Source organism: Helianthus annuus, chromosome 14 (genome assembly GCF_002127325.2).
Source record: "Helianthus annuus cultivar XRQ/B chromosome 14, HanXRQr2.0-SUNRISE, whole genome shotgun sequence".
NCBI classification, from domain to species: domain Eukaryota; kingdom Viridiplantae; phylum Streptophyta; class Magnoliopsida; order Asterales; family Asteraceae; genus Helianthus; species Helianthus annuus.
The window spans coordinates 160380340-160451615 of NC_035446.2; the positions used below are offsets into that span (position 1 = coordinate 160380340).

Here is a 71276-nt window from a genome sequence, read left to right on the forward strand (position 1 = left end):
GCGGAACAGGCTAGCTAGTCCTGAACCGATGTGCGATGGCGTATGGGCATCATACAAACCATCCACCAGAAATAATAATATCCTAGGATCGATCCATACGCCTCGAAAAATATAGCCGGCACTCCTTAGAGTTCAGAACAGGCGAGACGCTGTGATTTAGGCTCACCGTCACAGTCGGTGCCACGCCATTGATGCCGCAATGACATGCTTGCGGTCACCCCCACAAGTAGGGGCGTGCTCGGGTATCAGAGTACAGAGGGTAAACATATAATATTTTTATATTTCTCCATAATCCAGTATAACAGGTCAGACATATTGTCAGTAGGATGCGATAATGAGTACAATTTAATAAAGATAATATCGCATGTAATATGGTTCCAAAGTTGTGTTTAGAATTAGAAAGGATTAGACAAGTAACTGTAATGGATATTAATCAAACGGGTACAACTTAATTAAATCATAATACGAAGTTTGAAATGAAGATTAACGAACAAAGTTAAAAACCCATACTATACAGATAGTAAAGGAAGGAATCCGCACCTTATACTACAGCGATGCTATGTAGCGATGTTGACTCGTCTATGTGCTCGTAACAACCTACATACGGGCGACATATTTCTAATTATACTTGTTTGGACTTGTGGAGTTTTAATATTTGTTGGATTAAAGTTTTGTATACCTTATCTTAATGATTAATATTTAAACGTATTTGCCACTTAACTAAAATTGCATCTGCTTCCTCATAATGTTTATTTGTATTAAAACCTATTTATTTAGATTAAAACATATTCCCATAAAGCTTCTGATCATATGTAAAATTGTATTATTATTATTATTATTATTATTATTATTATTATTATTATTATTATTATTATTATTATTATTATTATAAAAAAATTGTGTAGTTGTAACTTTATAGATGTTAGTATGCTCTCAAGTAATTATATTATGTATATGTATATTTTTATTATTTAGTAAGATGAGATATTTAAATAAATTACTAATCTTTCTTAATATTGAAACTTACGAAATATACATTCAATGCTAAATCATTTTTTTTTTAGAAATATCATAGTTAGTAATATAAAGTGTGATGTTTATTAGGTAAAAGTGTAGATATAAGTTGATAATATAGTTATGGTTTAGATAAACGAGTTGATTAACTTAGTGGGTCAGAAAAATAGATAATAAATTATCATTTGAAAAGAGGAACAGAGATTTTTATTTTGTTTTTAGGTGTTCACCAGAAATTTGTTTTGAATAAAAAAAAAATAAGATTCATAATGATCTAATAATCATAGTATATTTAAGGATCATGCTAATCACACACAGCCAAAATGATTTTCACACCCCTAAGCGCTCCGCTTTGGCCATAGCGCGGCGCTTAGGGCGACAAAAGTTGATACGAGGTTTCGAATGACTGACTGAGTGACAGACTGACAGACATAAAGGTGATACGAGGTTTCAGTCGCCCGTGAACCCTAAGCGCCGCGCTTTGGCCATAGCGCGGCGCTTCGATCCCAAATTCTGGCTTTAAATCACTGGCCAGACTCGAGATTCATCACTCGAATTGTTTTCTGTCGATCTTCTTTGCTCTATTAGTTAAATTTTTTGAAAAAACGATGTCGTGGTTCAGTAACTATCTTTTCAGTGAATATTCTGACGAGTCAGTTGTTCCTGATTCTTACGAGGGGACCGCTATTTCTGACTCGTTTGAGAAACCGGTGTCGTCCAACTTGAGGGAGACAGAGGTTGTATCTGGCATTCGTTATCGTGATAACGCGGTGCAGCTGGATTTGAATACCCCTGTGGAGGACCCTTACGCACAACAAGGTTATTCGAATTTCGGTTATGGTGGCGACTATAGCTTTGTACAGCAGGAGTGTTATCCAAACGACAGTTACGGTTGTCAACAAGGTTATTCGAATTTCGGTTACGGTGGCGAGCAAAGCTTTGTACAGCAGGAGTGTTATCCAAACCAGAGTTACAGTTGTGAACAGAGCTTTGAACATCAAGTCTATTCGAATCTCGGTGACGATGGTGAGCCGGAGGATGTGTCTGTTGACGAGGAAGGTTGTTACCCAGTTACATTTTCGTTTGATACAACGCAGACCTTTTTGTCACGTAAAGAGTTGGTGCGTTGGGTACAAGACACGGCAAAAGACAATGGTTACCTCATTGTGACAAAGAGGTCGAATAAAAGAGGAGAAAATTACAAGATTTGGTTTCAATGTACTTTTGGTGGGGAGCATAAGAGTGTAGCTACACAGAGGAAAACGGGTAGCAAGAAAATAGGCTGCCCGTTCGAGATGATCGGGTTTTCGGAATCATCCGGAAGTGTTTGGAGGATCGAGGTGACGAAGGCGAAGCATAACCACACTCCTATTGAAAACTTCGAGGGTCACGCGTATGCGAGAAGGCTTTCTTCGGAGGACAAAAAACTGGTTAAGGAGTTGGCAGAGCAAGATATTCGCAACCAAAGTATTTGGCGAACGCTGACAAAAAAACAATCCGGCTAGAAAGCTTATTCCGAATGATATACACAACGTTGTTCAGAAGATCAACGCCAAAAAAAATGTCGGTAAGTCTCCGATGCAAAAACTTGAAAACATTCTTATCGAAAAAAATTACACTTATTACATGCGCACGAATGAGATATCGAACGAAGTTGAAGACGTCTTCTTTGTTCACGAAAAATCATTCACTATGTGGTGTGCCTTCCCGCATGTGCTAATGATTGACGCCACATACAAAACGAACATGTACAACCTGCCATTTGTTCAGGTCGTAGGCATGACGTCGACAAACAAATCGTTTACGGCTGCTTGTGCTGTAATTTCCGCCGAGAAGTCAGAGAACTACCTATGGGTGTTGCAGAGGATCAAGTCTATGCTGGCAGGATGTATGGAACCGCGCGTGATTTTAACAGACAGGGATTTTGCGCTAATGAACGCGTGTGAACAAGTTTTTCCAAAAGCGCATAAGTATCTTTGTCGGTTCCATATTCAAAAAATATTAATAAGAACAGCAAGAAGAAATTATCTGACAAGGAGTGGAAAGAATTCGTACGTACATTTTGGACATTGTGCGAGTCTACGACCGAGGAAATATACATGTATAACTTGGAAAACTTTGAAGCACAGCTGAAAGAAGCTGACCGTGAACGTGAGTATTTCTTACATAATTATGTTCAAATTTTATATAATAACAAAAACTGACTATTTACGTTTTTTACTTTTAGAGGTTTATGATTATATGAAGAAATCCTGGTTGGATCCGTACCGTGAAAAGTTTGTATCTTGCTGGATTAACCGAACTATCAACTTTCACCAGACTACGACCAACAGGGTTGAGAGCATGCATGCAACATTAAAAAGTCACTTTCCAAGTCATCGCAACACACTGGATAAACGTGTACTGTATGTTGATCATGTTGTTGCTAAACAATACACCGAGATTAGAAATACCTTTGAAACAAGCCTCCGAAAAGTGATGACGCACCACAAGAATCAGCCCATGCTTGCATATATTCTCAGAAAGGTTTCAATATATGCGATTGAGCTTTTGAGTATGGAACTAAAACGTAAGGAAGACGGGTTGAGAGCCTACGGTGCAAGCTGTGGTTGCCAACTTTTTACCAGCTGTGGTTTGCCATGTGCCTGTCGTTTGGAAAAGTTGGAAAATAAAGGTAATTATTATTTTTGAACTTTCTCGTTATGATTTTGCCACCTAATTTGTTTTCATCCACAGGTCAGCAAATCCGGATCACACACATAGACGTGTTTTGGAAGAAGCTTGACTTCAAGCCTGCAAGGAATAAAATAGAGGATATTGATGTAGACGCGGAATTTGAAAAATTGAAAAAACAGATCGATCCAACACCCCCTCAAGTGAAAAGGAGCTTCTTTGAAAAGTTTCAGCAAATCCTCAATCCAGGGAACAGTAACAAAAAACCTCCTGCTGTTCTGAAGAAAACTCGTGGTCGACCAACATTGAAAACGCAGGAAGAAAGAAAGGTTGAAGCTGCTAGACAAAGCTCTTACATTCCGTCAGAAGAAACTTGGGTCGATGCCTCAGACGATCTTCCCCCGCCACAGTACCCGCAGCACGTTTACGCTTACCTGCCTCCGGTAGCGCGTGAGGTGGCTCGGGACTTCGACCGGCGCCTCAGACGTCAGGGCGCACGCATTGACTGGATCGTCCAGACGCTCGTTGAGCTACGAGAGCTCGCTGCGTTGCCTCCACTTCCCCTCCCACCGTCCCCACCGCACGAGGATTAGTACATTAGTTTGTTTGTTTAGTGTTTTGTTATGTATTATGTACTCAGTTATACATTTTTGTTGTGTATTGTATGTACAAACTGATATATATATATATATATATATATATATATATATATTGCAGTTAATCTTCTATTTACATCACGTTGGTTCTGGATTGTTTACGTTTAATTCTTATGGCTTTCTGTATATTTTATTTAACGTGTTCGTTTTATTTAACGCTCGTTGAACTTATGTTATACACCTTCTATAAAAATAATGACGTAACGACGTAATTATAAAACAACGTTAATTTAATAAAATAAACAACGTTTTAATTCAAAAAAGGCAACATTCAATCATTCAAAAACAAATTCCCATTCACAACGGCAAATCTCACATAAAAATTTTTTACTCCAAAAATCTCTACCATACTAATTCAACCAAAAATCCCTACCAAACTAACCCACATCAACCCAAATAAAGCCCAACCAAGGCTGTTGTCTTTTTTGCACATCCAAAGCGCCTCGCTATGGCCAAAGCGGGGCGCTTTGGATGTGCAAAAAGACAACTGGCGTGTGCGAATAGACCCAGCCATATTTAAAAGATAAGAAAAGAAAAATTTGATACCTTTTTGGGAGTGGAATAACCGTCGATTGATCTGTTCAAGGGAGTGTCAGAAACTAAATTTGTTGGAGTATGAGAGGTTTAAGACTAGGACTATTTAGGGTGAGGGGGGCACTCCCCTCTTAGGGGAGTCCCCTCTCTTACACACACCCAATCAGGTTATGCCACGTCAACTCCCCTATTAAACTTCCCTCGCACCCCAATTTGATGGCGGCACTCCCCTCTTAGGGGAATTGTTTTTTTATTTAAAAAAAAATAAAAAAATTCATTGGTTGAAAATGAGGGTGGCCCCACCTTCTCTCTCCTACCCTCTTCGGTATCTCCCCACCGAAATTGGTCCCCGAAATGGCTCCCCTCTTTGTTGGCAGCACCCTTCCCGCTCGGCAACCCACTCCCCGATTCCCCTTCCCGCATGCACCCCGGATACCCTTATAATGTGATTTTTCTTTTTCTTTTTATTTTATTGTATTTTCTTTGCAATTAAGGAAGTTGTGACTCACCCCTGTTTTCTTATAATGCTTACACGTAGATCAGGGTTAAATCTTGGTGCTCAAGATACCTTTGTTATTATCTTCACTTATTATTTACTATTTTTATTTTTATTACTAAACTTATAAATATCTTATTATATACATATATTTAATAAACCTATTTGTATTCTTTCACAATAATTTGGTGTCAAATGTCACATTGATATTATTACTTGATGTATATATTTTAGGATGATCGAAAAATTTTTTATTATTATATTCTTTATTTATATCGCTATTATTTGTTTATTTTATTATTAATAATTATATATATATATATATGTGTGTGGGGGGGGGGTATTACGGGTATTACAATCAATCATTTGTTTTTTAATTTATTTTATGTAAAAATATACTTTAGTTTTTCTTTTTCTTTTTTTAATTTATTTTATATGGAATCGTTACTACCGATTTAAGTGATGCAATCATGCAAAGGATGTTGAGATATAAAGGAAGTTAGCCGTTGGCGTGGGTACAATGTTGAAATAACATGTGAACGAATATTAAAATAAGTTACCATTGCTTTCAAAGAAATACAATACCTAAGGCCGTGAGGTATGGGGCGTGGGTTGGGGGAAAACGCCCAAGTCATCATCCCGGGTAGAGATGAGCATATGCCACCGAATACCGATCCCGTACCGATACTGTACCGATCCCGATCCCGATCGGTATCCACTTTTTGGCGTTTTCGGTATCGGTACGGTAAGGTATCGGTATTATACCGATACCGATCCTCAAAATACGGTATAATACCGATACCGTACCGTACCGATACCTAACCGACATGTTTCGGTATCGGTATCGGTACCTAGTTTGGGTGAAATTCGGGATCGGTATTAGGCGGTATCGGTATTGGATATCGATATGCTCATCCCTAATCCCGGGTGGGCTTGGGTTGTGGCGTGGCCCCTTGGGGCTTGGCTTTCAAGCCGGGCGTGGGGCGGTATGGCGAAGCGAGCTGGCTTATTCTCATTGGGTCACCCGCCACGTCAGGCCGCCACGTCAGGCGGTTGTTTTAAAATTTTGAAATTTAAAATTCAAACTGGTCCCCCCATCCCCCCATCTTCTATAACCGCCACCCGGGTCCCCCAAAGGCCCTATATATTGCAACCCCAACCCCACCGGTCCCCCATCCCACGAACCAAAAACCCCACCGGCTACACCCACTGGCTCGAACCCGCTACCCCGCTGGTCCCCCCATCCCACGAACCCAAGAAGAAATGGCATCCTGGACCCGTCAAGAAGAAATGACACTCGTAACTAGCGTCGTCGACGCTATGAAGGGGCGGCCACCGGGCCAAACAAAATATTGGGCGGAAGCATTCGCGGCCTACTGGCATAACGTCGGTAACGACCGCCACAACCTCAACGCGTGCCAACATAAATGGCGCGAGCTACGGCCCAAACTCGAGCGTTTCAAGGCTTACTACGATGCGGTTCCCGGTGGCGAGTTAAGCCACGAGGACCGGGTGGCGGTGGCGAACATAGAGTTTCGAGGCAAGGAAAACAAGGCGTTCGACAAGATCGACCTTTTTGAAATTTTTTTAACACTCTAGGTTTTTTTTATTTTGTAATTTTTAGAAATTATGTAATTTTTAGGATTATGTAATTTTTAAAATTTTAATGAAGTTGTAGGTTTTTTATAAATGTTGTGTGATTTTTTATAAATTTTTTGTATTTAAAAAAAAAAAACATTTATGCCACGCGGTGCACCCAACCCAAGCCCAACCCACGCCCCGCCATACCCCGCGGACACGTAACCTGACAGTGGGCTGGCTCCGCGGATACGTGTCACCAAATGCCCAACCCAAGCCCCACCACACCCCACGTTCTAAAAACAAAGTTGACGTCAATTTTTACTGGTTATTATTATCTTTTCTGCTAGTCTTTTAGATTGAATTTTGTGTATTTTTATAAAAAATGTATTTGAGGTGTTCTTGGAAAAAATATGTTATAGTTATTATTAAAAAATAAAGTATTAAAAATGTATCTTTTTATGATATTATGGGGATGTTTAATACATAACAATTTGACGTAGAGAAATGCAAGAATTGTACCATTATATGTAGCTAGAGAGGAAAAAATGCATATTTAAAGCAATAGATATAGTTGTCTATATAGTTTTCGTACTTCTTTGCTTAAACTCGTTCTATTTATAATATAAATATGTGCCTTAGGCCATGTGTAGTCATAAAGCCCCCAAATGGGCGTTATGCGCCATGTGGCATGCCACGTCACCCCGGGGCTTTATGGGGCTTGAGGCCGTAGTCATAAAGCCCTACCTCATCATAACCAAAGTGTAAAATGCAGGGACCAAAGTGTAAAATGCAGGGACCAAAGTGTTTTAATGCAGGGACCAAATTGTAAAATGCAGGGACCAAAGTGGAAATCTCCTTCTTCCTCGCGCCGCGATATATTTCACGCCGGTTCTTTTTTTTTTTGCTCATGGCGCCCCTGGGGGCGGTGTGGGGGGCTCCATCCCGGCGCTATGGCCTTCACCGCGCCCCAGTACATGTAGTCTAAAATGGAATAAAATATAAAACGAGACTGCGTCAACCAATAAACAAAGTCCACGCGAAAGTGAAACGAAACAAGTGGCGATGTCGTAATTTGCAGCTTGAACATGTCCAAAACGGGTACACAGATTAGTCAGAAGAGAGCTGTGTCAATGCCGGCCAGTGGGCCGGATCCATCATAAATTAATCGACACGATCCATCAACTTTTAGCACGTTCTATCACGCTCTGCTGCTAACCGGAGAATGACCAGAGAAAAACTCTTCGCCGTCGTAGCTATTGCCGTTGTTGTCCTGTACTCGCCGGAGTTTGCACACTCTCAAGTCGTCGGCGACGAATTCGCCGGTCAGATCAACGATACTGCGTTTCTACCGTTCATTACACAGAGAGTTTATAGCAGTCTCTCTAACACTACTTCTACTATTCTCAATAGTGATGTCGGAAATCGAGCTTCTTTCTGCGTTAAGGATCGGTACATTTGCTTAAAATCTTTTTAATTATGCTAGAAGAATTTATTAATTTGCACTAGATTTACGCAGTTAGTTAGCTTTCTAACTCGAGATAGAATACTGTTGTTAGGTTTGCAATTTCAAATTGATTTTGCAAATAGAAATACTTTAATTTGAATTTATAGGTAAAAGTAGGGCTCAGTTTGAACTGTAAAGTGTAAAGTGCAAAGTTAATCTCTAGGTATTCATTTGGAATAAAGTGGATGAATATTGTTGTTTGTATTTTGGGATGAATCTGATTGGATACTCTGAACCTTTAAATTTTTATGTTGTTTAGGGAAGTTGAATGGGATAGAGCTTTCAATTTTTCGGATAATTTGGACTTCTTGACTGCTTGCATCCAGAAAACAAATGGTATGAAGTCCGGTTTGAATTTGTATTAGCTTAATGATGTATTTCTTTGAATGTGTTGTAGATGATATATTGTTGATATGAATTTCTCAGGGGATGTGACACGGCGAGTGTGTAATTCAGCAGAGTTAAAGTTCTACTTTGGAGCTTTCTTTTCAGGTGGTAGTTATCTGAAGCCTAACCGTAACTGTAATATAACGTCTAGGGTTTCTGGTTGTGAGCCTGGATGGGCGTGTGCCACTTCACCCGATGAGACTGTAGACTTGGAAGATTCGAAGAATATTCCTGCCCGAACTGAGAGCTGTCAGCCTTGTTGTGAGGGTTTCTTCTGCCCGAGCGGTCTTACTTGCATGATACGTAAGTGTTCACAACTTCTTTGAATGTCAGTCATTAAAGTTAATGCGTTTACTAAAAGTTTTTGGATATTACTTTTGGTATAGCGTGCCCGTTGGGCGCACACTGCCCGACTGCAACCCTTGATAAAGCTAGTGGCATATGTAAACCGTAAGTTTGAGTGCCTTCTCGAAAAGCTTTTTTTTTTCTCTGTTTTACATGATTTTTTTTGTGAGCAACTTATTTATTAATAGTTTACACAAGCAGATATTCTTACCAATTGCCTCCTGGAATGCCTAATCATACTTGTGGTGGAGCCAACATATGGGCCGATATTCGAACTAGTGAGGAGCTGTTCTGTTCATCAGGATCATATTGTCCAACAAGTACGCAACGATTTAATTGCAGCAAGGGGTATGTGTCTACGTTTTCAATATTTCCTATACACCTGCAAAATTTTACTTCAAATAGTGATCCACGTCTCTTGTGATTTTAGGAATTACTGTCAAATGGGGTCTACATCTGAGAAATGTAAGTGAGTTACATAGTCGCACAGTTAATAATCAGAATATTGTGTTTCCAAAGCAAAAAAGGAATGCATATGTTAACAATCGCGCCATTAGGTGTCTGACCTTATTCCTTTACTTGCAGCATGCTTCAAGTTGACGTCATGTGATCCTGGAAGTTCAACTCAAAATATCCATGCATACGGCGCAATGCTTATAGTAAGTTTTTCCACATAAGCTATTTAAACACATTATTTAATTTATTATATACTGACGAGCTCATCTACTGAATGTGCATTTATCAGAATGATCAAACTTATGCATCTTTACTTTTTATGCACTAATCTTACCTTTTATGAAATAAGTAATATAAATAGTTCTAACAATTTTATATCTAGGCTGCCATATTTACTATTATGCTCATCATCTACAACTGCTCTGATCAAATAATTACAACTCGGGAACGAAGGCATGCTAAAACTAGAGAGGCAGCTGCAAGACGAGCGAAAGAGAAAGTAAAAGCACATGAAAGGTGGAAAATGGCACGAGAGGCTGCTAAGAAACATGCAGCTCAAATATCTCGTACATTTTCTCGTAAAAAGGCGGCCCCACAAACTGAGGAAATGTCAATCTTACGTCAAAGTAGCGAGGATGTGGATTTTGATGAACCAGTTACTTCGTCATCTGAAGAAAACAGATTGGAGCTAAGAAGTCAAACGTTTAAGAAAAAAGATGAAGATCTTTATAGTCACGATCACGTTGTGGAAAGTAAAGATACAAACGGTAAAAAGAAAGTTCAAAAAGAAAAACAAATTCATACTCATAGCCAAATCTTTAACTACGCATACGGTCAGATCGAGAAAGAGAAAGCCATGCAAGAAAATCATAACCTTACATTCTCAGGAGTAATCTCAATGGCTGTTAATACCGAAACCAGAAAAAGACCCAAAATTGAGATTTCTTTTCGAGATCTAACGCTTACTTTAAAAGGAAAAGAAAAACATCTTTTACGATGCGTTACCGGGAAAATCATGCCAGGTCGTATAACAGCTGTCATGGGCCCATCCGGGGCAGGTAAGACGACATTTCTTTCTGCACTGGCGGGAAAAGCACACGGGTGTAAAATAACTGGTTCAATTCTTATAAACGGGAAACCTGACTCGATCCATTCATATAAGAAGATAATCGGTTTTGTGCCACAAGATGATATCGTTCATGGTAATTTAACCGTTGAGGAGAATCTCTGGTTCAGTGCAAAATGCAGGTATGTAAATAATTTACTATACAATAGTCAATTAGTAAAAGAGTTTTGACAAATTTCTTGACGTTTTTTATAATAATATTGTAGGTTACCGGCAAGGATGCTTAAACAAGATCGTGTTTTAGTTGTGGAGAGAGTTATAGAGTCGTTGGGTTTACAAGCAGTAAGAAGTTCATTAGTTGGAACAGTTGAAAAACGTGGAATCTCCGGTGGTCAAAGGAAACGGGTCAATGTCGGTTTGGAAATGGTTATGGAGCCATCATTATTGATCTTAGATGAACCAACATCCGGTTTAGATAGTTCATCTTCTCAGTTACTTCTTAGAGCACTTAGGCGCGAAACCTTAGAAGGGGTTAATGTTAGTATGGTTGTTCACCAACCAAGGTAAGTAAAATTATTTCACCAATATTTTTTTTACCTTTTTACGGTTTTCATTTAATTTTGATTAATAGTTAAATTTGTTTGCAGTTACTCGTTGTTTCAGATGTTTGATGATTTAGTACTTTTAGCAAAAGGTGGACTTACGGTTTACCATGGACCAGTAAGGAAAGTTGAAGAATACTTTTCTGGGCTTGGGATTAACGTTCCGGATCGTGTTAACCCACCGGATTATTTTATAGATGTTTTGGAAGGTATGATTAAACCAAACACAAGTTCGAGTGTAAGTTATGAACAACTTCCTGTTAGATGGATGCTTCATAAAGGTTATCCTGTGCCCCCTGATATGCGTCGAAATACCGCTATGTATCCGGAAAGTCAAGTTTCAGGTAATGACGTAAATCACGATGACGGTGCAGCAGAGGAATATTCCTTTGCCGGTGAAATTTGGCAGGATGTAAAGTCAAACGTTGAAGTAAGAAGAGATATCATTCGCCATAATTTCTTACGAACAAAAGATTTGTCCAACCGTACGACTCCTGGACTTCTCTTGCAATACAGATATTTCCTTGGAAGGTACCTGTCTTATTAATAATTTAGAGGTGGCAATACGGGTCGGGTCGGGTTGGGCATTGTCAAAAGACTTAAAACGTATACCTTTTTTTGGTACAGTTAAATTGGGTCACATAGTTTTGTGATTCCTTTTCTGATGTTGGTTCTTTACCAGGATTGCTAAGCAGAGGTTAAGAGAATCTAAGCTACAATTAGTAGACTATCTCATCTTATTACTTGCTGGGGCGTGTTTGGGATCCATTATTAAATCAAACGAAGAGACATTTGGGGCACCTGGCTACACTTACTCCATTATTGCAGTATGTAAGTAACCAAACAACTGCTTTTGAGCTATCCATACATACGTTAAAAATTTAAAGATATGACACGCGTAATAAGTTAATAACATGCAATGTACATTTATATTTTCAGCTTTATTATGCAAAATTGCGGCATTGAGAACGTTTTCTTTGGACAAATTACAATATTGGAGAGAACGTGCATCTGGCATCAGCAGCTTAGCTCATTTTCTAGCCAAAGACACAATTGACCATTTCAATACAGCGATAAAGCCAGCTGTTTATTTGTCGATGTTCTATTTCTTCAGCTACCCCAGATCTTCTTTTGCAGAGAATTATACCGTTTTGCTTTCCCTTGTGTATTGTGTAACGGGCATAGCCTATATGCTAGCCATATTTCTTGATCCCGGTCCATCACAGCTGGTGAGTAACAAAAATAGCAATAACGAAAAGTAAATGGGTCAAAATTGTCGCTTCTGGTATTCTTCATTCATACTCGTGATTAAAATTTCATGCAGTTTGCAGTGCTCCTTCCGGTAGTTTTGACTCTCGTTTCAACACAGACGAGAGACAGTGAGTTCCTGAAGAATGTATCCAAGCTGTGCTACCCTAAGTGGGCACTAGAAGCATTTGTAATTGCAAATGCAAACAGGTACAACCATCTTATAACATATATAGATGATCTAAAACAATAATAAAATGCAAGTTTAAATCCAGAAAACGTTGATGATACATCCTTATACATCGTATCGCAGGTACTCAGGAGTGTGGTTGATCACACGTTGTGGTGCACTTTTAAGATTCGGGTACAATGTACATGATTGGGGTCTTTGTATATTCGTCCTCTTCATGATTGGTGTAGCTAGCCGAATTTCAGCTTTCTTTGGCATGCTCATTGTTCATAAAAGATGAGTCATGTTCGTGCTTCAAAAATCGAGTATAATTAGAGTTACGGATGTTGTATCAAGAAAACATAGTTATACTAATTTATTTTATACAGTTAAAGGACCTCAGTTACATTAGATGTAAAATTCTTTTTAAATATCATTCTTTTTTTATAATTGTAAGCGAAGCAATTATTTTAACTTTGATGGATGATAGATGATAGATGAACTCCAAATTTCTCCACCTTCACATCTTTCTCTTCTTGCAACGCGAATGAAACTTCGAATCTATCCCCACTTTCAATTACGGGCCCCATGATCATGCAAGACGACATTGTACGCCTTCCCAATATTTCAGATTCCCATTTCGCGCCGCTTGTTTTATTGTCGACGTGAACATCAATGCGCATAAACTTATCACCATCATCGCCAAAAAGGTAATCTACCCAAATAATCCAGTGTAAAGAACCGGAATGAACATCTGAAGACGCGTCAAACAAATGTGAAGACACCCCCGTTCCCTGAAACTCAAACCAGTCGGGAATGTCCCTCCTTGAAAAGTAGAACTTACAATCACATAGACCTTGACCGTATCCCTGAAGAAAGAAGTTGTCGATCATTGTTAACAAGCTACTGCATCCAGTTAGGTAAATTTGTTCTAAAGAACAAAGGTTCTCCAAGCCCGGAATCTCTACCAACTTGTCAGAATAACTCAAAACCGTATGCCTTAAAATTTCCAAAGTCGATAGGTTTGGTAGTTTTCGCAATGATGTACACTCACTAGCATATAGCACCTGCAGACTGTGTAGTTGACCAAGACCAGACGGCAGGCATGAAAAATTGTTTCCTGATAAGTCTAACACCATTAGAGTTGATAACTCCCAGATATCATTTGGAATATCATTATCTGTTAAATTACAGTCTCTTAGTGCTAAAACCCGAATTAACGACAATCCTAAATTCCTTCCCGGAACGCTTTTAAGCTGCTTGCAGTTATTTAACAACAAAGTATGAAGGTAAGGCATTCGTTGGATAGAATCAGGTAACTGTGTGATTCTAGTTCCACTAACGCCGATATCTTCTAAACGGTGTAAATCTCCGAGCTTTTCAGGCAATTCTTGTAGATTTAAGCAGTCGGTGAGACGTAAGGTTCTAAGTGACTTTAAGTTGCAAATACTGTTTGGAAGACTTCTGAGGTTGCCGCAGTTAGTTAAAGACAAACTATGCAAGTCACTTAAGTTTCCTATTGAATCAGGTAACTGTTTAATTCTAGTATTACTAGCGTAAATCCCACTTAATCCCTTCCAATCACCCAATTCGTCCGGGAATTTTTCGAGACTTGAGCAGCGTTCAAGATGTAGAACGCTAACCGAAGTTAAATTGCATATGCTAGTTGGAAGTTTCTTGAGCTTTTTACACCCGCTTAAGGTCAAAGACTCGAGCCGAGTCAAACACCCGATTGAGTCAGGTAGCCGTTTGATCCCGGCGTTGCTAGCATCGAGGCTTTTTAAGCTTTTTAGGTTCCCTAATTGATGGGGGAGTCCTTTAAGTTTTGCACACTTACCGATATTTAATTCTTCAAGTGATTTGAGATGACACATGCTGTTAGGAAGACTTTTGAGATTCTTGCACTCTTCTAGATCCAGTTTAACTAACTTGTCCAAGTTTCCAACCGAATTATGTATGCGGGATAATTTTTCACACCCGCCAAGTCTTAGTTCAGCCAAGTTTGGTACTCCAGTGAAGTTAGGAGTCGTTGTAAGAGATTTTGATTCGCGAAGATCAAGTGCAGTTAAGTTACCGAGAAACTGTTGATCCGAAATACACAAAAAAGTTAAATAATTATAGAACGTGTATATTGCTAGAAAAAACGGAGGTCATACCTTAGTTTGGCGCCACAATGTGTGAAGATTACTTCTTTGCATGTCAAGTGAAATAAGATTTTCCGGATGGAAATCCGATGGTAAACATTTCATAGGAAACCGATGCCAAGAAAGCCATCTTAACTCTTTAAACAAACCGCGAAAGCTTCCAACAACATTCGTGTTATTGAGTTGAAGCAACCTTAAATTTGGCATCCTAGCAAAGGGTCTTGTACTAAAATGCAGCTTCATCGGTTGGTCTAAAACGATACCTTCTATCGCTTCGGTCCCCTAAAGAAACCAAAAATAAATAAATAAAAAACTTACGTAAAATCGACACATAATTCACAAATTAGTGAAAAAGAACATTGAACTTTTATAGTTGTATACCTCATCATTTATTAGCACATTGCATACGTCATTTTGTAACCACAGTCGGCTACGCTTTCCGGGCTCTTCTGGAAACTTCTCACACACAACTTCCCGTCCCATGTCGCGTGCTAAATCATGCATCCTAAGCCTATCATCCATATCAACTTTCAGTAAGCATCTGTCTATTAGAGTACGCATTCCAATTGTTCCAAAGAATCCACAACCATCAAATATCTTGACAGCAAATTCTTTCTTTGATCCATTGAAAAAACACGCGATGTCAAGAAATATATCCTTTTCCGTATCATCCAGAGTGTCAAAACTTATCCTTAATCTTTCAGAAACACCGGCTGGAGGATGTTTCTTCAGTTTCTCGAGCATGATGTTCCAATCTTCCATCGTCTTGTTATATAAAGATGATCCTAGAACCTCAAGAGCTAATGGAAGTCGGCCAGCGTACTTTACGATCTCTTCCATAAGGTTCTTGAAGTTTTCGAATGGAACCGGGCTTCGAAAAGCATGCCAGTTAAACAACATTAAAGATTCATCATGGGTCAGTTCCTTAACCTCGTATTGGTAGATAACTTTAGCTTGATCTAGAATATGTTTATCTCTAGTTGTCATGATGATCAAACTTCCCTTACCCAACCCGGTTAACGAATCTATCTGCCTCAGGTGGTCTACATCATCAAGAACGACAAGAACTCTCCTACAACCTAATCTTTCTTTTATTACATTAATCCCTTGGTCAACGCTGTTGACCCTATGTTTCTTTCCTTTAAGCGAAGAAAGAAGTTCCTCTTGTAAACCGAGTAAACCATCGAACCGTTTTGATCTTTCGCGAACATTTTCAAGAAAACATCCATGTTCATAGTGATGAATGGCTTGATCATAGAATTCTTTTGCAATAGTTGTTTTACCGATGCCACCCATACCATAGATCCCAAGTACACCCACATCATCGAGTCCAAATAGACCAGCTAGGTCCATTAGATACTGAACATGCGAATTCAAGCCAACAGGATGCTCCACAACAGACCGTTTTCGGTTTAGTCTTTTAATAACCTCCGTTACGATTAACTCAATATGTTTTAGTTCATCGCTGCATACAATCATACAAATCATTGATTTCATGAACATTATTTGTCAGCTTATGTTATTTATAGGAAAAATTACAAGTTTTGTCCTTTATCTTTATACCACTTTTCAGGCGGTGTCCTTTTTAACGAATGTTGACAGGCGGTGTCCTTTACTAGGTATTTTGTTGCAAGTTTAGTCCTTTACACCCAACCCAGTTAAAAAACCCTGTTAATTGTTGACACACGGTGTCCTCTACTAGGTATTTTGTTGCAGTTTAGTCCTTTACACCCAACCAGGTATTTTGTTGCAAGTTTAGTCCTTTACACCCAACCCAGTTAAAAAACCCTGTTAATTGTTGACAGACGGTGTCCTTTACTAGGTATTTTGTTGCAAGTTTAGTCCTTTACACCCAACAATTAACAGGGTTTTTTAACTGGGTTGGGTGTAAAGGACTAAACTTGCAACAAAATACCTAGTAAAGGACACCGCTTGTCAACATTCGTTAAAAAGGACACCGCCTGAAAAGTGGTATAAAGATAAAGGACAAAACTTGTAATTTTTCCTTATTTATATACGCAGAAAATGAAAATCTTACCAGCTTGTGGTATCATCTTTAATATCCCATCCTGCTAAATTTCCTGTGTCAGTTAATGCTGATCGCCATTCCTTAATCTTTTCTAGATTAAGAGCCTTTTCGTGTCTTGCAAAAGCGACTTCAAAGCTGCCACTTTGTTTGCGTATATCGGCAGGAGCAACATGGTGAAACACTGGAAGAACCAACTGTCGTATGGTATTCCTGCAACCCATGATCTTTACCAGCTTATTAAGACAGAACCTGCAAGAAGCATATTCTTTTGAAAAAACAACGATTGAAATATTTGATTCTTCTATCGCTTTTATCAACCAGTCAGATGGAACATCATCTAAACTTGGTTGTAGTTCATTAGATTCATCGGGTTTAAAAGTGTGAATATCAGCTTTAGTTAAAGCTGTGTAGAGATGATCGGTAAATGTTTGTCCATGGCTGCATACGCGTTCGTTTGCAGAGTTCAGATACACATCATACTTCCAGTTTGGAGTTTCCCATGAACACACGGACAATCTGAGTGAGTACTGATCGTCGAATTTGGTTTGGGAATCCATGGAAATGAGGCACTGGATTAGAGTAAGCAAAGAGTAATTTATTATAAGCTCAAATGATTAGGCAACTGAGAGCTTTGTAATTTACAACAGATGAGTGGTTTTTTTTGAAAGAGACAAGAAGCTTTGTAAATTTCATGACGAGAGATAATACTAGACAATAAGATTTGTATTAAATTTTAAATTCTTTTTGTTAAATACATAATGCATATGTAAACAACCAGTCAACCACGGGCCGACCTTAAGGGCTTAAGAATTGTGGGACCCCACTATTTGAGAGCCCGGTTTTTAAGCCCCCTTTTATTTATATATGTAAGTTATGCACACTGCCAAGTGTTGAAATATGATAGGCCCACTTCTTAGAAGTCTTTGTTTCTCACTTTCTTCTTAAGATAGAAATTTTATTGACAAAAATATAACATGAAATATGATTATGCATTCATGTTATATTTTTGTCAATTTCTTATGAATTTATAGTTAACTAGTTATCTATTTGTGATAGTTTGAATTGCTTTGGTTATCTTGTTAAGTTTAGAGTAAATTGTCATTTTAGTCCTTGAGTTTTGTTCAAATTTGCCATTTTGATCCAAATAGTTTCTTTTTTTACATCTGGGTCCTTGACTTTTCCCTTTTATTGTCATTTTGATCACTTTGCCTAACTCCATCTAAAAATCCAGTTATAACCAGGGGTATTTTGGGAATTTTCAATTTAAATCTTTTCAATTGTCATTTGATCCGATTCTTAGAAAAACAAAAACAAAAAAATATAATATTACTAATGATTATTATTTTATTATATATAATAATATATATCATATTTACACATACATCTCTAACATACATACATCAGTACACATACATCTCTCTCTTTCTCTCTATCTGTGCATCTTCCACCCACCACCATCAACACCTACCACCTTCAACCACCACTGTTCCCGAACCGAACATGAACTAAGACCGACCCGAACACCCGAATCTGAACCGAGCAACTCCCGAAATCTGAACCGAATAACCACCTCCACCAGTATCATCATCATCGTCGTCATCATCATCACCGCTCATCGTCATCGTCGTCATCCACCACCTCCGCCGCCGCCGTAGCGGCGTCTCTGGTCGCCGGAGACGGCAACCTGCCGTCTATCTTTCTCTCTCGTCTCTGCGTCTCCCTCTCTATCTCTCTCGCCTGCCATCACTGCGGCGCGCCGCCACCATAACGCGGTGGCCGGCCGTTTGTTTGAGGGGAAACGGGGATGAGGGGTGGGTAGGTGTGGTTGGGGTGTGGCCGGAAAAACGGTCGGAGTCTCTCCGGTCGCCGGAGGTAAGAGATAGTGCAGATGGTGTCATTGTGTGCTAGGGTTTGGTTGCAGAGATTTGAATGAAGAGTAACTGGATTTTTAGAGATGTATGTGTATATATGATATAATATTATTATATATAATAAAATAATAATGATTATTAATATTATCTATATTTTTTTTTTTGTTTTTTTTAAGAATTGGATCAAAATGGCAACTGAAAAGATTTAAATTGAAAAGAGTAACTGGATTTTTAGATGGAGTTAGGCAAAGTGATCAAAATGACAATAAAAGAGAAAAGTTAGGGAGCCAGATGCAAAAAAAAAAAAAAAAAAAAAAAAAAAAAAAAAAAAAAACTATGTGGATCAAAATGGCAAATTTGGACAAAACATGGCAATTTACTCTTAAGTTTATTTATGTGAATAGTCTAAATCATGGTTTGAAAATTACAATTTTGTTAAACATACGATTTTGTTAGTTGATTTGTGTTAATGATTAAAATGAACTGATTAATTTATTTTCTGTTCTCAAGCCCGGATATTAAAAGGTGTTTAGTATTTAGTTTCGTCTTGAGATCCGAAATTGGTTGAGCACTTGAGTCGGCCTTGACAGCCACATATACAAAGACGATCTCATAAGGCTATGTGAACACCTACATAGATTGTAATGTATGTACTCTAGGTAATAACATGCTATACGGTCACATATATTTTTAGTTTGTATCCTTAACATATAATGAACTTTATTTCTCAGTCAGTTTAATAAAAACTATATTACTATTCTATATTTGTATGCCCTCTACATTGTCAAATTGACATGCTATTCACAATTCTTCTTGAAGATTTTGTTTGAATGAAAACGATTTAAATGTTGAAAGATCTCGTTCAATAAATGTAGATCTCTTCCATAAATGTTGACATGCTATCATGAATTTATATATTAATTGCATAACTCCATTACACTCGGATTGATATTTTCAATGTTTGTAAAAAAAGTTAGGCGTTAATCGAATTATAAGTTATCAACTAGTGATTAATCGTATTCAAATTCTAGTATGTAATTTTCACTAATACACACACATTTTTATTTGTAGTTTTCTAATATAGACTAGTTTTTACCCTCACGACTCATTCAAGACCAGAATCACTGGAATTTACAGGGTTTGGCCGGGATTTGGCTAGAATTGTCTGGCACCATCAATTTTTGGCTGATTAGGACCGCCTAGTGATTAATTACCGATTAATCGGAGACTAATCGCGATTTTTATAACACAAATTTTCATTGTTATGTAACCGGTTATGTCAACACACAGATGTTACAGTTCCTTCAACATTAACAATTTTTTTATAAAGTGATGTTGTTTACCCTTTTGTCATTCTAGTAATATAATACAACAAGTTATAAATTTCCGAATACACCGTTGTGATGTGTGTATTTTATCTACGTTTTGATAAAATTTTGTCCAACTTCGAACATTTCAAATATGAATGACTTTTTATTTACTATGACAACCAAACCGTTATCGTCCAAACAACATTAGTTTCGGTACGGCTATTCATTTTCTTAGTTTTCCCGATTTTCCAACATAAAATTTGTTGAAAACACAGTGATATTCATAATAGAGTATTTTTTTGGTACCATAAGCTATATCGAGTTTTGCATCCATACCGCTACCATGACAAACCGAACCAATACCGCCCGAACAACATCGATACCAATACTCGTTTTTTATGTTTTCTATCGATTTAAAACATGTGCTGATTGATATACTTTAAACAAACCGAACCGATACATTTCGAAAACCCGTCACACCAGTTGAGTAACATAGTAATTAAAACCATAAGGTAGTATTTTGTATGCAGGAATGAGGGGTGGAATGAAATGGATGATTACGAGGGAATGAAGAAGATGGTGTTTGGTTGGTCAATGGAATGGAATCACCCATTTCAAAAGGCATTCCATTCCATCAAAATCATTCCTTCCACCCCTATGTTTTTTTCCATTCCATCCCCTCTTGCACCATTCATCAAAAACACCACAACCCACCACCTTGGCCAAAACCCACCACCACCACCGCCCACCACCAAGGCCATCGCCGCCACTCGCCACCACATCACCCCGACAGCCATCGTCGCCGCTACCACCCACTCGCCACCGTTATCACCCACAATCGTGACCAACCGCCAACGCCACTCGCCGCCACCGCCCACCACCATCGTCGACGCCACCACCAACCGCCGTCGCCGCCACCTCTGCTGCCACCCACCACCAACAGTCACCTTGCCGCCGCCGCCACTCGTCGTCACCGCCGCACCGCCACTCGCCGCCACCACCACCACCCATCGCCGCCGCCGACACCCACCACCGCCACCTATAACTACCCACAATTACTACCACCGACCACCACCACCACCACCACTCACCACTTATTTTATTACTCTGTTTTTCTTGCCTACCGAACAATCTACCTATTATACTAAAAAAATACACTTAATGCCACATGTCCTTTTCTTAAACCATTTTTAATTGATGTGGCATCTGTCTTTGAGGAGATAATTGGTACATGGGGGGCAAATTCATTTCCCCTCTTTCACGCGCTTCTCCAGAACCTTTCCTTTTAACAGTTCTCTGCAGAAGCCCTAATGGACGCCACCATCATCTCTCTCACCCCTCTTCTGAGAAACCCTAATGGACGAATCCATCATCTCTTTCACTATTACCCCAGGTTTTTATTTATTCATTCTTATTTCAATCTCACTCTCTATTGATTCTTCTCACCCGTTCAAGCATTGCATTTCTCATACTATCATTTTAAACATGTAATTCAGGGATAGAAGAGGGCGGTAGTGCTGTCGCTTAAGCATTGCATCTCTCAAACGATTTGTGGTAGTGTCGTTGATTAAGTGCTATCTTATTTCAAAGTTTAACAGGATACCGTCAACTAAATGCCATATTCTTTCAATGATTACTTGAATTTTTTATGTTCGAACATGATTTGAAGCTGTGCCAAATGGGGCTTCAAATGCGTTTTAGGGTTTTATGGTTATGAACTAAGTGTGTGATCGTGTGGGTGTAGGTTGCAGGGGAAACAAGAACAAAGGCTCCAATAAAGTTGCGGTTCATAACAATAGCTGGTAAAGATGTGGTGTGTATAAGATCATTTCGGTTGACTTAGAAGGCTTATAAGATAGAGTACAAGACAATTGAGAGTGTGTTGAAGACTATAAATCCTCACACTAGAGAGGTTCGTTAATGATCCATTAACACTCTGCTTTCTTCAATAAATTTACTTATTCATAACATTGATTTCGGTATTATACACATTTTATGACTTTTTAATGTATGTATTTAGGTTATTTGGTGGTCTTTTGGTATCTTAAAGTAGTATAGATTATGTATGAAGGCTTCAAACTTTGCATTGACATTTGAAAAGTCCTTATTCTGTTGGTTTACCATCATTCCCTAATTTACTAATCTATGTTGTTACAGCAACCTGCTACTGCAATTGGCATGGATGCAAATGCCATCTTGGGTAAGAAAAAAGTTGCAGAGCAGATTTCATGGTCTACAATGACATTTTAAATGAGGACCTTCATGAACATCAGGTTTGGTTTGATTCTTATTTCAATTTGTTTTCTTCTATTACAATTTAATCAGAATTTTCGCTGGCCATGATTACTTCCTTCAAGGGTAAGAAGACCCTTTTATTACTGCTATGAACAGTTCTTGGGTGTTAATGTTTCAATCTCGGTGCCGCCTATCACGTATGACACCGGGTCTATTTCTCAGTCGATGTAATCATTCAAGGCATTGGCGAACAACATCACGACTTGCTCTGGCGAGTAATCCTTCACAGAATTGGCGAATGACGTCATGACTGGTCATCTGTTTTCAGTTAAGGTAACCAAGGTGTCCCCTAATAGTTTTTTCCTAAGTCAAATGGATATTTTTTTTATTAATCTGATCTGATCTGGATGCTACAATTTATGGTTAATGTGTGTTAGGTGTGTTAGGGTTAGAGTTAATTGCGAGAAACGTTATGAATATGATTTGTTGCTTCAAGGGGATTTTATTGATGACTTCTTTATTGATTGTCCAAAACTGAGCTTACCTGATTGTGCTTGCTTAATTTGGAAGTTGGTCTATTATTTATTCATGTACTGGTCATTTCATAACTAAGCCTAAAAATCAAAACCGTCATGTGTTTGTATGACTATTTCATAAATTCTAAAATAAATATTTTAACTTCACAACTGATTTGACGAGAGTAGATTGGCTAAATTTGCATCATCTTAGCACTTAGTTTGAATAAGGACATGTTTTATTTGATGAATATCCTTGAATAGTAGTGCCTACTTGCTGCAAACAGTTTCATTCTTCTTTCATTTGTTTTGTTGTTAAACAAGCTCGCAAATTTGCTAATTAACTCTATTTTTGCTTTCAATTGTGAGTATTGTTTGGATAGACTGACTCATGATTTTTTACAGATAATTAACCTAAAGATATGATATGCGTCAACACTATAAGTAAAGCTTGATCTTTATTTACAAAAGTATTTGTTTGTTGTGAACTGGCTCTGATGGGAAAGGCAGTTACCAATCAAAAACCTAAGTTGTTATTGAGAAAGGACCTCAACTACATGTAAGTACAAAGTAATTAATCCTTATATTAGAAGGTAGTTTGTTTAAAGACATATTTAAGTATGCATTATAGGCTATCAAGATTATATTACGATTCTATTCTTTTATTTAATTCATACTCTTTTTTATTATGTTGGTTTTTGTTTTTAAGTTGTGGTTTAAAAAGCCGAAAATATGTGGAGGATTGTAATGTGAAATGTTGGGGGCGTCAGAGGCTTATCCTCTCAGGTAAATAAAATGATGTGGCATCTAGAAAAAGTAAGTGTTTTAAAATTTTGAAGCTGTGGTTTATCTTCAATTTTTGTTATTACATAATTTACATACTATAAGTGGTAATTTCAATCTATGTTCTTTAATATTCTGTGGTAGGGATGTGCTCTGTACCAACCAATACGGAACCGGTACCGAAAATCCCAAAAAATAGGTACCGATACCGAAAATACCCTGTACGGTCCGGTTCAATACCGGTACGGTTCGGTTCAATACCGGTACGGACCAGTATACTTTAAGGTAAAAACCGGTACCGAAAACACAAAATGTCCGTATAGGTACTGAAAATTGAGTATGTTCGGGAAAATTGGAACCGGTATCGGTTCCGAACCAGTACCGGTACCATTTGCTCATCTCTATTCTGTGGTATGAAAAAGTTAAGTTAAATACATCAACTTCTGGAACTACACAATTTTTTTTACATTTTTAGGCAAACTGAAATTGATTTTGAACTGTTGGTAATCTTTTGCGGGCGATTGACAATGTTATCCATTCTGTAGCAAAGTTAAACTACATGTCTGCTGGGTAGATTAATGTCCCCATTGTGTGTAGGGAATCAAATAGGACCGCTGCTGGTGTTAGTGCTCAACATTCCTAGGTTTGTTTGTAGAGGGAAGATCCCCACACCAATGGCTCTAGGGAACAACGTCTAACTTTAAACATGATGGCATGTGCATTTTGTGAAGTGGCAGCTGAAACAACAGATCACTTATTGGTTAGATTTTGTGCTGCAGATTCAGTGTGGCAGGAGCCATCTATATGGCTAAAAGTTCCAAGGAGTTTATGGAATATGAGGAACCGGAAAGTCTTTTAATGAAAGGAACACTTCGATTTATAAAGTGGTGGAAGAGATAAAGGAAGAATTGTTTGAATGGGAAAAACATATATGGCGAAAGGCATACGGGTGACATGGAATGAATTGCGAAGATTTGATTTCGCAAAGATTTGATTCCTTTGTATGTAGTATGTTTGTTTGTTGTATGATGTTGCTTACGGTCTGTAATTAGGACCGATATAGCATCTTACTGTTTGGTCTATTTTGGTTTTGAATTAAAAATCTCCGGCGTCATGGTATGGTGGCTTCAAGATCAAGAGCTATTGGTACATTCGTACATAACATAATGAAATAGCATGTATTATATATTTCTTTCATTTCAAAATTTTATTTACACACTTATAAATTATATAATTGACTTTGTGTAACCCGTGAAATTCACGGGATCTTAAACTAGTACACAATAATAATTCATTACATTCACATTTGGTAACCAAACAAGACATGGAATGGTAATGATCCATTGCATTCCCTTGTCCATTCCATTAGCTCGTCAATTCTATTCTTTCGTCTATTCCATTACCTCATACCAAACATGGTAATGATCAATTGCATTACCTCGTCCATTTCATTCCTTCGTCCATTCCATTACCCCATACCAAACGGATCTAAGATTTATAAAATTAACTAAACATTGACGGACGTTAAAAAGAAAGTTTGTTGGTTGTATAGCCGCAAACCCTCCGTTTTCCGCTAAACCCTCCCTAAACCCCACGAATCGCCGCCACCATCGACGGCCACCGTCGCCAACCGGAAATCTATTACATACTACAGGCAATATCTCGATTGACGACACTTTATATAACACTTAGGATTTCTATAATCACGTTGTTGTGTGCAAACAAACTCGTAAGTTTTCTCTTTGCTTGCTCTCAATTAACTGCTGAGTTTGATTGCTTTCTCTATTGACTTTTTTCACAACGGAACCTTAGCAAGTGCTTGCATACTTTTGTGTAGTATACAATTTTGGATTCTATTTAGGGTTTTTGGCTGAATGAAGCAACTTAGGGTTTTGATTCAGAAACCATATGATATTGATATGAATTGAGTGAACCTACTTGAATTTAAACTTTGTCTGACGTTTTATTTCTTTGCAGGTATGGAAACCGATCAAGTTATGAATCCGGAGAGCAAACAAATCCCTAATTTTTCACTCAAAGTGTCTCACGAAGCTAAATTAAGAGAGCTATTACGTAACCTCACCTCAATCGATCTTCAATTATGCGCAGAAGCGTCAAAAGAGTTTATGAAGCTCTTAAGAGGCGAAGAAGGGGGTGAACTGTTACGGCAATATGTGCTTTCTTCTTCCAATTGTTCCGAGCTTCTACAAGCATGGAATTTACGACAATCGAAGCCTGGTTTGTCTTACATAATGTCGTTGATTAACGTTATTTTGAGTCATAAAGATGGTGTTTATAAACTCAGCGATGTGGCTAGGCTTCCGATTAGTCGGGCGTTAGATAAGTTTGCTCGTTTGATTCTGGAAGAAAAGTTAGGAGATGTTTACAAGGAGTTGAATAGTAAAGAGAACAAAGGTAAAAACGCTGCGTTGTTGCTGATGGCTTCGATTGTGAGACGGGGTTCCGGATTGGCTTCGGATGTTGCCAAGAGTTTCGATTTTAAACTACCGAATTTCTTGAAGCTGGCGGAGTATGATAAAAGGAGGAAAAGCGGCGAAATGATAAAACGAAAGGTCTCAACTAGGAGGTCGTATGTTCGATTTGCTATGTCGTTTTTGGAGATTGGGGATCCTCGATTGTTACGGTGGGTGCTGCAGCAGAAAGAGATGTTTTCCGGTGTTCTTCGTGGGCTCGGTAGTGATGAAGAAGAGACCGTTGCCTATGTTCTATCTACATTACGAGATAAGGTCCTTGTTCCGGAATCTTTGGTGCCGGTGGCTCTTAGGAGTGTTTTATTCGGGAGTGTTACCTTGGAACAATTGGTTAACATTTCCGGAAGAGATGACGGTGGAGATTCTGCTGAGGTGGCACAGAAGGTTTTGTTTACGGTATGTACTGACCCATCAAACGGGTTGATGCCGGATTCAAAGGCAACACCTTTTCCGTTAAAGGGTAACTCGACACGACTTTTGGGTGTTATGAAGAAACTCAAAGCTACGGAAATCGAATTTCATCGGGATTTACTATTAGCGATTGTACGTGGAAGGCCGGCATTTGGTTCCGCTTACCTGGATGAGTTTCCGTACAACCTTGAAGATCATACATCCTGGTTACAATCATTTTTTACTCTATTTGTGCATGTGTATATGTGTCGTTAGGCCTGTAAACGAACTGAGTGAACACGAATGCGAGCATGTTCATGTTTTTTCATTTAACTTTAACCGAACACGAAATATAATCGAGCACATTTTTTCGTTCATGTTGGTTCATTAAGAAAATGAGCATGTTCGTGTTCGTTTATGTTCGTTTGTTTAAAACCTAAACGAATAGTTCACGAACGTAAATGAACATAAACAAACAAACCTATACGAACATAACTTAATAAACATAACGAACACAGATTAACATAATTGACCAAACATAAACGATCATAAAGTAGTTTTGTATATAAATTAGTGATTAATTAAGATAAGCTCAATTCGAAAGCCCACTTTTTATTACTAGGAAGCCCAGTTACTAATTAGTTTTTTTATTTAAGTAGTTAGAAATCCCGTTTAATGTTTATATTTATATAACTGTAACTATTTATGTATTTATTAAAATTTAAAAGAACATAAACGGACATTCACGAACATAAATGAATGAACAAAACGTGTGTTCATGTTCGTTCGTTTAATTAAATGAACAAAAAAATTTGTTCGTGTTCGTTTGTTTATTTAAATAAACGAACATAAACGAATTTCTCGCTTAACAGTTCATGAACGTTCGGTTCGTTTACAGGCCTGTTGTCATGACTGTCGTCTTATTATTGTAATTATAGTATACTGAAGTACTTGCAGGTTTGCTGCTGTTTCATTGGCTGCAAACTTGATCGCTTCAGTGAATGCAGGTTTGTCGTTTGATTTTCTTGATTCTCAGCCAGGATTACCGTCATTAATCAACAGCTCTGACGTACAAAGTATAATTAAGTGCATAGGCCCACGCCCGTTTAATAGAATAGTAATGAATAAAGGGTTACTTCACTCGGAATCTCATATACAACACGGGACATTACGGCTTGTTTTAGAGGCATTGAAGTTATTAGATTCTCTGTTTTCTGCTTTAATCCAAAGATCCAAATCTAGCAAGCAAATTGGGTGTAAATGGGTGTCTCTTAAGAACGATATTCAGAATGAAGTGCAATTATTGCTTCCCGATCATCAGGTTTTGTTGTCGTTAATTTCATCCCTTAATAACCGCTACAAGGGTGACGAAAAAAGTTCAAAGAGAAATGCAGATGCAGCTGTTTTACTTGAACCTAGTTCTCGTAATAAAAAGTTGAAAACATCCGATTTAAACGAGGAAACCGATATTCTTGTCGGTGGTATTAGTTCTTCCACCGACACTAACGGAAGAATACAGGAAGAGGATGATGTGTCCGAGCCTGATAATCTAAATGATAATTCTACACTAATCATAGAACTCTGGAAATCACATGAAAACAACAACATAAACATCGTTGCAGAGGATGAAGAGTTATATTTCTACACTAAGTTGCTTGACGCGCTCAAAGTTTATCATGTAAGTTCTAATTTTATTAACGAGTAAGATGTCATTTTCGTCCCTGAGGTTTGGCCAGTTTTGCGACTTTCGTCCAAAGGTTTGTTTTTCCGCATCTAGATCCAAAATGTTTGAAATCTTGCCATTTTCATCCGGCTCATTAACTCCTTTTCTCCGTTAAGTCAGGGGTATTTTCGTCTTTTTTCTCTGTTAAGGGTAATTTGAATACTTGTACATTATGCTAAATGCTTGTACACAAAGTTAAAAACACCGAATTGCCCTTTAAGTTAACAAAAAAGATGGAAATACCCCTGACTTAACAGAGAAAAATAGATGGAGTTAACGAGTCAGATGAAAATGGCAAGATTTCAAACCTTTTGGATCCAGATGTGGAAAAACAAATATTTGGACGAAAGTCGTAAAACTGGCCTAACATCAGGGACGAAAATGGCATTTTACTCTTTCATTAACCTATATGGATTCGCTTGTTATAGTATTGGTTTCTGACATATGGATGTTTTTATTGTAGCGGACGATTCCATCTGTTCTAGAAGGGTCATTTGATTTCTTTAAGCTTCTACCTAACAACGCTTTATCATTACCAACCATTCTGCAACAATCGTTATTGTCACTATTAGTCGAACACATCGGTTGGTCTTCAAAGCAAGATATGCGTATGAGATACCCACCACTGATGTACAAACATCTAATGCATTTCATTAATCTGGTTGTACATTCACCCGTCAAAGATATAAAAGATCAAGCTTATGTGCTGGCACAAGCAGCCATGCTAAGCAGTGGAGCGTTTGACAATAACGCAACCGAAATCGGTGCATGGTTTTTATTTCTTCCTGGGTTCACTGCCAATAATGCAACTGAGAGGGGCGGAACCGTCCAGAATTTGTCGTCTGTTGTCATTTCGTTTTTCTGTGATGTTGTATCTACAGTTGGAAACAATTTATTTAAATATTGGGATCTTGTCAGATCTCAAATCCGCCAGTTGGAAACCACTAAAGGTGACTTTTTTGTTTCGTTTATTATTTCACATAGCTTTTACAAATCTTGTTCGTAACTGTAACTGTTCTATCATATGTTTTTGTCAGATGTTTATCCTAGGTTCAGTCCTCTATTCGTTTGTGTTCTTGAAAAGTGCCTACGGTTGCTCGGTTCCGATTCCGGGACGTTTAGTTTATCCGAGAAATCAATGATATCAATATACGTAAGCAGCACCTTGATATACCTCTTGCAAACTCAGGTATGTTGGTTTTTAGTCTCCCGTGTTTTTATTCTCTTAATTATTTACGCACATATGGTTAGTAAGATCTGATTTCTGTAGGCGGAGGCTGGATTGCTATCTTCTCTAATACGCCTTTCGTTATCCGAACGACTCAAGGATATAAATAGCGATCTATGTGAGTGGAGGCCGTTAAAAAGTTTGTTGCTTTTTTCAACTAGTATCACAGATAAAGGAATCAGTATGCTTTCTTCAGTTGGTAGAAAAACAGGCATTCACGATGACTCTTTCGTAAATCTTCTTAACGAAGTAACGAGTCTAGCAGAGAGTGAGCACGATACAGGGATAACAATGGATTTTTCATCGTCTATGTTATGCGCTTCACCTGACGTAATATTGCAGCATTTCCCAGCAGTTGTATCGGTTTCACATAAGCTGGACGGAGTTCCGTTTTCTATCCTATCGTCTATCTGTTTTCTCGAAAGAAATTTTCTCAACAATGTTTTCAAGTCATGGCCTGAGTTTTCATTTGCGGGTTTAGAACGAATTGATTGGGCTCCGTTTTATGTACTATTGCCAGCTGTCATAAGCATCGAAAGCCCGTATTTATCCGAGTCATCAAAGCTTCAAGACTTACTGTTGGACAAGCTGTCGCAAGAGATTTCCAATAATTTTGTTTGCTCTTTCCGCCATGTGTTTTTTTGGTTTCATCACATACGATCATCCTACCATAACGAACCAGTTGAAAAATACGTACAGATTTCCGAAATCTGTTTTGCTCTCATAAAGAGCATGTTGGCACACGTGTCTGCCAATCATTACGCCCAAGAAATTGCCGAAACCATTTTTTGCCATCCTGCGGTAATAGGTGCTGTAGAAAGTCCGTTATCTGTTAACAAGGAACTAAACGCCAACATTCTTGACCAACCGACTGATAGTTTTCTTCAGTTGGCACGAGAAGGAATTCATATAACGGATTATCATATCTTACTAGTACTAGAAATATTTTCCAACCAGTTCTCCTTTAACAATGATGTGAATAAGGGTGTTACACGCCTCCTTCGGAAGTTGGTTTTGATGCTAAAGAACAGGTTTGATAAGTTCGTAGAATCCAAAGATTCGTTGCATCTAATCCCAACGTTATTTTCGTTTTACACTCTAATCCAATTCGTATCCCCTCGTGAACTGCTTGAATTGGTAAATTGGATGTTTTGCAGAATTAACGTTAAAGAATCTTCCGTTCTTGAATCTTACAAAGTCTCCACTCTATCCGTTGGATTAAACATTGCCGGTTTTGCATTTGATTTCTTGTTGCTGTTTAGCGGCATACAAGAATTTGACGTTGCTCTGTTTGAGAAGGTGTATATTCACATAGTTAAAATCGCCTCTGATTATGATTTAGTCGTTGCAGATCTTTGCTTGCTGAAAGCGGTTAAGATTGCAAGTAAATTTAAGGGTGAAAGTCAAACTCTTCAATCTCTTTTAAATCACATGGCGATGACACGCGTAATAGCAAGTACACCCGTGAGTTTGCTTTCAAATTGCTTTGAAAAAACAAGCATGGTTCGGACTCAAATATCGTTTCATTTAACTGAATCGAGTCTCCTCCATTTATCTTTCTTTGGGTACCGATTTATGAAGATCGTGAACGAATCCGAAGTTCGCAAATGTGATGAAGATTTAATGATTTTGCTTTTGCCGACTGCGTTATCGTTCTTGAATTTAATCTCCATGAGGTACGGGGAGAAGTGTGACAAGCATGTTAAAAACATACGTTCTTCGTATTGGGAAATATTATACAACGGGTTTTCTAATTGGAAGAATTTTGTTTCTAGAGATATATTTCAAATAAATCTCGACAAATACGCGCTTTCAACGTTGGAAGAGGTTTTCGACCTTTTCAACAACAGTCTTCTCGGGAAGTCGCTTGATGTCATGAAGCTTCATCTTGCGTCAAATGGGCCCGTTAAACGAAGCAAACGATTAAAGTTAGTTGATTCGGTTATTCCGTCGGGGACTGATAATCTTCTCGAATGTAGTGCTTCTGAGATTGATCGTTACTCCATTGATGAATCTTTGAACCTTATTATGAAAGCAGTCACAAAGGTACTTCTTTGCAAGATGATGTTATTTTCGTCTTCGGAAGGTATATCTAACAAAGAATACGTAAGAAGTGTAACATTCGTAAATTCATTGACGTCCACATGGATCTTAATTGTCCGAAAGTTTCCGATAAAGTCAAATTCTCAATCAGAAGTTAATGACACAAAATATTCATTGTTCAGGCTTTTTGAAAGCTTCATTTTGAGAATGCACGTTGAAGTTATAACCGAGATGCATAATAAGAATTCTAAAACCGAATCAAGTTCTTCTATTAACCTCGAACAGATGGCACGATCGTGTCTCCTTCACAGATTCGAAGATCCTGCAACATTCAACATGTTTCGAAATATATTAGCGTTTGAAGAAAAAGATAAATCGTTGCATGTTCAAATTCTTCAGCTGCTGTTATCTCATTCCCAATTCGAATCCACCATTCAATCTGCGTATAACTCTTCGAGTTCGTTACAATTTGGTATCATTTTTCGACCCATGTCCAGTATTCTGCGATCACTCACTTTCGCTAAAGTCAACAAATCACACACATCCGAGCTGTACAACAAGCAACTGGAAATTATTAAATTGCTCGGGTTGTTGTGCCGGTTTAGGGCTCAGACGGGTAGCGTTGATTTAGAAGAAGATTCCAGTATAAACGCTAGAGAATTGGTGTTCTTACTTCTGTCTTCTTATGAGGCTACCGTAAGTGAAAAGGACTTGGAAATTTATAAGATCATACAAGAGCTCGAAAGTATCGATGAACTGAACTCTAGTTATATTGCTGACGTGGATTTTCTGTGGGGTACTGCTGCCGCAAGAGTTAGAAAAGTACGGAAGCGGGAACAAGAGTTTTCTGTTGATGACGTGGATGAACGTGAAAAACGCAGGAGTCAGTTCAGAGAAAACCTTCCGGTTGACCCGAGAAAATGTGCAGCTACAGTTCTTCATTTTCCGTATGACAGACACATGAAATCAGGAGCTTTATCGTCTATCAAGCTTTCAGATGATAGTGCTGGAAATGTGAGTGAGATATACGATCCGGCTTTCATCTTGCGGATGTCATTACACGGTTTGTCAATGAATTACATCGAACCTGTTGAATACGCGAGTTTAGGTCTGCTTGCCGTTGCGTTTGTTAGTTTATCCTCACCCGATGATGATATCAGAAAAATAGGATACAAGGTGCTGGTAGAATTCTCGGAGAAGGCATCAAAGGTTAGTTAAGTAATTTTAGTCAACTTCAATCATTCCCGATATCTGTTCATTACTTCATATTAGTTTTTATTAAAGTAATTACGGTGGTTATCTTATCTTGTCAGATAAGTCAAAAGAAAAAAGAAGTCAACCGACTTCGGTCATTGCTGACACACGTGCAAAATGGTATACCCGAGGCATGGCAGAGGATTCCCTCCGTACATGCGTTATTCGCTGCAGAGGCTTCCGTATTACTATTGGATCCGTCAAATGATAATTACAAATCTATAAGTAAAATTCTTTTGCACTCCCCTATGAAAACCAAGGTTAGAACCTGAAACCTTCAGTTGTTGCCTTCTTTCTTATTTATATTAATTTTTATTTACCAACTTACGCGTCGTCTTAATTATCTTGCAGACGATATCGTTCTTTGATGAATTCTTTTGGAGTAATTCAGTTAATTTTAAATCAGAAAGGATATGGATCCTTCGCTTACTATATTCCGGTCTTAATTTAGAAGACGATGCTCAGATTTACGTCAGGAGCTCAATTTTCGAGAAACTGCTAAGTTTTTATAGTAGTCCTCTTTCGGATAATGAATCACGGGAGTTGATCCTTCAGGTAAGATATTAGCTACGGATTTCTGTTTACGTTATCTTATAAATTGTTATAAATCAGATACCGGTGCCACTTTGTGCTGCAGATTGTGAAGAAATCGATGAAGTTTGATAAGACGTCTAGATATTTGATCGAACACTGTGGCGTAATATCATGGTTGTCGTCTCTTATTTCAACCTTCACTGGAAGTACGTCCCAACTTGCAGTAATTCTAGAGGTAACAACTTTATTATTTCATGTCTAGTGTTATATATTATTAAGGAATGTCGTTCTACTTCTAACTTATGTTGTTCGATGTAGGTAATAAACAATGTTGTCACCTCAAGGAACACAAGTCAATGGTTAGAAGCACGTTCTTTGGAGCAGCTGACACAAATTTCATGTCGTTTATATGCGTTATTTGTTGAAAACATAGAGCTGGTGAAAGAAATTCACTTGTTCGATTCCGTTTTGGAATTAGTTTCTTCAACATTAGAAATATCACAAAAGCGAGACGTGCTTCAACCGCATTTCACCTTTTCGGTTGAAGGTCTATTTGAATTGTCGAAAGCCGTTGATGTAAATTGTAACGCGGAATTAGGACTTAAAGTTATACTAATGAGCACTCCACAACCGGCGTTACTCACTATGGTAATTTATCATGTTTTTACTTTTTTACTGTAACCTTGTGTTTCTAGATTAATCATATTATTTTGTTGAGCTATACTGAAGTCGTGTATGGTTTTCCAGGACCGAGAAAAGCTTAAAAAGTTTGTACTTTGGATGGTTTGCGTTGCACTGCGATCTAAAGGATCAGATGAACAAACCGCTGAATCGTTGATATCAAAGCTTTTACGATGGTTGACTGCTTCTGTAATATTAGCAATTCCTTCACAGCAATCGTTTCCAGATACATTACAATCTTTTCTGGAAGCAGAACGGTCGGTAAATCGGGTTGCATCTGACTCAGATGAGCTATTAGCTGCCGCTATCTATTATCTTCACCAGATTCTCGGGGAAAAGTGTGGCGTGTTTACATCGGTTGCTAGTTCACTTTGTTTGCTACTCTTTTCTGATCCCTCACACACAGGTATGCTCATCTTATTTACTGTTTTTTTAATGAGTAAATTACAAAAATCGTCCTTTATGTATGTCACTTATTGCAAATTGTGTCCTTTGTCTTCAATAATTACAGAAACGTACTTGATGTTTGCAAACCCTTGCAAGTTATGTCCTTTAGCCATAACTCAGTTAATTTTTGTGGTTAAATCTGACCAAATGGACCTTACATGAGGGTATTTTTGTGGTTACATCTTACCAAATGGACCCCACATGAGAGTAAAATGACCAAAATACCCTCATGTGGGGTCCATTTGGTCAGATTAACCACAAAAAATTAACTGAGTTAGGGCTAAAGGACTTAACTTACAAGGGTTTGCAAACATCGAGTACGTTTTCTGTAATTATTGAAGATAAAGGACACAGTTTGCAATAAGTGTCATACATAAACGACGATTTTTGTAATTTACTCTTTTTTAATTTGTTATAGTTATGGCTATGGCTACTTGTATTTTTAAAATTTTTAAAAATTGTTGTACTTTTTCGTGCTGGAGCAGATGCATTGCCTGTTGAAGGAGGTAATTTGACGTCTTTGCTATCGAGAATACGCTGCCCCACTGAAGCTGATCATTTGTGGAGATGGTAACATTCTCACCCCTTTGTGCGCCGTAAATCTTTAGCTTTAAATTTTACGGTTTTAACAAATAGTTATTCTGAACAGGTCATTTGAGGAGCCATGGAAGGATCCTGCAACCGAGAGTTGTTCTGTAGATGAGGTTCAAGCATGCCAAAGTGTTTTAATGGTGGTTTCGAAGGTTCTTGGCTCGAAGTCGTCGCTTTCGCACTTCCTTTCAGATTTAGATTTAGAAAAGTCAGGTGTGTTTCAATGGGAAAGAAGTCTTGTTGAAGAGACCATGTGATGTGATCTAAGGGGAGAAATTTGTGGGCTGAAAACTTACAAGGGACTCATGATTCTTAATTTTGTTGTTTACAATTTTTATTTGAGAATTAGTGGCCTAAAATTGTAAATTTTGAGAATTATTCACAAGTCCATCTTAAAGATTTACTTAGCCGGATAAGGAAGAAAGGTATGTTTTATTCTAACTAATAAAATATTTACAATGATCTCTCCTTAAGCATTTTTATAAACATCTGTTTTATAAACATATACAAACAACAATCGATTAACTACTATCGAAACTAATGATTTACTCAATCAAAAATTGTAGTAATAACTACAAATTAATGAATTTTGTAAATTCAAAATTATGAATTATATATTCAAAGGATTGATTCCACAATTCAAAACAAACGATTCTAAAATCGTTTGCTTTAATCAAACAAGATACTACAAGTTTTGTAAACATTTGGTTTAATCAACTTATGAGAACCAAAAGGAATAATGGCTTTAGTAAAAAAATACACCCATATATAATTCTTGTTTTAGCCAAGGCTCTACGACAAAATTTGTAATCAAATTTAATGATTACAAAATACAATCAAATGGAAGGCCATTCTTTGTCCACGACAAAATTGCAATCAAAGAATGAATCCAATTTACTAGTTGAATTCAATTTACAAGAATCTTAAATGACATCGTTGTCATTTTTTGTTATTCATTTGAATTTGAATAGAAACTAGACATATTTCCATTTACTAGCACATGGCCTACATAACTTTTGTCTACGACAAATTTTGTGCACCAAATTAATGATTACAAATAGTAATATATTTGTCATCCAATTTACTAGATACCTTTGCAAAGTGGATCTAGTACCATTCCGCAAATGGATCTAGGTGCACATATATTACTATTTGTAATCATTAATTTTGTACTAGATCCACTTTGCAAATGGTATCTAATAACTTGGATGACAAATATATTACTATTTGCAATCATTAATTTGGTGCACAAAATTTGTCGTAGACAAAAGTTATGTAGACCATGTGCTAGTAAATGGAAACATGTATAGTTTCTATTCAAATGAATGACAAAAAATGACAACGATGTCATTTATGATTCTTGTAAATTGAATTCAACTAGTAAATTGGATTCATTCTTTGATTGCAATTTTGTCGTGGACAAAAGATGCCCTTCCATTTGATTGTATTTTGTAATCATTAAATTTGATTACAAAATTTGTGGGCTGAAAACTTACAAGGGACTCCTGATTCTTAATCTTGTTGTTTACAATTTTTATTTGAGAATTAGTGCCCTAAAAGTGTCAATTTTGAGAATTATTCACATGTCCATCAAAGTGGATTCAACATGTTTTACAAGTGTCTACTCAGCTCAAGTTTTGGTTGTAATTATTTTTCAAAACCAAAATAGGTCATCATCCACAAAGTGGTTTTCCAAAATTTGTTGATAAAACATTCAATTTACATAATCAGAAAAACATGACAATAAACGAAAAAAACAAAATCAGATTTCAAGCAACTCCAAACTAAGATGACTATTATGCCAATCGCTTGAAGAAGCATAATTATCTAATATTATCATACAATGGAAACAAATTTTAGTATGCAAAAAAGTTTTACTACCAAAAATACAGATTATATTGTACAAATTGTAAAATAATGATGATATAAAACTGTCGCTGTACCATTTAAGGCGGCACTTATTGTTAATTTGGCAATGTATGTTTCTAGCAAAAACAAATTACCTAAAAGTGAAAAATTTGGCCCATGCAGGTCTCGAACCTGCGACCTTCGCGTTATTAGCACGACGCTCTAACCAACTGAGCTAATAGGCCAGTTGGTATTGCTGCCGTATAATATTTACTAATACACTGATAATTCATTATATGACTTGCAGCAAAAAGTGAAAGGATAACTACACATAAATTATTATCTTTTCCTGGAATTTATTTAGCCTTAAATAACACAGTTGAAACTTTAAGTGATTGTCTGCATCATTTGTTTACGCGACAGTATACTCAATATTTCGATTCGCATTCATCATTCAATCTCATGTTTAGACACGCGTGGTATTCAGCGATCAATTAAACCGGTAGTAACACATGCGTATTGTACACAAGCAATTCAACAAAACTACAAAAGAATCTGAATCCTGAACTTCTAGATGCATCAGCTTAACTCGATATTTAATAATAGTCCCTACCTACACAAATTACTATTCTAACCCTAACTATAGAAATAAACTTCCAAAAAAACACCAACTCGCACATAATACTTCGCTCCTGCATTGTTACCGAACAATTTCAGGACTTTACATTTACAATATGCCCGGTTTTCCTTCTGTGTCGGCTAAAGTCAGAAACAAACCTGAAGGTAAGCCCGCACCCTTCAACCTTGCATTTGTACGGTCTCTCTCCGGTGTGGACCCGCAAATGTTCAGTCCGAGCCCAGGCCCACTTAAATGTCATCTTGCAACCTTTCCAAGTGCATTTTAGAGGCCTGCTATCCTCGTGGACCCGAAAATGCAGCACCGCATATCTGTGTGAACTGAACTTCTTTCCACACCCTTCATGGGGGCACCTGTTCTTTCTATGCAACCTTAGCTCGGTTTCAGTCTTGAAACTCTTTTTGCAACCTTCATGGTTGCACTTGTGGGCCCTGTGTTCGTTTTTTCCCGGGATTCTAACATTAGAAGCCTTCGGTTGCTTTGCGGGCTTTCCTGTTACATCGGGAGCTTTTGATTTCTTTACGGGTTTCTCGGGGATTGTTTTTGTGTCGATAAATATCCCACCTTTATGCAACTCTTTACCACCTCTAGGTCTCAATCCTTCACATGGGCTTTTTATAAATCCGTCAAAACCGGATTGCTCGTATCTTTGCAATAACTCCAATTCTCTCTTCCTTTTACTTCCACTTGTTGAGCCTGGAACAGGGGTACTTTGGTCATTTTTCTTTACCGTATCATTAGAATCAGTCACGCGTTCATCAGTAGAGGACCCGCTCATCTTGGTCAATTCAGACCCTTCTTGCATCAAACCATCTTCGTCATTACCCTGCGTTACACGATCGGTTTTGGTTACCACAAAACTATTTGTACTTTTGCTGAGACTCGTTACCGGATCTTGTGGTTTTGACTTGAAGATTCTTCGTGAATACTGAATTAGACCCCCTTCTTTTTTAAGCATATGAGCCTCAGGCAACTTCTCTTTGAACTCCACATCTTTTTCAACCTTCGACAATTTCTTGATTGAACGGTTTGACTTTCTTTTTGACCGGGATTTTGTAGGCTGCCACTTAAGAATCCTTGCAGACGAGCCAACGCTTGAGGTGGGGGTTGTGTCAGCAAATAATGCATCCATAGTCAAAGACAAAGCATGATGTATCTTGTCGGTCGATAATTTAGGCCTGAGCTTAACAGAATGACGAAGATTAACATTCAATTTCATCGTCCAATCTTCTACGGGTTCATCCTCGTCTTGCTCATTGTCAATTGCAAGATTTATCAGCTCCAAATGATCCCGTGTTGCATCGTCGAATTGAACCTCGTTATATCTGAACGCGCTACCAATCTGCTCCGCAATAGTTGAAGCTTGTACCTTAATTTTCTGAAAATCTACAAGAACAGAGTTAAGTCAAAAGTCACGTAAAAAGGTCAAATCGTTCAATATTTTTTAAAAAAGTTACCTGAATGGCATATTATAAGCAGTTTTGCTCCACCCGTAGAGTCCAACAACTCTTCAATTTTACTAGCATGCTCTAAACAAAATATTCGGGGTCTTAAATACCCGTTAGACATATTCCATCCTTTATCACCATGACTCGTGACAGTTGTATCATCAATAACCACCTTTGCCGACGGCTGTATAACCGACATAAAAGGGTAACCAAGAACGCCACAAGCCACACACGGTAACGTCCCGGAATCAATTTGGAAGTCACTCGACATGTCATCATCTTCTATATGAGCAAGTGTCTCGGGGTCCAAATATAAATCTTCTTTCTGAATACGAACATCTTCAATATCGGTGACATCATCAGATTGTTTAACAACAGACGGTGACAGTGATTCAAGATCCCACAGAACTGCACGGTAAGAGGAATTTCTCCGAAGAATACTATTTAATAACTTATTTTCCTTCAAAATATCATCAATGAATTCCTTCTTAACCATTAGCTCACGTTCTTCTTTTTGGCGATTTTTCAAACGAGAACTCCGTATCCCGGGGAGCAAGGATCTAGGCACTCTGGCATTTGAACATTTTAAGAACAGTATACCCTAAGTGTTACACGCTTTCAGTTTAACGAAGACATAAATTATTATTACGTAAAAAATGAATAAACGTAGCTGACCTTGGAATAAACGACATTGTTAGTAGGTAAAGCAACTGTTGATGTGAAAGCATAGGAAGAAAATTCATTGCAGCTCGGCGTACTGCAGCTTCCTTTGCTACCGAAAGCCATTGTGGAGTTGCAAAATTAGCGGCTTCCCCGCAATTAAAACCTTTTTTAACATGAAATTATATTTGAGTTCATAATATATAGTTATATACACACATCATTAAGTATTAAGTAAAAGTTTTTATAAAAAAACAAATGTGTAAAAAAATTACCATGGCTAAATCCTATGTGGTAAGCCCTCGGAAAAGTCACTACAAATTCACCTGGGTTCTGTACTAACCTGTATATGTATAAAAAAAAAAAAAAAAAAAAAAAAAAGAATTTCAGTTAAGCGTTGTAAATAAACGGGGTGCAAGAGGTAACAACATTGATTTTGAACAAGAGTAACATACCTACAACATGGAATACCCGATTCTACAACAATTTTCGGTGATAGAAGAGTCGTCTTTTCTCCCAAGAGTGTTAGTGCAGCTGTTTAACAAAAATGACAGCACGTTACGAATAGCTAAGAAATATTCACAACGATATATATAAAGGTAAGCTTTTTCCATACCTAACCGACCTATGTCACCACGATAAGCCTTTGAACGAATTACTTCCTCGAATGCAAATGCGTAATCGCCAGGAACAGCATACCATGTCTTAGGAGAGCCAATGTGAAGGAAATTTAAGCTGTGAAGCTCATGATCTTCAACATGCCATGCAAACCAGCTGAATAACATGCCGATATATACCATAGGAGAAGTGACACCTGGAATATCATCTGGCATGAAACGCGTAAGAGATCCATGCGATCGTGCAATTACTTGTAAATTCCAAGGACAATTAGAAAGCTTCCATCCAGAAGTCCCTTCAATGTCTGACAAATTATTCACCGAATCGGCGTCTTTCTTTAACGTATTTACCGACAAACTAGGGCTACACCTTATAGATTCACCTTTCTGATTGTCACAATTGCCGGTATTATCTAGCAGTTCCGTTACAACAGAACAATCTTTATTGTATCTATTAAACGTCCTTCTCCTCCTCCTACGCTTATGCAAAAACCTAGACGGGCACACGGGTTCTCCAAATCCCGAACCCGGCACATCGTTAGCATACTCGATATATATAGGTTTTTCACACGATGCCTTCCAGAACAGCGACTCTGCACTCAACGCAGAAACATCTTTAACCATACCCAACTGGTTTCGAGCAAACGTCTTGGATTTGGATTCGAACTGGTCCAACGTATAAACCTCCCCACTTTGCCATACTTGCTTATTGACCATAACAGGAGACGGTTGACCCAACCCTGCGACAACCTCTTTCGCCCGTTTACTACCGTCATGACCCAATTCTTGATGCCTCGTCGTAAAAACAGCCCGAACCTCCCCATTGTTTACCGCATTATTAAGTTTTACATCACTCCCCAACTCCGGACTCTTCGATAGGGACTTGTTAAGGTTGGAAACTACATACTTTTTCGAAGGTTTCGGCAACGGTGGGATAACTTTACATATACCAAAGGCACCAGCTTTTTTCTCAATCTTGGAGATGTAAGCTATCGGGTCTGCGAATTCGGTGCCGGTTGGGTAAAATACAGGTGCCAATGGCAATTCTTTGAGCCAATTAGGTATCTCAACGTCCCTCATTACAGTTACTACTAACAATTCACAACCGTAATACAATCATTCAGCACACACCAAGCACGAAGAGTAAAAGGGCACAAGTGATTTGTTATTGTATGGTTTGTATCCATGGAAACCCTAGAATTTATTTGGTTATGGGATTATTACAACTGCATCTACAAATTTCTACAAATTTAGGGCAAATTGATGCTATTGAAACAGGTATGATAATGAATTGAATAGAGCGGTAAAACCTGTAAGTTTAATGGGATGCAAGTGCAACCTCTGGAGCCAAACGAGAGAGAAAGAAAGAAAGAGGGTTGTTAACGTGGTTTCTTGCCGCTTTATGTCAACCCCAAAAAAGACATCTGCGTATTTTAGAATACTCTAGTACGATTATCTTAAAATGCGCCATGTATATCCCATTTTTGCTTATCTGCCAGTTCTATTCTATCCCTCCAGAAAAGGGAAAATGAAAGCTACATAAAACAGTTTTTTTTTTTTAATATTGTTTTAGAATATAAGTCATTGTTTATTTTTATACTCTTTTTAACTTTAAAAAAAATAGCTTTGAATGTTAAGAATAGCATTTGTTTTTATATTAAAACTAAATATCCATTTAAAATTTCAAATGGTGAAATTTGAACGGTTTGTCATGTATTTTACAAGCGAGCTCGGGTTTGACCCGTTTAGGTTTACGGATCTAGCTAGAAGTCCGTTAGCTGGTGTGATGTGGTGGGAAGAAGGTTGTTGAGCGAGCGGCAGCGAGGGCATTGGTTATTGACATACAGACTATTTACTACTGTGCAATGGCGTATGTGACGCATACAATGCGTTCAAAAAGATGTAGATAAGTTATCACAGGGTATGTATAAAACCAGAATCAACACTCAGCCTTTGATAATCTTGAGCAAAGAGGTTACAACAAAATTTATTCATCGCTGTAAACGACACAACTCAGGCTTCAAAAACATACAGCAACTGAAATCAAACGGAAGCAAAAGTAAAGTAAACAGGTATAGTAAACCTCAACTTTCACCAGCTAATTTGGTTTAGGAGGCAAATAACAATGCAAAGTAGCACAACAATATAGATAGAAGACCCCAATAGAAACCGGCACAAGAAAATTGGCCCAACCACCTTCCACTGGGGGATAAATTCTAAAAATCTACTTAAATTCTGGCTTCTCGGGGTAGGTGCAGCCTGATCTTTGGATGATCACGTTGGATGCGTAGCACCCGGCTCTCACGCATTCCTCAATTGGCTTCTCAAGAACCAACTGAGACAAGAAACCTCCAACAAATGCATCACCTGTATACAAATTACACATACATATAATCAATATGTTTATTTTCTATTTGCTCACCAAAGATGTATGATAGATATAAAATTGTACAGACCTGCTCCGTTGGTGTCAACGAGTTTCTCCTTTGGCAAGTAGATGACGGGATATGTCGTAACTTTCCCATCCTGAGCAACCACAACAGGATCAGCACCCTGAGTGATCACGGTAATCCTCTTGTGGGTCCCGGATGCTTTAGGCAATTGAGAGATCTTGATTGCGATCTCCTCCACGTTATCGGTCTGAAAGGCGAAAAATTTTGTGTTTTTAGCGTTTTTTAATCGTATACAGTTACTTATCATGTTTAATCACCGACAAGTTCTTACCTCCCAGCCATGAACCTTTGAGAAGGTTCTTGCTTCGGTTTCATTTCCAAAAACATAATCCACATACCTGCATTGTTATTTAATACAAAATGAAATAAGAAAGTTTCTATGTGTGGTTAAAAAAACTTGATCAAGCAACAGATTTAACTCACGGTAAGGCTTTCTCTTGAACATCCTTGAAGAACTCACAGATGAATGGAGCAGATAGGTTCATTGTGAAAACCTACAGGTTTTAAGAAAGTCAAAAACAAAAATAAAACTTAGGGGCTGTTTGGTTTGAGGGTAGCGGTTTCCATTTGCAATCCAACAGGTTTAACAAATATATATATATATATATAATTAATTACCTTGTTTGTCGCAGCAGCATGCTCAGCTACAAGCTGAATTGATTCAGGAGACACCGTAAGGAAAAATCCAGCAATATAGATGTACTTGGCCTTTTCAACTGTCAAAAATCAGTTATCTTAGCAAACAGAAAAATGTATGGAGACACAGAAATATTTAAAAAAATGGAGTCGGGAATCAGTACCGAGTGCCCAGTTCTCTGGACGCTTTAAGTGCTCTGACTTGTAGCAGTTGGCAGCAGACAGGTTGGCAATAAGAGACCTGATAAAAGCAAGAATCTTTGTTAAATTACTATTACAAAGATATATTCCGGTTTGATTATAATATTTATGCATCACTGCATCTTTCAAAAAAAGGAGGAAGCAAACACTTTTGCGTTGAAAATGTTTCCAAATTAACATGAATACTGTGTAAAGTTGAGAAACATGTTTGGAGATGAAAATTGATTTACTAACCTCTCGCCACCAACAACACAGACAGCACATGTACCGGTTGGTGCGGTTTCATCCTCATAATAGTGCACCTAAATAACAGCGTCATTAAGAAAAATGAATTTCATACATAACTACATAAGTAAAACAGTACTGTGTGTTTGGATGTGTGTTTTGAAAGTAATTACGTGATTTGAATAATCATGATCAGATTATCAGTTGTAACAAAACGAAAAGTAGTAAAGTAAGTTTGGATGTTTAAACAGTATGAAAGTTCTAATACAAAAATACTTGACCCCTAAATTAACAGATAATCAGAAACCAAAGTTTTTTACCAAACACTAAAAACACAAATCCAAACACCGCCCATATAACTCCAAACGGAAAAAAAGAAAGAAGATTAATACATTAACACCAGCACTTTTTGAGTTCTTTGCCATCTCCTCACCATACTTGTCCTTTCCAACACAGCCCATATAACTCGTTGCACCAGGGATTTGAAGCATCCACTGAGAACCAACATAAAAAGGGTAATCCGTATTTTCACTTACATAGATTAAAATGAAAAAAAAAAATCATTCAACTACTTACTTGGGCAACTCGGATTGAGTTTTGAGTAGCACCTCCAGCAATGTACTCTACAGTGTATTTGGAAGACATTTCTTCATACCTAAAAAGAAGCCAAACCAAAACAAGATCATTATAATCAATAACATAACAATATAATGCAGCATGTGATCTTAAACTGCTAGATCCTTGTAAACCCTTGTTAGGGTGTTACAAGAAAGATATGATCAAGCATGCCATTATATACCATGCCCTGATAACTCAAGATGATTATCCCTAATTTATGATGTATTATAAAACATTAATATGTTAATCTTAATCCGGATAAATTCTATAATGCAATAAGAAAATGTTGCCGATGTGATTGATTAGGGTGAAGAACACTTACATGGGCAAATGCTTGTCTTCAGCAAGGATAGCATTGTTCAACTTGATATCATATCTAAATTTTCAAAAAATAAGAGGTTAGAGAATAATCGATACCACTCCTCAAACGAGATCACAAACCAACAGTTGATATTCAATATTGATAATCGAAATCGTTTAACATCCATATAGATTATCTTTCTCATACATACATGTAACATTAGCTCAAAATACCTCTAGTGGTAACAAAAAAAATAAACAAACAAAAAAAATAAATAATCAAAGGTGTATGTACAGTAACTATTGGATCAGGCAATAAAAATACCATGAAAGCATGCTACATCTAAGCCAAATATTGTTGATTTTTATCAAAGAATCAAGATCCAAACCCATATAATACAGTTAGATACAAAAATCAAGAAAACAACAATAAAAAAAACATAGCATATGAAATCTAAAAACAATATAATAATTGAATCCAAAATAAGCTAAGTTCTGTTACTTAAACTTAAATTAAGCTACTTGCAACTCCTATATATGCTGCTACATTATTCTCAAAAGCTTACGAACCCTAGATCTAAAACCCTAACTGACAGTACAATCAAAGCAAAGCAAACTAACTTAATAAAAGAAAAGGTCAGATCTGTACTAAAGATAAACAAAACAACAATACTAAATCTAGATCAAAAGAGTATGAAGTCAGATCTAAACAATCACATCAGTTAAAGCATGAAAGAGAAAGGGGGTTTACTTGGTGAGGAAACCTTCGTCAACAACGGCTGAAATGTCGAGAAGGGGGTTACCCATACCCAACAAGACTCCTTCATATTCTGCCATTGTAGAAGAAGAAGGACGGGGATTTATGATGAGGAGATGATAATGGATGCAAGATCTGAGGGGCGAGGCGAAGAAAGAGTGAAGGGGAGTGAAGAGTATTTATAGTAGAAGTTGGGGATGGGTTGGGTTGGTGAAATCTAAAATGTCGGCCTCTCACCAACTCTATTATTCACCACTATTTTCTTTCAATTCTTAAATTATTTTTAAGCAGATGTAAAATTCGTGTAACACGAGTGGTTTTCAAAGTTATCGGTTTGGTTTCATGGTTAATTGTCTTAAAGGGTTTTAAAACGTAGCGGATGGTTAGGTTTGGGATTTATATCACAAGTTTGATGTATGAAACTCGATAGGGCTATAGTATATATTTAGGTGTGATCTTAGGTCATGGGGTGTATCTTAACATTTGGGGTGTTAACAGTGACACGGATGGCATGTTAACCTCCGTAGTGTAAATTTTATTTTCTTGTTTTATACAAATATCCCTTAAAAAAATTGGGATACCCCTGAATTTTAGAGATCCGCCACTGTTACCTTGTATTGTATATCACTCTCTCTTTGTGTTAAAGGGCGTTAAAAAGAGTATTTGTTAACATGTTAACCGAATGTTAAGAGATTGAATTAATTACTATTTTCTTTTTAAACAAAAAACCACTAAAAAGTAGTGGTTGGATGAAGTTAACAAGATTAAACTATTTCCTTGAAATGTGACTAAGTAAGATGAGGAAAAATGAACGATGTAACAATTAGATGAAGTTAAGAGGATTAAACTATACCTTATGCCTTATATATTACATTTCAAATTAGGATTTAATAAAGATTGTGAACTGTGAAGTTGGCTAAGCATATTACCCTATATATTAAAAAACGGATGTTTTGAACAATACAAAACTGGATAAGATTATGATAATATATACAGTGTTTTTTTAATACTTTAATTATCTTTTTTACTTTTTAAGTTAGATAAGCTTGTGTCAACCGGTACTGGTATTGAAAATACCAGTACGGTTATCGGTACATAAAGGTAAAAACCGACACCAGCCTGGTACAGAAAACACCAAAAGTCGGTATCGAATTGATATTGAAAATCTTTTATTTCGGGAAATTCGGTACTGCTACCCGGTACCATTTGCTCATCCCTGATCACGGGTGTCGTACGAACAACAACGGTATCATGCAACTTTTTTTGTTGATTTCTTCAACTTTTAATGATTTCTTTTTTTAGTTTCAGGGGTAGGGATGAGCTTGGTGCCAACCAATACCGAATTGGTACTGGTACAGAAAATGCCAGTTACGGTACCGGTATATGAATGTAAAAAATAGTAGCGAACCGGTACCAGGAACGCCAAAAGTCGTACCGAATTGGTACTTAAGATCTTTCGGTTCGGGAAATTCGGTACAGGTACCCAGTATCATTTGCTCATCTCTAACCATAGGTTTCATACGAACAACATTATTACCATACAACTTTTTTAGTTGATTTTCTTTTGGTTATCTTTTAGTGTTTTTTTCTATATTTTCTTTTTATTCTTGTCAGCAGTTTCTGTGTGCAACGCGCTCGTAGTGATTTCAAAACACATGTAAATACAGACTAAACAACAAAACACGTTCGCCGCAACGCGGCAATAGTAAAAAACTAGTTAGATTAATTGACATTCATATGGGCTCGCAATGGGCCTTCTCATTCAAACAAATAATTATCTAATCGTTAAGTCATGCCAATTGCTAAGTCCCATTTAAGCATCTAACCCAATTCAGTTTAGGGTTAGAAGTGTAAACTAAATAAAAAAATAATAATAATACTGTAACTCTATAATCTTTCTATACTAATAAATAAAAATCCTTTTTGGACACGTGTCATTCTTTGGTAATTTCTCACCCTTAGTTTTTTATTTATCTCTTTTATTAAATATCATAATAATATTAAACATCAATTTAACTAAATCTATTTATCTCTTTTGTTTAATTGATTTCTTTTTTAACTCTAAAGTTTCAATCTTTGGCAATTTAAGTCTAAAGTTTCGATCTTTGGTCTTTTAACCCCTTTGATTAATTTGATTTTTCACTTCTAATTCAAAAGTTTTCATCTTTTGCAATTTAACCCCTTTATTTTTTTTTTACTTTCAATCCAAAACTTTTTATCTTTTGCAATTTAGTCTCAACATTTTTTTTACTTTCAACTTTAGTCTCTTATATATTTTTCATCTTTTATAAGTTCTCCGTTTAACGTGTCGTTCTAAATTTCTGACTTAACACGCCGCAACGTGCGTGTGGGGTTCAACGTTTTTCATCTATTTTTTTTCTGTTTGACATGTCCGTCGCAGCGCGTCTATTTTTCCCCCTTTTATAGGTCTATCGCAACGTGCGAGTCAGAGATCGACTTAGTTATTTTTTTCTCGGATTTACACACAGGCTCGTGGTCATGTGAGAAACATTTGTCTTTCATCTAACATGATATATAACTATTGAATTTCTTTCCGCATTGCGGCGGGTAGTAAATCTAGTTATAAATAATAAATAAATTAAAGTCAAATTGGTCAAATATATATTTAGCACTGTTCACAAATTGTTTTGTTAATATATAGAACTAGTTGATGCCTCGTCCGTGTTGCGGGACGATGGCCGAATAATGAGCGAGTGTTAGGCAGCTCATTGACACGAAAAACAATTAAATCGAGTCAACCAACTAAAGCAAAACACTTTTATAGTTTTGAAAAAAAAAACTAAAACAATGGCAATATTGTAATTTTTATCTGAGGGAAAGTTGTATTTTTTGACTGTGGTAAAATCGTAATTTGCCAAAAGCTAAAGTAATGTTAGTACTGTAAATTTGAACCAGGGGCAAAGTTATAAATTTTCACAGGGGCAAATTCGCAATTTTGAACTTGGGGTAACAACGTAATATAAATTTGAACTTAGGGCACAATCGTAATTTTAAGCTGGAGGCAAAAGCAATTTTATTTTGAACCGAGTGCAAAATCGTAATTTTGAGTTTGAGGCAAAAACATAATTTTATTTTGAAATAGGGAAAAAACGTAATTTTGAATCGAGGGCGAAAGCACAATTTTTTAAACGGGGAAAAATCACATTTTTGAACAGAGGGCAAAATCGTAATTTTTAGCTCGGGGCAAAAACATAATTTTATTTTGAACTGGGGGCGAAAAGGTAATTTTGAGTTGAGGGCAAAACCACAATTTTATTTTGAATGGAGGGAAAAATCGTAATTTTGAGCTGGGGACAAAATCGTAATTTTTTTTGAGATGGGGGCAAAACCGTAATTTTAAAGAGGGGCAAAAACGTAATTTCAGAATGGATATAAAATAATAAATTGGTTGGTCCAATGGGGAGTGTCAGACAAAGTCGTAATTTTGAATTGAGGGCAAGAGCGTAATTTTGAGACGGGGACAAAAAACGTAACTTTATTTTGAGTTGGGGGCAAAAACGTAATTTTAAAATGGATATAAAATAATAAATGTATTGGTCCAATGGGGGAGTGTCAGGCAGCTGCCTGGCACTATTCCCCCATTTGGTAAATGTAGATATCTGCCTGACATTATTCCCCCATTTGGTAAATGTAGATATAGGAAATATATAGAATTGTGGATCGGTTTTGATTACTAATTGGGTTTTTTTGTACAACAAAAGGGACAAACTCCCTTAGCATATGTTTGTGTTTTGCAAAAATAGTTTTAATGAAGTCATCAGTAGGGAGAGATGAAAGCTTAAGTTAACCTGGTCAAATGTTAAACCCTAACAAATATGTATTAGTCATCTAACATGAAATTCAAACCATAAAGCCATGTGTAGTCATAAAGCCTCTTGTGGGGCGTTATGCCATACGTGTCGTGCCACGTCACACGGGGGCTTTATGGGGCGTTATATCACTAGAGCCCGTAGTCATAAAGCCCCTACCCATCATTACCTATTTAATAATTTTCAATATTATTAATTAATTATAAAAAAAGCTTACTTGTTTGTGATTGGCCAAAGCTTGAAAGGAATCTCCACAACGCCGTTATTATCATCGCGCCACCTCAAAAATTTTTGGCCATAACGCCCTCCGTTTCGATGTTCTTGGGCGTTTTCGGGCGCTATGTGGGGGCATACCGCCCCACTACGTATAACCTAACAAATAATCTCAAACTTCTGATAAGTTGTTTTCATTCACACGATTCAATGTCACCGGGTTATGAAAACTCTATGTTCATAAACATTATGCAATAATTAATGATGTTTCCAACAAACGAAAGATCCAAACGCACATATACACAACAGCATAGGCGACTATAATACCCCCAAGATAGCTATTAGATATTGAAAACATGAAAAAAAAAAAAAAAAAAGAAAAAAAAGAACTTATCATGCATCGTGCTATCAAATGAGAAAGTACTAACCTAAGAAAAAAAGAGCAGATATAGGGAACATGAAAACAAAATCAGAGGCCTTGAGGCTAAGAGAATGAGAACCTGAGAGTTCACAATTTTTTAGGTTATAAAAATTAACTAGATGTAAGACCCCGCCGCGTTGCGGCCGGGGCTTACAAATTCAGCCGGCATGGGTTAGTTAATAATTAAGGGGCTACTTATTTACCTCTTAATGAGGGTCTGAATGGTTCAGACCTCTTACTGGTTCAACACTAATGATTCATACTGTTTGTTTCGTGAGTAAATGTCTGAATGTTTCATACATTTGCATCTGAATGGTTCAGACATTTGCAACTGAATGATTAATTATTATACTGAGTCTCAATGGTTAAGACCTCTAATATGAATTGGTCAGACATTTATCTTTGAACGGTTAAGCATTACTGTCTCTTAATAATTCAGACGTCATACAACTTAAGCATTTAATAGTTCAGACTTCTTACTGATTCATCACTTAATCATTCAAAAGTTACCAAACAGCCCCTAAACATTATACATGAGCTCCATGTTACGGCCGATGTATTCTGTACCGGTACCCACTTTTCTCATTTTCGGTACCGCTACCGAACGGGTCCCGTGCTCATCCCTACCTAACAATGTTACCAATTAATGGTATATAAATAAATAAATACTATAGTACATGGTTTTATCATAAAGCAATGTCCAACTTTATAAGCTAAAAATACAAGTATTAATACCTAACAATGTTACCAATTAATAGTATATAAATGGATGCATGCAACTTTACTAATATAAACAAAACAATTTTTTAATAGTGAGGGTCTAATAGAGAAAAAAGCATGTTGTACAAGTGATGAATGCATGAAATAAAGATAAAGCATATGTTACAACATTGTGAAGCCTACACCTATTACAAATTACAAATTGATAATATATAATAAATAAGGTACAACAACTTAAGCTAAATTTACAACTACAAATATTACGAAATGTTATGAAATAATAGTATATAAATATATTAATAAACATTGTGGGCCCCTTTGAGTTGCAACAACTTGCATGAAGATAAGGCAATCTTTTGCAGCGGCTTTGCCAATTAAAATAAATAAATTTAAGTGGTCAATATCCTAATTTCAAAAACTACACTGGCACAGTAACACGATGTGAATTGATATATATATATAATGAGCCCATACTTGGATCATGAAATAGTAAAAAAATGCAATGGTCCCCTCAACTTGGACAAATATTTTTGAAATATTTTTTAACGAAAACGTATTTCCATAATATAAATTTGCAACACATTGTTGCATTGTGTTGTTGTACCTTAAGCATAGGGTGTTTTTAAAAAAAATATGATTTTTCACTTTTAACCCAAATGTTTTCACTTTTGTATTTTAACCCTCTTCAATTTTTTACTTTTAACCCAAAATTTTTCATCTTTTGTAATTTAACCCAAAAATTTTTTATTTACAGCTTTGGTCCCCAGTACTTTTTATCTTTCGCAAGTTTTTTGGTTTACGTTTCGTTCTAAAATTTGCGAGTTAATACGTCGCAACGTGCGTGTGTGGTTCAACGTTTTTGGTTTACTTTTTCACATTTGACAGGTATGTCGCAACGTGTCCATTTTCCCCCTTTGACAAGTTTGCCGCAACGGGAGAATCCTACATCGACTTAGTTATCCTTTTCTACGTTATTTTGCGAGTTAACACGGCGCAACGTGCATGTGTGGTTCAGCGTTTTTACGTCTATTTATTCTATTTAACAAGTTTGTGGCAACGCGTGGGTTCTAAATCGACATAGTTATTGTAATACCCCGAACCTTAACGTGCTGGTTATAAACGTGTGAAATATGTAATTTATATTTCATATATTGTTAAACGATTAAGATGATTGTGTGAAAGGTGAAATATCTTGACAAACCTTGGCTAATATAGGAGACCGTTAATATTAATAATTAAATATATTATTTTATTTACCTTACTCCGTTTTTAATGAAACTTAGGTTAAAACGTAGATAAAAATATGCTCGTTCTAATGACGTATTCGTCGTTTTATAAAACATCATATTTTAAAAGTTATACAAGAAAAACGAGTTAAGCAGCTGAATTAATATATATAAGCAAGCAAGCTAGCAGGTCAAGCAGGTAGGTAGGCACGTTAATGGAATCCCACGGATTTGAGGTGCCTGCTTGCTTGCTTTAAATAAGAGTCTCAGTAGTTTGTTTATGTTTAGGTACCAGTTTCTTTAACGGGAATGTTCTAGTATAGAGAATCCTGAGTATACGATACCCCGTTGGGTGTTGTTAATAGTCGTTTTTGGAGCGCGAGTAGGAGCAGGAGTAGGGAAACTCTACATCAACGTGCCGTAGATAGTTTTGAGGTATACTCTCGTTTAAGTTTATGTTTAGTTATTTATTATTTATTTTTAGTAGTTAATATTAGTTTTATTATTAGTAATAATATATTAGTAGTAGTAGTGTTAGTATTATTTTTAGGTACTAGGGTTATTGTCAGGGGCGGGTATTGGGTAGCCTAGCCTTAGTTAGGCATGGACTGATCACCCATGCTTAAACAAGGCAGGGTTAACCAATATCCAACCATGATAATGACTAGTTAGGTGTACCATTACCTAACCTAGGATTATGTAATTGTGTCAGGACCTTGAGACATAACCCAGTATTACTAGCGGCTGTTAAGCAATTGCTAATCAGGTGAGTTATCATACTTGTCTTTTAAACTGTGATAGTATACTCGTCCATAACTGGTAATAATGAGAATGCTGCAGTATGCATGTGTCAGTAGGGGTATATGGGATCCTATTATGCTTAATGAGGTGTGTCACTCTGGGAAGGGTAATAAGGTGTTGTACCCACAGGCACTTCGTGCTTATAAGGTCCAGCGACACACACTCATACCTATGTGACGACCGTAGGGGGACACAGCTGGAGGACCAGTATGTCTCTTGTACGGTGGTTTGTGACAAGTCAAATGTGACCTATAAGGTTCAATGAGGCCCGACCTGACTATAATGTGGTCACATGCCCATATTGTGTATGCATATAATGTAAACTGTGGTCTGTCTTTATAAAAATTGTATAGTATGAGCTCACCAGTATATATCTGACGTCGTTTTGAGTATACTTATCTCAGGTGAGTCATGAGGAAAGCTATAGGAACTACTTGACAGTTGTGGAGTTTTAGAAGATCAAGTAGTTCTTAGTTGCCAAAAGTTTGTAAATAAATAAAGTGTTTTACTCAGACTATTATAAGTTTTAATGAAAGTTTAGTTTGTTTCCGCTGTAAGTGTATCAATTGTGCACAATCACCCGGGTTACACGATGGGTGTTACAGTTGGTATCAGAGCCCAAGGTTTTAGCGAATTAGGTATTGCAGGAATGCCTAAGCTTTAACCAGTAGTTATCTAAAGTAATAGCACACTCACACTAGGCCAAATAACATGTACTCAGGAAAAGTACTTGCATAGTCAGTTGAGTGACGCTAGAAGAAGTAAACTATGTTGTGCCTTTCTATGTGCTATATATATATACATGTATATATATATCTCTATGTGATGTATATAGTTGTTACATTATAATGATGTATCATACATACTAGTAACTCTTTATACTCATATTCCTATAGGAAAGAGACAATGTCTGAACATAGAGATGAACAAGGGTCTAGAAATAATCAGAATAACAGAAGGAGAGAGGAAGATTCTTATAGGACTCGAACTCCCTCTCATAGTGTCAGGTCCCGGTCTAGTACAAACATGCGTCTAAATACTAAGGATATCCACAATATAGCTGTGGAAGTGGCTAAGGTATTGAAGAATGCACAAACCGGTAATGTTAACCAATCTGGAGAACGACATGAAGAAAGCTCAGCAGCCTCCACGCCAGTTCAAAGGGAAGGAATGGGCGAAAGGAAAAACACTATTGCAACCATGCCACTAGAAGGAAAAGGTGAATATTCCAAATCAAAGGAATGTACTTATAAGCACTTCATGTCCTGTAAACCTCAGTCCTTTGACGGAAGAAAGGGAGCACTAGAAGCTCAAGACTGGCTCAACAGAATGGAGTCAGTATTAGACATATGTGAGTGTGATGACCGCAACAAAGTACGGTTCGCGGTACATATGTTTGAAGCTGAAGCCCTTCACTGGTGGAACATTGTGGTCCGAACAGAGGGAAAAGAAAAGGTTAAGGAGATGAAGTGGGAGGAGTTTATTCAAAAGTTTCTTGCTAAGTATTGTCCTCCCAGTGAGACTGAGCAACTGGAAGTGGAATTCTTTCAGTTAAAAATGGGAAATAAAACCTATCGAGAATATGTTTCTCGTTTCAACGACATATCTCGACTGGTTTCGCATTGACAGAGGAACAAATGACCAATAGGTTTATTTGGGGTCTACCCTCTGAAATGAGGGTGTTTATCAAATCCAAATCCCCCAAGACTTTTGCAGAAACTGTTGAGGCTGGCGCCGTCATGGCTGTCGAGATGATTCTGCGGCAGGCTGAATCTCCCGCACCAAAAAGAAAGTGGGAAGAAAGAAAGGGGGACACCCGGAATAACAACTTTAAAAGGCCTAAAACATTTCCTTAATGTCAAGTTTGCAAACGCTTTCATACGGGGGAATGTCGTTTTCCTTGTCCAAATTGTAAAAAGACGGGTCGTGCTCTTCAAGAATGCAAGGAAAAGAAGAAGTGTTTCAAATGTGGAGACCCTAACCACATGAGATCTGAATGTCCCGAACTCAAAAGAAATGATAGGACACAACCAAATCAGCCAAAAGGGCGGGCATTTGTACTCACCACGGAAGAAGCCAAGACCAATACAGACGTTATCATGGGTACGTATCTCATAAATGATGTATATGCGCGTGTGTTATTTGATACCGGTGCAAATAGAAGTCTAGTGTCGACTACCTTTAGACCTTACTTGAACCAGTCGTCCCAAACCCTAGATCATGCCTTTACAGTAGAAATGGCTGATGGAAGTCAAAGAGAGATAGTTGACATAGTTAAGAATTGTAAAATAAGCTTAAACAACCATGTTATCCCTATAGACCTAATGCCTAGGGAACTTGGAGAATTCGACATAGTCATAGGAATGGACTGGTTGACACCATATCATGCGGAAGTTATATGTGACAAAAGGATCGTCCGACTCCGATTACCCAACGGCAAACAACTAACTGTATCGGGAGACCGCACTTACAAGACAAAGAACCTCATCACGATAGCAAAAGCACATAAATGCCTAAGGAAAGGGTATGTTGCTTTTCTAGCATATGTCATAAACACTACAGAAAAGCAGAAGGTCGAGGACGTGCCAGTAGTACGAGAATACCCCGAAGTGTTTCCTGATGAGCTCCCAGGACTACCGTCGGATAGACAGGTTGAGTTTCGCATTGACCTAGTTCCCGGTACATCACCGATTGCTAAGTCGCCGTACAGACTAGCCCCGACCGAAATGCAAGAACTCAAGAAGCAACTACAAGAGTTGCTTGACAAGGGGTTTATCCAACCTAGTTCGTCACCATGGGGAGCACCCATCTTGTTTGTCAAGAAGAAAGATGGGACGATGCGCCTGTGCGTCGATTATAGAGACTTAAATAAAGCCACTATAAAGAATAAATACCCTTTGCCCAGGATCGACGACTTGTTTGATCAATTACAAGGGGCAAGCTATTTCTCTAAAATAGACTTGAGGTATGGATACCACCAAGTGAAAGTTGCACCAGAAGACATACCTAAGACTGCCTTCAGGACTAGGTATGGTCATTATGAATTTTTGGTAATGCCATTTGGATTAACCAACGCACCTGCAGTGTTCATGGACCTCATGAACAGGGTTTGTAAACCTTACCTCGATAAGTTTGCGATCGTTTTTATTGACGATATCCTTATCTACTCTAAGAACGAGGTAGAACATGAGCAACACCTGAGAGCAGTCCTTGAATTGCTCAAGAAAGAAAAACTCTAAGCAAAGTTCTCTAAGTGTGAATTTTGGATACGTGAGGTGCAATTCCTAGGCCACGTGATAAATGAACATGGAATACAAGTTGACCCTGCAAAGATCGAGGCCATCAAGAAATGGGAAGTACCGAAGAATCCCACTGAAATCAGAAGATTTCTGGGGTTAGCAGGATACTATAGAAGGTTTATTCAAGACTTCTCAAAGATTGCAACACCATTAACCACACTAACCCAGAAAGCCTCTTAAGTTTAATTGGGGACCTAAACAAGAAGAAGCCTTTAACACATTAAAGCATAAGTTATGTAGCGCCCCAATATTGTCACTTCCTGAGGGAATAAAAGATTTTGCCGTCTATTGTGATGCATCTCACTATGGTATGGGATGTGTACTCATGCAAAGAGGCAAAGTGATTGCCTACGCCTCTAGACAGTTGAAGATTCATGAACGGAACTACACAACCCATGATTTGGAACTTGGTGCCATAGTGTTCGCATTAAAAATTTGGAGGCACTATCTTTACGGTACAAAGTGCACTACTATCTATAGTGACCATAAAAGTTTAAAACACATATTTGAGCAGAAGGAGCTCAATATGCGTCAGAAACGATGGATGGAGTTATTAAGTGATTACGACTGTGAGATCCAATACCATCCAGGTAAGGCAAACATAGTAGCAGATGCTCTAAGTAGAAAAGAGAAACCTCAACCAATAAGAATTCGTGCAACCAGAATAGAGGTTAAAACTAGTCTCTTAGATCAAGTTAAGAATATACAACAAGAAGTCTTAAAAGAGAATTATATTGTAAAAGAAAGAATGATTGGGAGACTGAAGCTACTGACAATGGGAAATGATAATATCCTTAGGTTCAACAATAGGATATGGGTTCCTAATTTTGGAAGACTGCAGGATACAATCTTAGATGAAGCTTATAAGTCTAAGTATTCCATTCACCCTGGCAGTGACAAGATGTATAAGGATTTAAGGAGAGATTATTGGTGGCTAGGAATGAAGCGGTCTGTTGCCCATTATGTGGAAAAATGCCTTACATGCCTTAAGGTGAAGGCAGAACATCAAAAACCCTCTGGATACTTGCAACAACCAGAGATCCCAGAATGGAAATGGGAGAAAATCACCATGGATTTTATTACGAAGCTCCTAAGGTAAAGTCACAGTTATGATACTATTTGGGTAATAGTGGACAGACCGACCAAGTCTGCACACTTCGTGCCAATTCGTGAGGACTATAAGATGAACATGCTAGCTCAAATTTACATCAAAGAAATAGTCTCGCGACATGGGGTGCCTGTATCGATCATATCAGATAGAGATAGTCGTTTCACATCTAAATTCTGGAAAAATTTCCAACAAGAGTTGGGAACCAAGCTTAATCTAAGCACTGCATATCATCCTCAGACGGATGGGCAGAGTGAACGGACTATTCAGACATTAGAAGATATGCTTCGGGCTTGTGTAATTGATTTTGGTGGAAGTTGGGACACTCATCTACCACTCATCGAATTCGCCTACAATAATAGCTATCACGCCAGCATCAAAGCTGCACCTTATGAAGCTTTATACGGAAGAAGGTGCCGAACTCCTATCTGTTGGACGGAAGTAGGGGAAAGTCAACTATCAGGACCAGAAATCATTGTGGAGACAACAGAAAAGATCCAGCAAATCAAAGAAAAGATGAAAAGTGCTCAAGATCGACAAAATAGTTATGCAGATCAGAGGCGTAAACCCCTAGAGTTCCAACTAGGGGATACAGTAATGCTTAAGGTATCACCTCTGAAAGGAGTGATTCGGTTTGGAAAGAAGGGAAAGTTGAAACCCCGATACATTGGGCCGTTTGAAGTAACAAGCAAAGTAGGACCAGTGGCTTATCGGCTAAAACTTCCTGAACAACTGGCAGGAATACATAATACTTTCCATGTATCAAATTTAAGGAAGTGCCTAGTGGACGAAGCCCAGCAAATACCCCTGGAAGACGTACAGGTTGACGAAAAACTCAACTTCATTGAAGAACCACTACAAATCGGAGATAGGAAGGTTAAAAAGTTACGCAAGAAGGAAATCCCATTAGTAAGAGTCAAGTGGAACGCACGTCATGGACCCAACTTTACATGGGAACTAGAAAACATAATGAAAGATAAGTACCCTCATCTTTTTAAGTAATGACAAATTTCGAGGACGAAATTTTTGTAAGGAGGGAAGGATGTAATACCCCGAACCTTAACGTGCTGGTTATAAACGTGTGAAATATGTAATTTATATTTCATATATTGTTAAACGATTAAGATGATTGTGTGAAAGGTGAAATATCTTGACAAACCTTGGCTAATATAGGAGACCGTTAATATTAATAATTAAATATATTATTTTATTTACCTTACTCCGTTTTTAATGAAACTTAGGTTAAAACGTAGATAAAAATATGCTCGTTCTAATGACGTATTCGTCGTTTTATAAAACGTCATATTTTAAAAGTTATACAAGAAAAACGAGTTAAGCAGCTGAATTAATATATATAAGCAAGCAAGCTAGCAGGTCAAGCAGGTAGGTAGGCACGTCAATTGAATCACACATCGACGGATTTGAGGTGCCTGCTTGCTTGCTTTAAATAAGAGTCTCAGTAGTTTGTTTAGGTACCAGTTTCTTTAACGGGAATGCTCTAGTATAGAGAATCCTGAGTATACGATACCCCGTTGGGTGTTGTTAATAGTCGTTTTTGGAGCGCGAGTAGGAGCAGGAGTAGGGAAACTCTACATCAACGTGCCGTAGATAGTTTTGAGGTATACTCTCGTTTAAGTTTATGTTTAGTTATTTATTATTTATTTTTAGTAGTTAATATTAGTTTTATTATTAGTAATAATATATTAGTAGTAGTAGTGTTAGTATTATTTTTAGGTACTAGGGTTATTGTCAGGGGCGGGTATTGGGTAGCCTAGCCTTAGTTAGGCATGGACTGATCACCCATGCTTAAACAAGGCAGGGTTAACCAATATCCAACCATGATAATGACTAGTTAGGTGTACCATTCCCTAACCTAGGATTATGTAATTGTGTCAGGACCTTGAGACATAACCCAGTATTACTAGCGGCTGTTAAGCAATTGCTAATCAGGTGAGTTATCATACTTGTCTTTTAAATTGTGATAGTATACTCGTCCATAACTGGTAATAATGAGAATGCTGCAGTATGCATGTGTCAGTAGGGGTATATGGGATCCTATGTCACACCCTCAAAATCCACATGCGGAGTATTACCGCGAGGCGTGTGACGACCAGGATCTTAGCCACTAATTATTTTGAAAGGATTAGTTATGGTTATAAACGTTAGCATATTTAGTGACCTAATTTAAATTTTTCAAAACATAGTTTAAGTTCACAGCGGAAAGGGGAAGAAAACTTATCATAATTGAAACCACAAGTTTATTAACATGTTACTTACGGACCACGCACTCCATCCGATTGCAACGTCCGTCCAAAGCTGTATCGAGCAACCTGCAAAGCATGCAGTAGAGTGTCAACATAATGTTGGCGAGTTCACGTGTTTGCAGTTTTCCAGTTTTAATTCCAAAAACTTGTTTTAACCAGTTAATTTACCCGTTTATACATGCCATGGGGAGCTACCCCATAAGTTAGCGACTAAACTGTTTTTCCAATACCGAACACTAGGTAACCGTTGCGTTTCCGCAGGATGCCCCGATGTCAATGTTCTATCATCATTGACGGATGCCTGAGTACATTAGTTCACGACCGATCCCATACCATGGCACGGTGTGAGGTTGGTAAGACCTAAATAGCGCTATCAACTAATAACCCGTTCGCCTGGCCCCGGCGACTAATCGGTATTATGTAGTAGGGACTTGAGTGATAGAGTTTCGTTTAGTGCCGTTTGTTGCAATCCGTATAAACAGTAATTAACTAAAGGTTCCCAATAACAAGGGAAGAAAAGTAAGTTGTATCCCTCACCGGGGATAATGTTGTTACCCGTATCCCACACAAGGAGATAGAAATACCGCATCCCTCACAAGGAGATAGTAAGCAATTCCAAACCAGGAAAAGTTGTTTTGTTCCGTTTCCCAACCACCGGGAACGCATGCTTTAAGTAAAAAGTAGTGAACTCACCTTTGCTTTGCTCGGTTGACAGTTTACCCATGTTACGTTGGTCAACCATACCCTATTACGGTTGTTAAATACTTATTAGGTTCGCATGCAAGAAATGTCATGTATAATTTACACGTATCTAACACATAGCATGTAAGTCATACTAGCACCTTATACGTTATTGGGCCTGTCCTAATCATACGAGCAGTTAAACAGTTAACATTAACACACAGCCCAAACATGACATCACATTATGCGGCCCAAATAACTAAGTGAAATGGTCCAGACAAAACTAGGTGGTCTCGACTCGAGATCTTGAAGTCTCGAGTCGCAACCAAGGGGTTTCGAGTCGCATGCAGGAGGTCTCGAGTGGTGCACTTTTGAGTCGCAACCTATGAGGTCTCGAGTCAGGCTTGAGTCGAGATCATGAGATCTCGAGTCGCAACCGTGCCGATCTCGAGTCCTTACATGTGAAGTGCTTGGTTTCGAGTTGTCAACATAACGGTCTCGAGTCGAAACCGCTTGATCTTGACTCGCAACCACTGTGGGAATCTTTCTATAACCTTTCTCAACGAAGCGTAGTTTGTTGCTGATCACGAGTTCCTAAAAAGGAATAACGAATGTTTCATCTGACAGACACTTCTTCAGATTAGACACGTGAAAGACGTTGTGTACCGCACTCGGCTCTTCAGGCAGGTTTAGTCTATCACAACCTTACCGATCCTCTCGGTATATTTCAAACGGTCCAACATATCACGGATTACGTTTGCCCTGCTTTTCAAAACGTACCACACCCTTCCAGGGTGAAACTTTAAGCAGAACTCAGTCTCCGACTCGAAGTTCTAGAGGTTTCCTACGCTTATCCGCATAGCTTTTCTGACGGTCTAGAGCTGCCGCCATGCGTTGTCTATTCTGGGCAATCCTACCCGTTGTGTCAAGTGCAAGCTCTGGGCCGGTAATTTGGCTTCCGCCCAACACAGAGGTGACCGGCATCTAAGTCCGTGCAATGCCTCAAATGGTGTTGCCTGTATGCTAGTGCGTTAGCAGTTGTTGGAAGAGGATTCTACAAAAGGGAAGTGTCACTCGTATCCATGGTCGATAACACATGTTCTTAGCATGCCATTGGGTGCTTGGATGGTGCGTTTGGCCCGACCATCAGTTCCCGGGCGATAAGTGGTGCTCATGCCTAAACGTGAGTCAAAAGTCTTTTGCGCACAGCCTTGCGATGAATCGGTTGCAAAACGTGGTTTACAATCAGATATAAGAGAAGTTGGCATCCCGTGCCTAGTATCTACTTCTACCAAGTAGATGGTTGCAAGTTCGAAAACCTGTTGGTTTCTTTGGTCGCGTGCCGTTACTGGTAGACATTTCATCAATGCCTTAGACAGGAGAGAGTAAGATAGAAGCACCTTGTAGATCATCTTCCAATCGTTGGAGTTGCGGGTATTTGAGCATTCCTCGAATGCTAGGGGATGCCCTTTCGATTTCAAATCGTGAGGGGTTGCGTATACGGTCGAGAAATGCGGGCTTTGCGACGTTAAAAGTCGGTGCATTGAAAACTTTGCGCAAGGCGGTTCATGTCGTAGAAGTACCAGGGTAAAGCGTAGGAGTCGTCCTGATTCCCACTGGTTTTCGGAATAGGTTTGGACGTCGTCGAAGGAAACAATTGTAGGATGGAATAATTTCGAGTGTCGTAATCCAGGTGTTGATTGTATCGAGTTCGAAGAACAGTGCTTGCGATACCCGTTACCCCCGGGCTATCCTTGGCTCGTCGCTCCAGCGGGTAACATTCGCAGGAAGTAGTTCGTTCAAACGGAGATTTGTGCAGAGTAGATACGGATCATGGAATCCGTGAATAATAACACGAGTAGGGAGATAATGCAAGAGGGGTAGTCATAACTGCTGCTTTCAACTTGAGACAAAACATGAAGGCTTTGGGATCGGCAATAGGGATTTATCTAACGTCGATGAGGTAGCTGGTCGTACACAAGTTGTATATAGTTAGAAGAATGTCGCTTGCCGATATGGGGCGTTACGTCGATGTGATTAGCACAATACGAAGCGGCTAGAGAGGAATGACCATCACGCGGGTCTGTAGGTTTTAACGTCTACAGAGACGTCTAGCAGGATATGATTTCTCAGATCGGTAGGGAATCAAGTTCGAGCGGATTAGTCTAAGCCATGCAAATGAGTTTGAAGTAGTGCTTGCATCGTCGGGGGGGGGGTTGATGTGAAACTGCGGAAACAGGCTTTCGAAAAGGCATGATTGAGGTAGATGTTGCCATATTTCAGGGTTTATGAGGTTTGTCGACTAACGGTCTATCTTGCTGAATTCATAAATCTGGAGAGAAATCAGGTCAAGGTTTCCATATGAAGAAACGTGGATGCCGTAATAAAGAAACGATAGAAGTGAGGATACCGTCTTAGGCAATAAACATTGATTCGTACGGAAGCTAGTGAAAGGATTCGTAGAATTAGAGAAGTCGTCAAAGAATAACGGTTATGGCAAATGAAGGATAAGGTAAGCATCAAGGTCACCGTACTCGTCGGTGGGTTGACTGGCTCGTATCTTTGTCTAGCCACGTCTTCAAATACACCGGTTCGTAGGAAGGATATCAACTTGCTGGGTTTTGGGGCGTGCTAAGGTATAAGCTTAACTTGAGCAAGGATTAACCATGTAACGAGGAATTAGGAGGAAATAACTTCGTGGTCGATGGAGAGGTAATGCGATTGCTGGCACCACAATGAGAAGCATACACCACCCAGGTTTTACGTGTTGGAGACGTGCAAACAAAAACCCGAAAAGTGTAGACTTACTAGAACGCTTCGAGGATCCAGGTGATCAGTCGTGTGAGGGAACAAGTCTCACCACTTATATTGGGAAAAGAAATACGCAAGTAAAACGAATACGAATGGTGTCGTTGCTTCTTCTAATATCTCATGATATAGGGGTGGCTCCCCTTTGGCGATTCGTTCTCGTAACTTCTCTATGTGTTTCGTAACAGGCCTCTCCTAAGCAAGTATATCGAGCAATCGTTCACCGTGCCGATTCGTTCCAATCCAGGGGTGATATCAGGACGTACATGGATGAGGGCTTGGAATAACTTGTTCCTTGCCCTTAGCGTATCATGGTTTCGAACCAGGTTTAGGAGGACTCGCTCCTGTTTAACACGTAACAAGCTAGCCTAGCCTTCGTATGATCCACTGGATTAAATACTAAATGTACGCACATATATGCCAATTATACACATACACACATGCGTGTTCACACACATAAGTTATGCACAAGTAAATGTCGTTAGCCTACCATTACCAGGTGAGCATCTGAGGTTGACGAACCTTGCAATCCGGAGTGTGGTGTAGTTGTGGTTTCCACTAAAGAACGGTTATAGTCTAGTTTTCTTATAAAAATATTTTATTTCCCAAACCAAAATATTTTATATTTAAAACCTAGTTCGCTATAACCAATGGCTCTGATACCAATCTGTCACACCCTCAAAATCCACATGCGGAGTATTACCGCGAGGCGTGTGACGACCAGGATCTTAGCCACTAATTATTTTGAAAGGATTAGTTATGGTTATAAACGTTAGCATATTTAGTGACCTAATTTAAATTTTTCAAAACATAGTTTAAGTTCACAGCGGAAAGGGGAAGAAAACTTATCATAATTGAAACCACAAGTTTATTAACATGTTACTTACGGACCACGCACTCCATCCGATTGCAACGTCCGTCCAAAGCTGTATCGAGCAACCTGCAAAGCATGCAGTAGAGTGTCAACATAATGTTGGCGAGTTCACGTGTTTGCAGTTTTCCAGTTTTAATTCCAAAAACTTGTTTTAACCAGTTAATTTACCCGTTTATACATGCCATGGGGAGCTACCCCATAAGTTAGCGACTAAACTGTTTTTCCAATACCGAACACTAGGTAACCGTTGCGTTTCCGCAGGATGCCCCGATGTCAATGTTCTATCATCATTGACGGATGCCTGAGTACATTAGTTCACGACCGATCCCATACCATGGCACGGTGTGAGGTTGGTAAGACCTAAATAGCGCTATCAACTAATAACCCGTTCGCCTGGCCCCGGCGACTAATCGGTATTATGTAGTAGGGACTTGAGTGATAGAGTTTCGTTTAGTGCCGTTTGTTGCAATCCGTATAAACAGTAATTAACTAAAGGTTCCCAATAACAAGGGAAGAAAAGTAAGTTGTATCCCTCACCGGGGATAATGTTGTTACCCGTATCCCACACAAGGAGATAGAAATACCGCATCCCTCACAAGGAGATAGTAAGCAATTCCAAACCAGGAAAAGTTGTTTTGTTCCGTTTCCCAACCACCGGGAACGCATGCTTTAAGTAAAAAATAGTGAACTCACCTTTGCTTTGCTCGGTTGACAGTTTACCCATGTTACGTTGGTCAACCATACCCTATTACGGTTGTTAAATACTTATTAGGTTCGCATGCAAGAAATGTCATGTATAATTTACACGTATCTAACACATAGCATGTAAGTCATACTAGCACCTTATACGTTATTGGGCCTGTCCTAATCATACGAGCAGTTAAACAGTTAACATTAACACACAGCCCAAACATGACATCACATTATGCGGCCCAAATAACTAAGTGAAATGGTCCAGACAAAACTAGGTGGTCTCGACTCGAGATCTTGAAGTCTCGAGTCGCAACCAAGTGGTTTCGAGTCGCATGCAGGAGGTCTCGAGTGGTGCACTTTTGAGTCGCAACCTATGAGGTCTCGAGTCAGGCTTGAGTCGAGATCATGAGATCTCGAGTCGCAACCGTGCCGATCTCGAGTCCTTACATGTGAAGTGCTTGGTTTCGAGTTGTCAACATAACGGTCTCGAGTCGAAACCGCTTGATCTTGACTCGCAACCACTGTGGGAATCTTTCTAGAACCTTGTCCATTTGTACGAACCAATCAAAATTCCTTAACACGTTTCATTATACCGTACAGCAGTCAAATCGGATCAAAACGCAACAAATTTCACTAACACGTTTCCAATTCCCCATACTTATCAAATCAGATCAAATGCATACATTTCAAATATTTTGGCACCATTTAACAGTTCATCATCAGGGTTCTCATTATTCATCAAAACATATTCAACTTATGATAACCGCACATTATCCATCACGGTTTTACCAACACCATAGCAACATTCATTTACATATAAAAATCCTTAAACAATCATCACTTGTCAAAAACAATCCTATCAAGAGAAATCACATTTTCAATCCTGGATACAAGCTCCTATTCCATCAATAGATCAGCAAAGAACATTCGTTATTACTTTTTAACCTTTTCATAATGTCTAAACAATTATTCAAATTTGTGATTTTAATACTAACCCCAAGCATGTCATCGCAAGGTATACCATCAGACATTACATCACTACCTTAAATTACATTAGAACTCTAAATCTAATAGATTAGTTAGATCAGATTCAAGCCAACAGTTTGTCACGAGGATATTATCAAACACTTTATCTTCATTCTTAACTTCACTCATGTATAATTGTATAATAAAGCAAACATGAACTGACCAAGGGTTATGGAGAATCGAGAGGGTGTATGTCACTGTGCCATCGTTCTTTTCCGTCATCTCAGCCGCAAGACTCTACCGCGTCACATCGTAGCTCCGTCGGAGGAAGCTCCCCTGCCGCTACTACCTACCGCGCCGCCGTCATCTGACGCCGGTGTCCTCATCTCCTGCGGCTACAGTCGTCGTCGGCCACCACGATGAAACTCGTCGGTACAACCAACATTGACGTCGACCTGAACGAGGGAGAGAAGGGGCTTGAGCTGCTGAGGTGTGTGCGTAGGATGGAGGGGCTTCGCTGATGTGTGTACATGGGAGGTGGGTATTCGCCGGTTGGAAAGTGGGTGCCGGAATTCCGTTATCCGGTCGCCGGAAATACAGCCCAGTCACCGGAAATTCTGAATGAGAGTGAAGGGGCAGTGGGGTATGCGGCTGATATTATGGATTTAGGGTTTTGGTTTTTGAGAGAAAATGAGAGGGGTGGGGTTTTAGGGATATTTTATAGTGTAGGGTTTTTAGGTGAGTTGGGTTGGGCTTGGGCCCGGGTGTGTTTGGATCCGCAATGTTAGGCGCCTCGCTCCAACGTATTGGCCCGTTTATAATAACCCGTAAATAATTGGAATTCTCGTCGTGGGTTATTATTATTTCGCAAACAATAATAATGATAACGATAATAATATTAGTAATAACTAATAATAGTGAATTCGAGCATTAACAAAGTGCTCGTCTCTCGTCGATCAGGAACAAGGGTTCGAGTTGTCACATCCTATTATGCTTAATGAGGTGTGTCACTCTGGGAAGGGTAATGAGGTGTTGTACCCACAGGCACTTCGTGCTTATAAGGTCCAGCGACACACACTCATACCTATGTGACGGCCGTAGGGGGACACAGCTGGAGGACCAGTATGTCTCTTGTACGGTGGTTTGTGACAAGTCAAATGCGACCTATAAGGTTCAATGAGGCCCGACCTGACTATAATGTGGTCACATGCCCATATTATGTATGCATATAATGTAAACTGTGGTCTGTCTTTATAAAAATTGTATAGTATGAGCTCACCAGTATATATCTGACGTCGTTTTGAGTATACTTATCTCAGGTGAGTCATGAGGAAAGCTATAGGAACTACTTGACAGTTGTGGAGTTTTAGAAGATCAAGTAGTTCTTAGTTGCCAAAAGTTTGTAAATAAATAAAGTGTTTTACTCAGACTATTATACGTTTTAATGAAAGTTTAGTTTGTTTCCGCTGTAAGTGTATCAATTGTGCACAATCACCCGGGTTACGCGGTGGGTGTTACAGTTATTTTTATATGTTATATGTTTTAGTCTTATTTCTTCGCATTAATACGCCGCAACTTCATTGTTGGTTATCGCTACCAGCAGTGTGGCATTGGTGTTATTTGACATAGTTTTAGGCCCCGCCACAAAGCGGGGGTGCTTAATTCTAGTTATTATTAAAAGCTGAGAAAAAAACCACAACAGCAAGGAGCTATGCTAGCCCGCATAAAAAAAATAATTACACGATGGAAGTTTGTAACCACTCAGTCCATTTCTTATTACACTTGCGATATCTATCACTATACCAAAGAAATGAGAAATGTCAAATCTCCTCAAGTATCGTAACCATGTTAAAAAATAAAACCTTTTGAATCTGGGTCTCCGAGGTTTCAATTTTAATGTCATTTTCATTCAAAAGGCAAAGTTGGTTAGAATTTTCTGTTAACATTCACTTTTTTTGTCGTGTTCTCCATTTTAATGAAGGGTAGAATTGGCTTTTTATCCCTTATATTATTTTAATTAAAATGAGGAACACGACAAAAAAAGGTGTAGGTTAACAGAAAAATCTGACCCAATTTGCTTTTAGGATGAAAATGACATCAAAATCGAAACCTTAAGGACCCAATTAAAAAAAAAATAGACTAAAGTAGCAAAAATGTTCTAAACTTTGTAATATGGGAATGGTAAGGAAAATAAAAATAGTTGTTTCTGGGATTTGTGGAGAGAGTTTCTTGGATCACTACTACATGGGCTTTGACTTTGATATAGGGGTCGTTATCCGAAAATTCGGATATTCGATCAGATAGTGAATCGGATATCTAAATAGTCAATTTTTTATTTAATTTCTATTTTTTATTAAGTTTTGATATTCGGGACCGGATATTTTGGATACCAGAATCTAAGTTTTTGGATATTTTCGGATATTTGGATAACGAAAAAAAAATTAATTTTCGGATATTTCGGATATCCGCAATATCCGAATAATTTCAAAATCACTTTCCAAATCCGAAAATTCCGATATCCGAATTTTGGATATCTGAATTTTCATTTCAAAATCACTATCCGAATCCGAAAATTCCGATATCCGAATTTTGGATATCTGAATTTTCGAATATTTTAGATTCGGATATCGAATATTTCGGATCGCATTTTTTATACGGATAATTTTGATCACCCCTACTTTTGATTCACAAATTGAGCAAATAAATTAATCGTGTGGAACTTTTATGGAAAATATTATGTGGGCTTTTGATCAATTAATCAACTGAAGGATATGGCATACTGATTATTTCATGGGCTTCGATGAGAACAATTGGCTGAACTAATTCAAATCGAGGCTCCATAAGCAACTTGCAATAAATTTAATGTCCACAAGAAGGAAAAAGGGCCATGAACGTTTGATATAAAAGAATCACAACAGAAGCAATTTAGGGGTAGGCTGTAAACGAACCGAACAAACACGAACAAGACCTTGTTCGTGTTTGTATATGTGTTCATGAACACTTATCGAACGAGATTTTATGTTCCTGTTCGTTTGTTAAAGAAATGAACTTGTTCGTGTTCGTTTGTTAATTTTAGGCAACAAACAAAAACGAATGTTGACGAACACAAACAATCGTTCATGAATAAAATATAAAATACACCGACACTTATTAGATTTTTAATTTGTCGGAATTTTGAAGTATTTAAATAAATATAAAAACTAAAAACACTAATGAACTATCGAACACGTTCACGAACATAAACGAACTAACACGATCTCTGTTGATGTTTGTTCATTTAACTATACGAACGAATTTTCTTGTTCATGTTCGTTTGTTTAATAAATGAACGAACACAAACGAACTTTCCGCCGAACGGTTCACGAACTATTCGCCGAACGTTTGGTTCGTTTGCAGCCCTATTTAGGGGTAACACGTTGGTTGGAGAAGCACGGCTACACTGAAATCAACGCAGCAAAAAAAACACATAAAGATGCGAAGCTAATTCCTTCTGTGATCTTCTCTGGGTGAATGGTTCGTATAGGTTTTGTACGTTATTTGGTTTATGTATTGGATCTTATTTTATTTGTGATGACAATGATTTAAATATGATTAATGCATTAGTTAATTTAAACAATTTGTGTGTGTTTTGAGTTCTCTCTTTACAATTATGTTCGGTTGATGACAAAAACTAAAAACGGGTTGGGTGACTCAAGAGAGTTGACTTTACACTTATAAATTGGATAACTGATATGGTTTGATGACAACAACCTGTTGTTTTGATTGCTATTTTAACTAATCCTTTGTTCGTTCCGGTTGTTGCTTTTTGATGTTTGATCTTGTTTTCTTTGTTGGCAGGCCCAAAGCCCAAATGCCAATCTATTGTTCGTTGACCCAAGTTTCCAAGACACAACTTTGTGGCAATTAAATCCAAACTAGAATTACGACCCGCCGCAATGCGGCGGGGATTCTTTAGTTATAACTAAATCGATTTAGGATAAGCACGTTATGTTGAACCCGTCAAACGGGAAAAACGTAGATGATGTAAAAATGTTCACCCACACACGCACGTTGCGTCTTGTTAACTCGCAAAATTTAGAACGAAACGTAAAAGCGCTAAACCAAAGACGCACGTTGCGATGTGTTAAGTCACAAAATTTAGAACGAAGCATATAGCGAAAAATTTGCGGAAAATGAAAACTATAAAGAACCAAAGTTGAAAGTAAAAAAAGTTGTGAGGATAGATTGTAAAAGATAAAAAGTTTTGTGTTAAAAGTGAAAAAAAAAAAAAACAAATAGTTTTGGGTTAAAAGTAATTTATGAAATACTTTTGGGTGAAAAGTAAAAAAAACAATTTTTTTAAAAACCTCCAAAGCCAAGGTTAAAACAACCATATGTATAATCATTTTTTTCTTTGAAAGACCTCCAAAGTCAAGATTACAACACATAAGTAAAAAAAATCAAAGTGGTTAAATCGCAAAAGATGGAAACTTTTGAATTAGAACTTTAAAGTTACCAAAAATTAAAACTTTAAAGTTAAGTTGTCAAAAATTAAAACTTTAGTGTTAAAAAGGAAACAAAGATTAAAAATTTTAAACTTAAATCGTCAAATATTAAAACTTTAGGGTAAATTGTCAAAGATTAAAACTTTAGGATTAAAAAAAACAAAAATTAGAAGTTTAAACTTAAATTGTCAAACATTAAAACTTTAGGGTTAAAAAGAAAATTTTCCATTTTTTTTTGAAAAACTTCCGTAGCCTAACTTACAACACATATATGCACATATAACTTGCTTCTTTATAGTGTGTTTAATTTAGTTTAATCCTAAAACCTGAACCTGACTTTCCCTAGCTACCTAGGTTATTTAAGTTTTTGCATGACCAAATGACATGTCATCACCTAACGTATACAAAAGCAAGACCCAAGGAGTACTCCTCGTCTTTGGTGCAATAGGGAACGACCGGAGGCATTTTGGTAAGGGTTTTTTTTTGCGCTTTCGAGCTTGGTTTTGTGTTTTCTAGTGTTGTGATCAACCCAAAACATCACATAACTATTTAAACTAACTTTAGGGGAGTAAAATGGTGAATATGGGGTGAAAAAAATGGTAAAACGGCTTGAAATAGTCATATTATCATTTTTAACGGTCAAAACGGCTCAATGGAACCGGCCCTAAACCGAAAACGGTAAAACCGGCTGGTTCGGGACGTGGTTTTGGTCTCAGGGTGTGGAACCGGTCCTAAACCGACGGTTTGATATTGGAACTGAACCGGTTCATATAATATCGGTTCCAAACCGGTTTTGGTTTGGGTCGCTTTGGCCGAACCATTTTGGTTAACTGGTTTTGTGTTATCTCTATTTGAAAAGTAAAACAAACAAAAAAACAATGGACTTTTAAGAGTGAATTACCGATTTTGTAGTGGTATTGGGCTAAACTAATGACAGGCCTAAAACTTGGTACACGGGTTTACTTTATATGGCATATATGGTAAAGAGGTTGATTTTGGGCTGCATTGTTTGACAAATTCATCCATCTAGAAAATAAAATCATCAATAAACAACACCAATCTTTATTCACAAAAAAACGTATATGCTTTTATTATTGATACATTACATAACTGATTGTTGATCAAAGGGGTAGTTTAATTCGTACTCATAGCATAGCAAAATACTCAATTAAGCTACTTTAAGAAATTATATATCGTTAACGTTTAAATAATATATATTTTGGTTGGGAAATCATATATTTCCATAACCCCTTTAGGGTATGTTTTGCAAAAGTAGCTGATGGCTGATGGCTGGAAGCTGGTAGCTGGTAGCTGTAACTTTTTAGATATATTTGGTGTTTGGCATGGTAGTTGGAGCTTTTAATAAAATGCATAAAATGACTAAAATTAACATAACTAAAAATTTAGAAAGTTTGTGCATTAAAAAGTTCATCATATTTAGAGGTTAAAATATTCATTTTTTTTCCCTAAAAGCTTGTAGCTCCTTC

General features: G+C 37.9%; 5 protein-coding genes and 1 non-coding gene across 7 annotated transcripts; 2 read left to right on the plus strand and 4 right to left on the minus strand.

Moving 5' to 3' along the window:
- The first annotated feature begins 7970 nt into the window (after positions 1-7970).
- On the plus strand, positions 7971-13205 carry LOC110904649 (ABC transporter G family member 24). Its single transcript, XM_022150494.2, has 14 exons — positions 7971-8403; positions 8718-8794; positions 8885-9148; positions 9232-9295; positions 9392-9538; positions 9621-9655; positions 9776-9849; positions 10029-10894; positions 10979-11275; positions 11360-11845; positions 11997-12145; positions 12254-12543; positions 12639-12772; positions 12876-13205. Exons 1-14 carry the CDS (start codon positions 8177-8179, stop codon positions 13030-13032), a joined length of 3267 nt encoding a protein of 1088 aa, XP_022006186.1. The 5' UTR covers positions 7971-8176; the 3' UTR covers positions 13033-13205.
- Positions 13202-17461, minus strand: LOC110907708 (disease resistance protein RPV1). Its single transcript, XM_022152651.1, has 4 exons — positions 16914-17461; positions 15257-16340; positions 14888-15157; positions 13202-14812 (listed from the first exon to the last, which is right to left on the minus strand). Exons 1-4 carry the CDS (start codon positions 17459-17461, stop codon positions 13202-13204), a joined length of 3513 nt encoding a protein of 1170 aa, XP_022008343.1.
- A 7704-nt stretch (positions 17462-25165) lies between these two features.
- Positions 25166-35408, plus strand: LOC110904650. Of its 2 annotated transcripts, XM_022150495.2 has the most exons (13): positions 25166-25347; positions 25596-26727; positions 27458-28178; positions 28687-29173; positions 29261-29412; positions 29494-32703; positions 32808-33008; positions 33100-33303; positions 33386-33517; positions 33601-33930; positions 34030-34369; positions 34896-34980; positions 35060-35408. In XM_022150495.2, exons 2-13 carry the CDS (start codon positions 25598-25600, stop codon positions 35256-35258), a joined length of 7191 nt encoding a protein of 2396 aa, XP_022006187.1. In that variant the 5' UTR covers positions 25166-25347; positions 25596-25597; the 3' UTR covers positions 35259-35408. The 2 variants fall into 2 exon arrangements, with proteins under 2 accessions (XP_022006187.1, XP_022006188.1); XM_022150496.2 differs by lacking the exon at positions 25166-25347 and having other exon boundaries at positions 26547-26727; positions 27499-28178.
- A 1612-nt stretch (positions 35409-37020) lies between these two features.
- TRNAI-AAU lies at positions 37021-37094 on the minus strand. Its single transcript has one exon. It is a non-coding gene; the product is annotated as a tRNA-Ile (tRNA).
- A 183-nt stretch (positions 37095-37277) lies between these two features.
- On the minus strand, positions 37278-41719 carry LOC110904651 (probable lysine-specific demethylase ELF6). The gene is made up of 6 exons (XM_022150497.2): positions 40211-41719; positions 40050-40128; positions 39870-39937; positions 39610-39760; positions 38944-39503; positions 37278-38872 (listed from the first exon to the last, which is right to left on the minus strand). The coding sequence occupies exons 1-6, from the start codon at positions 41289-41291 to the stop codon at positions 37563-37565; spliced, it is 3249 nt and encodes a 1082-aa protein (XP_022006189.1). The 5' UTR covers positions 41292-41719; the 3' UTR covers positions 37278-37562.
- Positions 41720-42137: 418 nt separating this feature from the next.
- Positions 42138-45584, minus strand: LOC110904653 (adenosine kinase 2). Its single transcript, XM_022150498.2, has 11 exons — positions 45396-45584; positions 44667-44720; positions 44303-44381; positions 44119-44220; positions 43736-43803; positions 43465-43541; positions 43283-43380; positions 43088-43158; positions 42936-43002; positions 42668-42851; positions 42138-42578 (listed from the first exon to the last, which is right to left on the minus strand). The coding sequence occupies exons 1-11, from the start codon at positions 45479-45481 to the stop codon at positions 42436-42438; spliced, it is 1029 nt and encodes a 342-aa protein (XP_022006190.1). The 5' UTR covers positions 45482-45584; the 3' UTR covers positions 42138-42435.
- Positions 45585-71276: the final 25692 nt, after the last annotated feature.

Bases quoted from the DNA above. Each gene is read 5' to 3' on its own strand.
- LOC110904649 (XM_022150494.2), top strand. From the start codon at position 8,177: ATGACCAGAGAAAAACTCTTCGCCGTCGTAGCTATTGCCGTTGTTGTC. The intron at 9,296-9,391 runs GTAAGTTTGAGT...TTACACAAGCAG, and splicing joins GCTAGTGGCATATGTAAACC to ATATTCTTACCAATTGCCTC. The intron at 10,895-10,978 runs GTATGTAAATAA...ATAATATTGTAG, and splicing joins TGGTTCAGTGCAAAATGCAG to GTTACCGGCAAGGATGCTTA.
- LOC110907708 (XM_022152651.1), bottom strand. From the start codon at position 17,461: ATGGATTCCCAAACCAAATTCGACGATCAGTACTCACTCAGATTGTCC. The intron at 15,158-15,256 runs GTATACAACTAT...TGGTTTCTTTAG, and splicing joins ATGTGCTAATAAATGATGAG to GGGACCGAAGCGATAGAAGG. The intron at 14,813-14,887 runs GTATGACCTCCG...TCGGATCAACAG, and splicing joins CATTGTGGCGCCAAACTAAG to TTTCTCGGTAACTTAACTGC.
- LOC110904650 (XM_022150495.2), top strand. From the start codon at position 25,598: ATGGAAACCGATCAAGTTATGAATCCGGAGAGCAAACAAATCCCTAAT. The intron at 33,304-33,385 runs GTAAGATATTAG...TTTGTGCTGCAG, and splicing joins CACGGGAGTTGATCCTTCAG to ATTGTGAAGAAATCGATGAA. The intron at 33,931-34,029 runs GTAATTTATCAT...ATGGTTTTCCAG, and splicing joins AACCGGCGTTACTCACTATG to GACCGAGAAAAGCTTAAAAA.
- LOC110904651 (XM_022150497.2), bottom strand. From the start codon at position 41,291: ATGAGGGACGTTGAGATACCTAATTGGCTCAAAGAATTGCCATTGGCA. The intron at 39,938-40,049 runs GTATGTTACTCT...ATACATATACAG, and splicing joins TCGGGTATTCCATGTTGTAG to GTTAGTACAGAACCCAGGTG. The intron at 38,873-38,943 runs GTAACTTTTTTA...CTGTTCTTGTAG, and splicing joins GCTTATAATATGCCATTCAG to ATTTTCAGAAAATTAAGGTA.
- LOC110904653 (XM_022150498.2), bottom strand. From the start codon at position 45,481: ATGGCAGAATATGAAGGAGTCTTGTTGGGTATGGGTAACCCCCTTCTC. The intron at 44,221-44,302 runs GTAAGTAGTTGA...GTTGGTTCTCAG, and splicing joins ACTCAATCCGAGTTGCCCAA to TGGATGCTTCAAATCCCTGG. The intron at 43,542-43,735 runs GTTAGTAAATCA...TGCTTTTATCAG, and splicing joins TGTGTTGTTGGTGGCGAGAG to GTCTCTTATTGCCAACCTGT.